The sequence below is a fragment of the Cherax quadricarinatus genome, chromosome 8 (assembly GCF_038502225.1).
Source record: "Cherax quadricarinatus isolate ZL_2023a chromosome 8, ASM3850222v1, whole genome shotgun sequence".
NCBI lineage: Eukaryota > Metazoa > Arthropoda > Malacostraca > Decapoda > Parastacidae > Cherax > Cherax quadricarinatus.
Window position 1 is genome coordinate 31,086,154 of NC_091299.1, and position 72,089 is coordinate 31,158,242.

At 40.2% G+C, this 72,089-nt stretch overlaps 1 protein-coding gene across 3 annotated transcripts; it reads right to left on the reverse strand.

Moving 5' to 3' along the window:
- Positions 1-10,283: 10,283 nt before the first annotated feature.
- On the reverse strand, positions 10,284-58,206 carry MsrA (methionine sulphoxide reductase A). 3 transcript variants are annotated; one of them, XM_053772048.2, is made up of 5 exons: positions 58,049-58,206; positions 21,658-21,836; positions 19,320-19,434; positions 18,463-18,599; positions 10,284-17,581 (listed from the first exon to the last, which is right to left on the reverse strand). In XM_053772048.2, exons 3-5 carry the CDS (start codon positions 19,362-19,364, stop codon positions 17,350-17,352), a joined length of 414 nt encoding a protein of 137 aa, XP_053628023.1. In that variant the 5' UTR covers positions 19,365-19,434; positions 21,658-21,836; positions 58,049-58,206; the 3' UTR covers positions 10,284-17,349. The 3 variants fall into 3 exon arrangements, with proteins under 3 accessions (XP_053628023.1, XP_069939117.1, XP_053628022.1); XM_070083016.1 differs by having other exon boundaries at positions 58,131-58,201; XM_053772047.2 differs by lacking the exon at positions 21,658-21,836 and having other exon boundaries at positions 58,049-58,193.
- Between the last annotated feature and the right edge of the window lie 13,883 nt (positions 58,207-72,089).

A 72,089-nucleotide genomic window follows, 5' to 3' on the forward strand; every position in this document is an offset into this window, starting at 1 on the left:
GTGAGGAAGGACGCGAAGATGTAAGAACAGACTGAGTTGTAGTCGGGACGTCAGAGCCAAGGACAGCAAAAGGATTAGATGCCGTAATGGCTATGGGAGGGGTAACAACAGAGGAGGCTGCAGAAGATGGGACCCCAGAAGTGGGGGGATGTTTGGAAACACGAGAATAAGAAACACGGGGTAGTCTCCCTTGGAGGCGGAGATGAGTAACTGCCATAGCATAAGGGAGACCTTCTGCCTCTTTGAGGCAACGGATTTCACGTTCATTTAAGTAGACCTGGCAACGGCGGGAGTACGAAGGGTGAGCTTCATTACAATTAAGGCAAGATGGAGGTTGACTGCAAGATGTATTAGAATGGTTGTCGGCACCACAGACTGGGCATTCGGCCATAGATCTGCAATATTTCGCTGGGTGACCAAAACGCCAGCAATTTCTACATTGTTGCGGTGTAGGTATCACCTTTCGAACTTGTAACCGATGTCCCGCGACATATACAGAGGACGGGAGTTCTCGGCTGTCAAAAGTTAAACGAGCCACATTGCAAGGGTAACGTCTCCGCCCCCGGGCAGGAAGGACATAAGTGTCTACTTTGAGGATTGGGAGATCCTGGAGTTCCAGCTGTTCAAAAATGTCATTGCCACATGACTGGAAATTCTGTTGGACTATGGTATGGGGCAGAATGACAGTACCACTACAAGAATTGAGAGAAAGATGTTTTTCAATAGTGATAGGAGTAGTATCGATATTCGAAAGGAGAGAAAGATCATGAGCTTGGGTAGCATTCTGGACAGTGACGATGCGCGTACCGCTCTTGAGAGCGTGAAATGAAATATCTCTGCCAACATGACGCAGGAGCGCTTTGGCAATACTATGGTCAGAAAGGTAGGCAGAAGAAGAAGTTGGTCTTAAAGTAAAGAATTTAGTCCATTGTGTGGTCCGAAACTGAGCGTGGAGAGGGAGTGCTTGACGTGTCGGTCGTTTCCGAGTAGAATGGGAAGGTAACGACGGAGCATCATCAGGAGATTGACGTTGGCGTTTAGGAGTAGGACCGGAGTTGGTCCGGCATGAAATGGGTGGGCGATTCGAAAATTGCCGTACCGTAGAGGGAGAAGCCGGAAGCATAGTCAAAGGAGAGCGGAGTTCAGACAAATCGAAGGAGTCAGTCGAAGCCCCGGTACCTGAAGCGGGTGAGGAAACAGCACCAGCAAGAGGTACAGGGGCATCAGGAGTGTCCGAAGAGTGATCTAAACACAAGGCAGGGTCAGAATGGGGTGCGGTATCAAGAAGGGGCCCGGGGGTAGTGGTTTCATGGACTTGGGCTGCCATGGTTAGGTTACTCCTTTGCTTTTTGTTTTTAAGAAAAAAAAAGAAAGAAGAAAAGAAAATAAAAACAAAAAAAAGAATAAAAAAAGGGGGGGAGCGGGGAGGAATAGTTCCCAGGAGGAATGAAAGGGCCGGAAATCTCCCTCCGCGCCCAAGAGGACTCGACACCGCTAGTAGCGCAGATGCAGCATGGAACCCGTGCCATACCCTACCCTTCATGCCAGTAAACCAGCAATCCGGGATAGCAACCTCACATCTGCCGAGCTACCTCGGTGGACAAAAGAGAGGGCGGCCGGATATCCGCCACAAAGCATACCTCCTTCAGCCACCACCCCCGGAATCCGAAAGGTGGCTTCCAGAGATACACCCGTCGCCCAAAAGACACCCAAAGCTACTCCGGGATACCGGAGAGGGATCGGGACATCCCTAGGCAATCCAGATTCCACGGCAAACTACGCCACCGCCAAGAAACCTCAACGGAATGGGATCGACCCCGGTGTCCTTTCCCCTACCTAGGAACTAGCGCGCCTGTGGGAGAAATCACGAAGGCTAAAAAGAGGAAGGGAAAAAGGGAGGGGTGAGGAGGAGGAGGAGGAATGGAAAAAGGGGAGGATGGGGAGGATGGGATAGGGGAGGGGAGAATGGGGGGTAATTAGGTTCGGTCTGAGGAAGAAGACCGACAGGGCTAATTCCTCAGACCAAGAGCCTCTTCACCACGCCAAGGAGCCCCCCTTGAAGAGGTGCGCTCCTCTGAACGTATTGGCTTGGACATCCTCTTCTTTTCTGCAACATTGCAAGTTCCTGATGTGTTGATTGCAACACGAAAGACCTAGAGCTATCATTCAGCTCTCCCCATGGTTGTTCTGCGTATTATACATAAAAGAAAACGATCATTTTCATACGTGACCTTTGGCAGTCCTTTATAGCACCAGGACAGCTAATTCGAGAAACTTTTTGCAATCAGAAAAAAAAAAAAAAAAAAAAAAAAAAAAAAAAAAGAGAATAAAATAAAATAAATTGTCATGAAGTGTTGAAGGTTATATATTCATGGTAGACTACTTTTTCTTTTGGAAATAAACCCCCAATTATCTTATGCAGGTAATAGACTTTGCCTTGCTACTTTAACGACTTTTGTTTAACCTAGTGTAATATATATTATTTTTAACACATCAGCCGTCTCCCACCGAGGCAGGGTGACCCAAAAAATAAAGAAACACTTTCCCCGTCATTCACACATGATATTATTATCAAGGGGAAGCGCTAAACCCGGAGGATTATACAGCGCCTGGGGGGGGATGTGGAAGGCATTCAGGCTTAATTCGGGTAACTGGAGCACAGATCCAATTCCCTAAATCAAGAGCCCCTCACCAACATCATCACACATGATAAAAATCAGTGTCTGCAGAGGTGTTCAGATATGACAGTTTAGATGTCCCTCCAAACTGCCAATATCCCAAACCCCTCCTTTAAAGTGCAGTCATTGTATTACCCACCTCCAGAACTCAAGTCTGGCTAACCAGTTTCCCTGAAACCCTTCACAAAATATTACCTGCTCACACTCCAACAGCTCGTCAAGTCTCAAAATCCATTAGTCTCCATTCACTCCTATCTAACATACTCACACATGCCTGCTGCATGTCCAGGCCCCTTGCACACAAAACCTCTTTTCCCCCTCAATTCTTTCCTAGGACAACCCCTACCCCTCCTCCCCTCCACTACAGATTTATACACCCTCCAGTTCATTCTATTTTCTCCATTGAGGGAGGAGTTTGTCTGGATCTGACTTATGGATGTGGGTATTATCAAAACTAAGCACTAAACCCACAAGGGTCACACAGCACTGCTTATATACACTGAGAAATACAAGTCTTGGTGTATATATCCTGTAACATTTCGATTTACAAACTATTATAATCGGGGGAGACGCTAAACCCATAAGGGTTGTATAGCATCTGGTTAATGGGGTAATTAGGTTTGATTAAAGGAATGGAAAGATAAATACACTTCCTTGGCTCAAGAACACATCACCTATGCATCTAGGAGCATCCTTTGAAAGGTTGATTTACAAAATAATTTTTAATTATTATTATAATCAAAAAGAAGCGCTAAGCCACAAGGGCTATTTTAATTTTTTTTTTTTTTTTTTTTTTTTTTAATGCAAAACAAACCTTGTTTTAAAAAAAAAAAAAAAAAAAAAAAAAAAAAAAAAAAATGTATTTTCAAGATGCATGACACTTGAGGGTTCTCGATCCAAGGAAATGGAACTGCCATTTTTTTACCTATAGATTAAATCTGATTGTTTCTTATTCCCCAGGTACTGTATGAATCTTACAGGCTTAATATACAGTAATTATTATTTTCTAATTTTCCAGTATTTATTTTATCAAGAGCTTTGAAGAAGTGAACAGATAGAAGTCATATAGCACCTGGAGTATGGTAGCTATCAGGTTCAGTGTACTGATAAACCTGTAAGGATTATACTGCACCTGGGGAATGAAAGACATTTATGCTTAATTCAGGGAATTGGAGAACAGGTCCATTTTTTCCTTGGATCAAAGGCCTCTTGCCAACATCTGGGAATCTTTCTTGTGGGTATAAAACCATTGTAAAAATTTAAAATTATGTATAAGCCTAACAAAAAAAAAATAGGTAACAAAAGATTGGATATCAGCTTGAAGGGAAAGAGTATGGAGGAGGTGAATGTATTCGGATATTTGGGAGTGGACGTGTCAGCAGATGGGTCTGTGAAAGATGAAGTGAACAATAAAATTGATGAAGGGAAAAGGGTGAGTGGTGCACTGAAGAGTCTGTGGAAACAGAGAATGCTCATGAACTGTATGCAAGGGTTCTAAAGGAATGTAAAGAGGAGCTTAGCACACCTTTGGCTAATCTTTTCAACATATCACTACAAACTGGCATGGTGCCAGATAAGTGGAAAATGGCAAATGTGATACCTATTTTCAAAACAGGTGACAGGTCCTTAGCTTCGAACTATAGACCAATAAGCCTAACCTCCATAGTGGGAAAATTTATGGAATCAATAATTGCCGAGGCAGTTCGTAGCCACCTTGAAAAGCATAAATTAATCAACGAATCTCAGCATGGTTTTACAAAGGGGCGTTCCTGCCTTACGAATTTATTAACTTTTTTCACTAAGGTATTTGAGGAGGTAGATCATGGTAATGAATATGATATTGTGTATATGGACTTCAGTAAGGCTTTTGACAGGGTCCCACATCAGAGACTATTGAGGAAAATTAAAGCACATGGAATAGGAGGAGAAATTTTTTCCTGGATAGAGGCATGGTTGACAAATAGGCAGCAGAGAGTTTGCATAAATGGGGAGAAATCAGAGTGGGGAAGCGTCACGAGCGGTGTTCCACAGGGGTCAGTGTTGGGCCCCCTGCTGTTCACAATCTACATAAACGACATAGATGAGGGCATAAAGAGCGACATCGGCAAGTTTGCCGATGACACCAAAATAGGCCGTCGAATTCATTCTGACGAGGACATTCGAGCACTCCAGGAGGATTTGAATAGACTGATGCAGTGGTCGGAGAAGTGGCAGATGCAGTTTAATATAGACAAATGCAAAGTTCTAAATGTTGGACAGGACAATAACCATGCCACATATAAACTAAATAATGTAGATCTTAATATTACGGATTGCGAAAAAGATTTAGGAGTTCTGGTTAGCAGTAATCTGAAACCAAGACAACAGTGCATAAGTGTTCGCAATAAAGCTAATAGAATCCTTGGCTTCATATCAAGAAGCATAAATAATAGGAGTCCTCAGGTTGTTCTTCAACTCTATACATCCTTGGTTAGGCCTCATTTAGATTATGCTGCACAGTTTTGGTCACCGTATTACAGAATGGATATAAATTCTCTGGAAAATGTACAAAGGAGGATGACAAAGATGATCCCATGTATCAGAAACCTTCCCTATGAGGATAGACTAAGGGCCCTGAAACTGCACTCTCTAGAAAGACGTAGAATTAGGGGGGATATGATTGAGGTTTATAAGTGGAAGACAGGAATAAATAAAGGGGATGTAAATAGTGTGCTGAAAATGTCTAGCCTAGACAGGACTCGCAGCAATGGTTTTAAGTTGGAAAAATTCAGATTCAGGAGGGATATAGGAAAGTACTGGTTTGGTAATAGAGTTGTGGATGAGTGGAACAAACTCCCAAGTACCGTTATAGAGGCCAGAACGTTGTGTAGCTTTAAAAATAGGTTGGATAAATACATGAGTAGATGTGGGTGGGTGTGAGTTGGACCTGATAGCTTGTGCTAACAGGTCGGTTGCCGTGTTCCTCCCTTAAGTCAATGTGACCTGACCTGACTAGGTTGGGTGCATTGGCTTAAGCCGGTAGGGACTTGGACCTGCCTCGCATGGGCCAGTAGGCCTTCTGCAGTGTTCCTTCGTTCTTATGTTCTTATGTTCTTATATGGATGTGAAGCATGGGTGGTGAATGTTGCAACAATGAGAAGGCTGTAGGCAGTGATGTCATGTCTAAGGGCAATGTGTGGTGTAAATATAATGCAGAGAATTCGTAGTTTGGAAATTAAGAGGAGGTGCGGGATTACCAAAACTATTATTCAGAGGGCTGAGGAAGGGTTGTTGAGGTGGTTCGGACATGTAGAAAGGATGGAACGAAATAGAATGACTTCGAGTGTATAAATCTGTAGTGGAGGGAAGGCAGGGTAGGGGTCGGCCTAGGAAAGGTTGGAGGGAAGGGGTAAAGGAGATTTTGTGTGCAAGGGGCTTGGACTTCCAGCAAGCATGCATGAGCGTGTTAGATAGGAGTGAATGGAGACAAATGGTTTTTAAGACTTGACGTACTGTTGGAGTGTGAGCAAGGTAATATTTATGAAGGGATTCAGGGAAACTGACAGGCCGTACTTGAGTCCTGGAGATGGGAAGTACAGTGTCTACACTCTAAAGGAGGGGTGTTAACCCTTTGACTGTCGCAACCCCCAATCCTGAGGTGTCTCCTGGTGTCGCAAAATTTAAAAAAAAAAAAAAATTATTTTTTTTCTTATGAAATGATAGAGAATCTTTTCCCGATTGTAACGACACCAAAAAAACGAAATTTGATGGAAAACTGACGGAATTATGCTCTCGCGAAATTAGCGACCTCGGCGCTGTTTACAAATCGGTGATTTCGCCCACTTTGAGCCCTATTTTCGGCTAATTCCATTGTTCCAGTCGCCCAAACTCATAGCTATTTCTTTAGAACTCCATTTTTTCTATCGATTGAGTACAAGAAACTGCCCATTTACCAACTTCAACTACCTAATAATGTGGTCAGAAATTTGCAATTTTGCCAATTTCACGAAAACTAAAAAATATGACAACTTCAAAATAAGGTCCAGAATGAACAATGCAGACATTCCTGGCTCTAAAATAACATTTTCTTTGTTCATCAGTCATGTCTCCAGGCCCCTCTGATATTACTCTTGCTTTCTATTTTGAAGTTTTATTCAAACAAAAAATAGAAGACTTACTATTATGCAGACTACTGCAATACTGTAATAATTGTATAAATAACATCAACCCATTCATGACTGCATATTAGAATGGCTAGTTGGACATTTATTGGACAATGGCATCATTTGTTTACTTCTGAACATTGGCAAAAATCAAACATTTCCCCTACTTTGAGCTCCATTTCTAGGTTCTTTTTATAGTAAAATCAATCAAAATCACCTCTATTTCTATATGTTTTCCATTCTATCAAATGAGACCAAGAAAACGAGAATACAACCATAAATACTATACGAAAATAGACCACAAAGTCGGCATTTTAATTAAAAAAAAAAAACGGTCGGAGTTTTTTTTTTTTCATTATGCACTGCGCGCTCCAGGATTTTTTTTATATGGTGCACACTGACCACACAGACCCATTCTCTCACATGTGGGCCTACCAGCTTTCTCCTGCTTGATTTGAAGCCGCTAGAATTTATGAGTATATATACGTCAAACACGGTACCTCGTAAGACGTATATATACGGCCTCGACAGTCAAAGGGTTAATGTTGCAGTTTTATTACTGTAGTGTAAGTGCGCCTCCGGCAAGACAATGACGGAGTGAATGATGGTTTAAGTTTTTTTTTCACGCCACCCTACCTTGGTGGGAGACGGCTGATGTGTTAATAAAAAAAAAATAAAAAAAAATAAGCCTAAACAAGTATATTATTATAATCAAAACTAAGTGCCAAACCAGCAGGGTCATACAGCGCTGAAAACAGAAGTATAATAATTTCATATTCTGGCAAGTTGCTTTTCACTAGCATTTTCCCATAGTTCACAAATGCCCCGACATTATTTCATTCATGGGTGAATACTAAACCCATACAAGTCGTACAGCACCTGGAAAAACAGTGGATATTCAGGCTGGATGCAAGGAATAGTCATAAGTGCCTTAAAATTTGTTCCACACCATTTTCTAAGTTTTAAATTTCATTATCCCAACTACTGCCATTACCATGTTTTCACTTCCATTATTACAATCATGGGCTAGGTTAGGTAATTTGTTTCCTGACATGGGTCTTAGTCATATGGTCTACATATACAGGACTTTCGGCATGCACACCTGTCATTCATTCATTTTTGTACAACCACTGTATCATGCTGAAATAAAATATATTATTATTATGATGATGACCCACAGCTAGAGCTTTTGGTCACCTGACTGAGGCCTTTTGCAGGCTGACCGATCCACCCCTTTAAAAATTATGGTTAGGATTGTAACCATTGGATTTATAATCTGTAAGGGTTCTACAGTGTCTGGGGAAATAGGAGGTAATCAGGTTTTGATCCATGGATAGGGGAAGTCAGGTTCAATTCCCTGCTTCAAAAGCCCCTCATCAGCATCGGGGAGCCTCCCTTGAGACATTAGTGTGATGAGTAAATTGTTACTTTAAAGCTCATACACAAATATAGATTGGGTCTTAGCTAGGAAAACATACTTTTAACCTTAGGTTAATTCTATTTCAAAGTTGTAGATTACAATCTAGAATTTACAGAGGACTATTATGGCAACATAAAAATTAGAACCTGTCTATAATTCTGATAATTTTACATCTGAAAACAGTACAAGAAAGAAAACTAATATAAGCAGACTGGGACCCATTATCTTTGTGCAGTACCACACAGTCTCTTTAGATTGAAAGGAGAGAGATGAGAAAAGTATCTCCAAGTTGTGGCATCATGATATTAAAGTTGTACTATGATATTATTACTTACAAGTGCTGTATACAGACTGCCACTGACCTAGGAGTTAATTTCTATACTGAAAATGAATTTTTATGCTGGAAGTTTGGAAGCTACACAATAAGACTAATCAACAATTAGCCTCCTTATATAATAATCATATTTCAACACTGGTTTGCAATTATCAAAATGTAAATTGTTATACTGCAGTCTCACACACAATAATGCTCCTATTGTCTGTTTTAACATCTCATTGTTAGGTGTTCATACACATGCTTATAAAACATTCTACCTGTTTTTCGCTACTACAATATACATACAGTAGACTCTTGGTTATCGGCCGTTCCGCTTATTGGCCAATTCGGTCATCAGCTTCCAGTTATAGGCCGTTATTTCGCTTATCGGCCGTATGGGATGCGTCAAAACGTCACCGCCAACACGTCAGTCTGGCTTTGTCTCTGGGCAAGTGAGGAAGCTTCTACTCATTCATCCAAACATTTTGCTACAATTCACTGTTTTTCATGGTTATCGATTAAGTGCAACTGCAAAATAAGTAGCCATGGCCCCAAGTGTAGCAGGGAGTGTAGTATGGAGGCAGAGTGTAGCAGGGAGTGTAGGAGGAAGGCAGGGAGTCTAGCAGGCATGCAGGGAGTGTAGCATGGAAGAAGGGAGTGTTGCAGGGAAACAGGGAGTGTGGGAGGGAGGCAGGGAGTGTAGTGGGGAGGCAGGAAGTGTAGCATGGAGTGAGTTTAGCAGGCAGGCAGGGAGTGTAGTAGGGAGGAAAGGTGTAGCAGGGAGTGTAGTAGGAAGGCAAGGTGTAGCAGGGAGCATAGTAGGGAGGCAGGGAGTGCAGCAGGCATGCAGGGTGTAGCAGGCATGCAGGGAGTGTAGCAGGGAAACAGGGAGTATAGCAGGGAGGCAGGAAGCACAGTATGAAGTGAGTTTAGCAGGCAGGCAGGGAGTGTAGGAGGAAGGCAGGGAGTGTAGTAGAGAGGCAGTGTAGCAGGGTGTGTAGTAGGGAGGCAAGGTGTAGCAGGGAGTGTAGTAGGGAGGCAAGGTGTAGCAGGGAGTATAGGAGGAAGGCAAGGAGTGTAGCAGGCATGCAGGGAGTGTAGCAGGGAGGCAGGGAGTGTAGCAGGCAGGCAGGGAGTGTAGCATGGAGGGAGTATAGCAGGCATGCAGGGAGTGTAACATGGAGGGAGGGAGTGTAGCAGGCAGGGTGTGTAGCAGGTAGGGAGGGAAGTAACCCAAGAGAAGGCTTTGATACCTGAAGTCCTTATGGAGGGGATTCCCCTTCCAAACAATAATCAGTCCTCCCTCTCTCCTCCTCCCTGTCTTCCATAAGCCAACAAGAGTCTTCAATAAAGGTTTATAATAGCGATTTGAATGTTCATTTATTTATTTTATTTATTCTCATTGTTTTGTGTAAAACTATAATTAATCTTCAAAAAAATGTATTTTTTGTTAATATTTTTGGGTGTCTGGAATGGATTAATTGTATTTACATTAATTCTTAGGGGAAATATTATTTTGGTTTTAGACCGACCTTCTGGAACAGATTATGGCCGATAACCAAGGGTCCATTGTACTTTTTCCAGATACTGCTTGCCAGGGACAAATACTGTACAACACCTTTTTTAATGTTGATCTTGGGCTTTTGTTACAACGTTAAATGTTTACTAGTCTTCAGAAACAGGAGTCTAAGCAGCATAAAGGAGCTTATAAATTAAACCATGATGAGTAATGTAGATCTCTGAAAATATTACATATATTTAAAAAACCTAGATGACACAAGAAAAACTCTCAAAAATTACAAAATTAGTGACATCTTCACTTGTTGGTCATGACATTTATACACTTACATGCATGAGTTTACACCATTATCAACCTACTTAATTACATCAACAATTTCGTTCCTATTAATATTTCAATTTGAAAGATTCCAAACTTTAGTATGTCTGAAAATCAAGTTCACACTATAACTGAAACACAAACCAGTGGTAATCTCCACTTGCATATCAGGTCTCTCTTAATAATCAAGCCAAAAATGGACGTCAAGTTATGGACAACCCTTGGGGATGCTTTTCTTCTCTGAGTGGAAGAGTCCAGGTGATGTCTGTGCACTTATGGCAAGATAGCTATTAAGTGAATTATGGTAAATGTGGGTCACCCTTTCTTAATGAGAGACAGCCAATATGAAAAAGAATGATACTGTATTCTTGTTTTTGTTAATAGAGGTTTACTATCTTTAATACCTTAAGCAAAATCTATTTTGAAGATTGAAACATATCCTATAATCATAGATTTAGTGTGCACTGTATTTAAAAATGTGATCATTAAGTAAATAGTATTTAAGTACACTGAAATATAAAGAATTAAGAATGTTAAAAAAAAAAAAAAAAGAGAAGATATTGTACACACACAGGTCACAGACTGGGCCACGGGGGCGTTGACCCCCGGAACTCTCTTCAGGTAAACTCCAGGTAAACACATTTGGAGATACTGATCAATAATATCAATTTGCCATTTTTCAGTGAATGTAAAAAGTGATCGGGTAAATACTGTACTAATATAGTGACTATGAACCTCAAGTTATTTACAGTTTATTATAAATAATATTTCAGTTCATAAATTTGTTTCAAATATTATTTGGTACAAGCAAGTTTAAAAACATGCAAAAGTAAATACTCTACTCTAAATACAGTACACTTCATATGCCATTCAGATACTTTTTTCATGATCATTACTTATAATGACTTATGAGTTTTTTGGCAATATAACCAGATATAAAAATTACAGAATACAGAACTTGCAAATAAACTTAACTGCTTAATTCATCCACCCAAGAACAGTGCATTTTCATTCCTGAATTTCATAGGAAGATAAGAGAATCTGCAAGTTCTCCTACTCATTTTAAGTGACCTGTATTACTTTCTTTGTAGCAACTCATGTTGAAAATTGAGATGCTACATTTAGGGAATGGAAATGTCTGTAGGTGGTTACCTTAACAATAGAATTCACATTAACATTATGTATAAGAATTTAAGAATAATGTAATGTACAGGACACTCATTTAAAATACTTTACTTCTGATGTGCTTAAAGTTAAACCTGAATATTAGAAGGCATCTATGGATTTAATAGCATTAAATATGTCAAGTTAGGCTATATTTTATTTATCTTTCATTAACTCAGTGTTTTGAATGGTAAACCCTTGTTATATTGGACTTTTAAGAATAGTGGGGATAATCCACTTTGTAAACTGTGCTTTTAACTGCTCTAGCTTCAATATTTACAGATTTATGGAGGCTCAAACAATATTCCCCACATTAGTCTGTCATTTCAAGGACTTAACCACTGTACTGCATCATATTCTCAAATGCGTAATATAAAAACCTCATCACTTCAATGTCATTTATAATACTACTAGAGAAATTTCAATGAGTTATTTTTGAGGGTAACTTCTTAACATATTACTTGCTGAAATAATTTTTTTTTTTACACACTTAGCTCCTGTACAATAAAAATTTGTTAAAAAATTTAGTTATCACATAAATTATTCAAAGTACTCAACAATATGAATGTTCAATATTAATACATACCCATATCAGCAAAATGTTATGCTTGATTCTTATTATACTGAATGCCTTATTACTGTAATTATACAGTATAAGTTACATTATTTATTTAAAACTTACTTTGTGCTAAATGTATATTAGCGTACATTACCTTAATAAACCACTGATTGTTTATATTAAGGATAACCATGGTAAAAAAGCTACATACTGGTATATGGTATCAAGGTATGATTTATATAATTCTGGAGAAAATAAGCAAGACTTTAAAACTGTTACAAAAGCCTTCAAAAAGTAATGATCCTTTAACATGAACTCGGGCATTATAATAACTTGTACATATGAAAACTGAAGTAAAATTTATAGTTATTCAACACATGATACACAATATATTGTCACCAGAGTTCAGAGTATCACATTCTTATTTGGTAGAGACCCTATTAGGGAACAATCACCAAAGATCTGTGCAGTGATGCTACATATGAAGTATTGGTGATAGCAAGGATGAGCACAGCATCAGAACCAGTAAAAATGTCTCAAAGCACTGTTTATGCAAATATAATAATGAAATGCAATGTTATGTAAATAATTAATTGCCATAATTAAAAGTGGAGTTCACCCTTATTGCTGTATCATCAATGCTTCATATAATGTGCAGGAAGCAGTGAAGATAATGCTACTTTAAAAGCAAAAGCATCAACAGTGTCTTCAGTGAGGAAATGGTATGGTGATACCGACAAGATGTGGAAAAAGACACTTATGTACAGTTCAGGACATTTATTAAAGGAAACGTTTCGCCACGAGTGGCTTCTTCAGTCCTAATACAGAGAAAACTAAGAAAACACACATATATATAGTGGCGGGAGTCAGGTGAGGTGATGCGTGGGTAGAGGTGGTAGTAGTAGTAGTAGTAGTAGTAATGGAACTAAGGAGGTGAGGCTAGAGAGGGACCTGCCACTCGTGGCGAAACGTTTCCTTTAATAAATGTCCTGAACTGTACATAAGTGTCTTTTTCCACAGTGTCTTCAGTACACGAGGCAACATTTTAATGCACACAAATGCTTTTAAAGCCATCAAAACATTACTGAAGCTATTATATTAAACACACTCAATATGATATTCAACAAAATTTGAAGTTCCTTCAATTCTTACTCTTCACTCCTGGCTTGGATCTTTTGGTGAGGCACTATTGCAATACTTTGAAGGGGGAGGTAGTGAGCTGCTGTGCTGATGGCTCTCATACCGAGGCAATGGTCATCAAATATTAACCACAGGGATGAGAGGAATTCAGTTAATTGCATTATATACTGGGTATATCATAGATTTCTATAACTTCTCTCCCTTTTTTTTTTTACCTAAGTTCTGCTAAATTCTTCTCATCTCTTGCCATACAAAGAAGGAAAACAATTTTATCTTTCACAAGTCTATTAACCATCTTTTCAGTATGACTCCAAGAGCACACACAAAATTCTATTGCATTTGATTTTGTGCTGTTTGGCCTGGAATAATGAGTAGGAATGGAAATAAACATATGTTCAAAATGTACATTAGGAACAACACAAGGAACGTACATTATTATTATTATTATAATCAAAGAAAGCGCTAAACCGACAATGGTCATACAGCGCTGCAGGGCAGAAAATAGTGCTGAGGCTATAAACAGCTAGGTGGAGAGGGGATCAGAGGTGAGGGGATAAAAGGGCTGGAAGGGATGCTAAGGGCTATGTGTCAAAGTTCATACAGTAAAGCAGTTGCTGACAAAGTCAAAAAGTGATTGTAAGTCAGAGGCAGAGCCATCTGCAAGAAGGGAAGATAAGGCAAGAGTGGTAGGGTGGCGGTGGCACTGGAAGTAAATCCTGCAAGCTCGCTGGTAAACCGGGCAATTGACGAGAAAGTGAAGAACCGAAATAGGGACCTGACAAACCTCACAGAGAGGAATAGGGTGTCGTTCCATGAGATACCCATGGGTAAAGCGGGCATGGCCAATACGGAGCTGGAAGAGCGCAGTCTCCCGAGTACGGCAACAATGGTAAAAAGATGGCCACAAACAAGGAATGTGCAGCAGTAGTGTAGTGTCTACAACTCAAGATAAAAATACAGTATCCCAAAGGTATACTAAGAAATGGCTTCCAAACCTAACCAAATATATAATTTATGAATAAGATGGAAAACAACAGAAATCTGTCATTAACCAATAGGAGGAAAAGGAAAATAAGACAACATATAAGACCAGTGAGTGTGAGCAGGGTAACACTTCGTGAAGGGATTCAGGGAAACTGGTTAGTGGGACTTGAGTCCTGGAGGTGGCAAGTACAGTGTCTGCACTCTAAAGGAGGAGTGGGGATATTTGCTGTTTAGAGGGACATGCGAACTGTCATGTTTGCACGCCTCTGGCAAAACGGTGATAGTGCAAATTATGGTGTAAGTGTTTCTCTTTCGGGCCGCCCTACCTCAGCGGGAGATGGCCAGCATAAAAAAAAAAAAAAAATAGATATAAATTCTCAGTACTATAAACAGAGAGAACAAGAAATCACAATTTTAAACTAAGAGGAGTGGTGCCAGAGGAATACTACTACACAGTATAAAGTTTCTTGTCACAGATAAGAGTGTTAGAAGAGAGAAATGGGATCCAAGAGGCAGTAGTGGTAGATGGTATGGGAATACTGACAAGTTACAACTGATAAAGATATAAGCAAATGGACATTAATAGTTTCTAATTACTGCTTGTGTCTATCAACTATAAGGAGGTAGCAAGCACCACAACCCCGGAAAAGTTCATAAAAAGTTACAAAGATAATTTAAACAATGAAGATGGATTACCCTGAGGATAATATTACTCTTGTAATTACATGTAGGTAATTTTATATACGAACACCCAGGGAGGTACTACCATCCTACCAAGTGAGTGTGAAATAGAAACCTGTAATTGACTGACATGATGGTAGGATTACTGGTGTCTTTTTTCCCATCTCATAAACATGCAGGATACCAGGTATATATTGCTACTTCTACTTACACTTAGGCCACACTACACATGTATGTACAAGCATATATATATATACACACACACCCCTATCTGGGCTTTTTTCTATTTTCTTACTAGTTCTTGTTCTTGTTTATTTCCTCTTATCTCCATGGGGAAGTGGGAAATAATTCTTCCTCCGTAAGCCATGTGTGTCGTAAGAGGCGACTAATATGCTGGGAGCAAGGGGCTAGTAACTCCTTCTTCTGTATAAATTACTAAATTTAAAAATGAAAAAAAAAAAAAAATTCTTTTTATGTCACCCTGCCTCGGTAGGATATGGCTGGATTGTTAAAAAAAAAATCATATACATACACCCACACACAATGAAACTGAAGACACTAAATTTGTCTTTGCTGAATTTATATTAAAAAAGTGTCAAACTGTCTTAGCTGGGGAAAAAAAAGAGAGACACTATAAGAAGTTTTAAGCCGAAAACAAGAAGAGAACAATATCTTAAATCACCAAAAAAGCAGTCTAAATAAATAGAAAATATTTTCAAATAAAAGAAATTGGGCAGACAGAGCTTCAGAAGACTGCACCTATAGTTTTAAAGGACACGCCACAAAAAGCAAATCTAATCTTATAACCACATACAGAAGCAATGCTTTAATTACAATTATGTACTAGTACTTAAAGTACATCCTCTTCCAAGCCTACAATCTCAGCTAGGCACATGCATGTGCGTGCACGCACACGCACACACACACACACACACACACACACACACACACACACACACACACACTGATGATAAATGAGACACTTGTGCAACATTTACACAAGTGTCTTGTTTATCAACTCGGTTTTCTAAACCATTTATTCACATACAATGATACCTGTGTTCAATGGATTCATAGTACTTCATGTATCATACTTAAAATTCTATAATTACTTCTGTCATAGATAAAAACTATATATAATGCATCACTGCTTCAGTTATGTTTTTTTCACTACAAAGAACTTAAAGCTTTAAATTTCATAATTTTACAACCTACTTTTTAAAAAGTAATACTAGATAGTTTTACTTAAAGTCTTGTGCTTCTATACAAGACATTATCAAATTCTGATTTTTGATACACTGTTATAAGCTGTGACCTTAACCCTTTGACTGTCGCAACCCCCAATCCTGAGGTGTCTCCTGGTGTTGCAAAATTTTAAAAAAAAAATTATTTTTTCTTATGAAATGATAGAGAATCTTTTCCTGATTGTAATGACACCAAAAAAACGAAATTTGATCGAAAACTGGCGGAATTACGCTCTCGCGAAGTTAGCGACGATATTTACAAATCGGCGATTTCGCCCACTTTGAGCCCTATTTTCGGCTAATTCCATTATTCCAGTCAACCAAACTCATAGCTATTTCTTCAGAACTCCATTTTTTCCATCGATTGAGTACAAGAAACTGCCCATTTACCGATTTCAACTACCCAATAACATGGTCAGAAATTTGCAATTTGGCCAATTTCACGAAAATTAAAAAATATGACAATTTCAAAATAAGGACCAGAATGAACAATGCAGACATTCCTGGCTCTAAAATGACATTTTCTTTGTTCATCAGTCATGTCTCCAGGCCCCTCCGATATTACTCTTGCTTTTTATTTTGAAATTTTATTCAAACAAAAAATAGAAGATTTACTGTTATGCAGACTACTGCAATACTGTAATAATTGTAAAAATTACATCAACCCATTCATGACTGCATATTAGAATGGCTATTTGGACATTTATTGGACAATGACATTATTTATTTACTTTTGAACATCGGCAAAAATCAAACATTTCCCATACTTTGTGCTCCATTTCCAGGTTCTTTTAATAGTAAAATTAATCAAAATCACCTCTATTTCTATAATATAGTTTCCATTCTATCAAATGAGACCAAGAAAATGAGAATACAACCACAAATACTATACGAAAATAGACCACAAATTCGGGATTTTAATTAAAAAAAAAACGGTCGGAGTTTTTTTTTCTCATTATGCACTGCGTGCTCCAGGATTTTTTTTATATGGTGCACAATGACCACACAGGCCCATTCTCTCACATGTGGGCCTACCAGCTTTCTCCTGCCTGATTTGAAGCCGCTAGAATTTATGAGTATATATACGTCAAACACGGTACCTCGTAAACGTATATATACGGCCGTGACAGTCAAAGGGTTAATATTGTATTTAGTTTTCCTAATAAATTCTACTATTTAATAATTTAGCAAGATACACGAGATGATGATGTCATTTCCTGACGGATGTAGTTGGCCATTTTCTCACTGATCCCCCATTGTTGCCACTCCTTGTCAAATTCAGCCACTGTTCCATAGCCTCCAATATAACCATTGATACGGGCAGCAACATGGCTTCTTATTAACTCTTCTCCTGGATCAATGTCAAGGGAATTGACGAGTGCTGGGTGGCGCTGAAGTAGGTACTTTTGGTGGTAGCTGGGTAAGAAAAAAGTAGAATATTACAGCAGCTCACTGCAGATAAATAATTGAATCTGCAAATTTAACACAAATAAGTTTATCATATATCAGTTCTTTCTTCTTTTACCTCTAATGTTACATCTGTGATAATTACTTGTGGATTTTTGCCCTGACTTTCAAAATGACTTGAGCATTAAAAAGACTAAAAGGTTCATCTGAAACATTGCCAAAGACTTCTACATATTAACTTCACAAATATAAAAACATCATTATTATTACATTCATGGGAAAGAACTTATCTAACTTTGGTTGCAGAAGCTGGAGAATGAAAGGCAATGAGATTGATCAAAGGGGGAAATAGATCCAATTATCTGAATCAAGAGCCCTCACAGGGTATCAAGGTACCTCTGCTGAGCAGAAGACAAACAGTTGCCACAGTGATTGATAGGTAGAATGAACTGCCAAGTTTCATCATTGAATCAATTATCATGGATAGCTTTCAATATTTTTTTTACTAGGCCATGGTGGCATTGACCCCTGAAACTCACTCTAGGTAATGGCCATCTGTCAAGGCAAGGTGGTGCTAAAGAAGGAAACTTTCACATTATACAAATTTATGAGTTGGAATGGTTGGATGTGCAAAGTACTTACTGAGCCTGGGTAAGTAGGCCTACTTCAATAACCCCATATTCTTGTTCCTACAAGAGGTGATTTGATGATAAATATCTTTTGATTCAAGAAATCAAAGCTACTTTCCCCTTTCTTGGATCAAACCTTGTTTTACAAATTCAAGTGAATAGTCAAAAAAAAAAATTGTGCAGTTCTTCACAATGTTTTCAGAAGACAAATAAATGAATCCAAATGGAATAAAAGACAAGATGAGAAAAAAGAATCCTTACTCTTCTGCCTCAAAGAAAACTTTACAAGGGAGGATCGAGGTTGTGATGGGACGTATGTGCTTCTCCTGTTCTGCTTTCATGCTCTCTTCTGCAAGTCGTTTTTGTTCCTCGTCATGATAGAAGATAGCAGACATGTACTGAAAGATTGTAAAGAAAGTGCAATGTTAATGGTAAGGATTTTACAAGCATCTTAAGTTAACATGGTCTTTTGAGAAGAAGAAAAAAAAAGGGAGTTTTGAGATTGGAATATGTTATTTCCTGCTTTTATCAGGGGCTAACATTTAGAGATGGTGTATTCATCTGTAGTGGAGAGAAGGTTGGAGGGAGGAGGGGGTAAAGGAGGTTTTGTGTATGAGGAGCTTAGACATCCATCAAGCATGTGTGAATGTGTTAGACAGAAATGAGTGGAGGCAAGGGTTTCTATAATTTGACATGCTGTTGGAGTGTTAGCAAGGTAACATTTATGAAGGGATTCAGGGAAACTGGTTAGCCTGACTTGAGTCCTGGAGGTGGGAAGTACAGTCCTTACACTCTGAAGGAGGGATGAGGATATTTGCGGTTTTGAACTGTAGTATCAGAGTGCTTCTGGCAAGATAGTGATGGAGTAGTTGATAGTGAAAGTGTTTCAGGAGATGGCCGGTGGAATAAAATATACCGTAGCTCAACAGTATTTATGATAATGGAACACATTAGTCCCTGCTCTCATCAGATGTTATTGCACAACTATCAGGGGCTGCTTTAAAATCATGTTTCCAATACAAAGTGTAGAAAATATAGTACTTCATTATATTTATGATTTATTTATAAAACCAACCATCCTCCTGTTAAGACATTAACCAACCCCGTTAAGACATTACCTGACGTGAGCATTTGGATGTTGGGTTATGGTACCTCCAAAACATGGATAAAAGAGTTGCATAATCTGTTTGCTCTGGATCGTAGTCTACATCAACAGTCTCTGTATGGTCACCCCTGTGAAAAAAGAAGGCATTAGTAAATTTAGTCTGATAAAAAAATAATGTTCAGGTATGGGTATCCTGTATTATGTAGGATAATAAAGCTGGCACTGTTTAAGGGATCCCATACCCTAAGGTACAGCTATGTCTAGTGGTGTGCCTAAAACTACTGGTATCGGTGAGTATTGCCCATATTAATCCCTTACATACATATACTGCATTTCTTCTCTGTCAAAAAATTTAAGCAAGTCGCTCAAAAATACAGGACAATGAAATGGATGAAGTTAATATGAGTATCTTAAGAATGGACTCTTGTCAAAGTCTGAGGAAGACATGGTTTAAATATCTACAAGAAGAGGCAAATGCAAAGTAAAGAAAATGAATATTAGCTATCACCCAAAAGCTATCTAACCAGATGTAATTATGGTACCGTAACATTCAAGATAGTACTGTAATGAATACAGTACGGATATGTATGGAAACTCTTTAGAAAGGAATAAAAATGAGGAAAACAAGTGATGTTAAAAATAAGTGGCTCCTGAAAATTTTGTTTTCTTAGGCAAATGGAAATGAAACTTGAAAACTATTGTAGTGAAGCCTTGCTTTAATGGACTAATAGAGGAGAGAGGGTGTCTGGTAAAGGTGACTGCCTTTTAACCCTTGCAGGGTCCCCAGGCCCTCTCCCAGACTTGTTCTCAGGGTCGCCCAAATTTCAAAAAAAAAAAAAAAAAAAATTATTTTTTCTTATGAAAAGATAGAGAATCTTTTCCCGATCATAATGACACCAAAAGTATGAAATTTGATGGAAAACTTACGGAATTATGCCCTCGCGAAGTTAGCGGTCATGACGATGTTTACGCATCGGCAATTTTGCCCACATTGAGCCCTATTTTCGGCCAATTCCAGTGTACTAGTTGACAAAAATCATAATTATTTCGCTAGAACTCCATTTTTTCTATCGAATGAGTACAAGAAACCACCCATTTACTAATTTCAACTATCCAATACAGTGGTCAGAATTTAGCAATTTTGCCAATTTCACACAAATTTCAAAAGATGCCAATCTCCAAATAGGGTCCAGAATAAACAAGAAAGACATTCCTGGCACTAAAATAACACTTCCTCTGTTCATTAGTCACGTCTCAAGGCCCCTCTTACATTCTTTTGCTTTCAACTTTAAATTTTTATTCTCACAAAAAAATAGAAGATTTACTGTTATGCAGACTACTGAATTAGTGTAAAAATGGTATAAATAATATCGGCGCACTTGTGAAAGAATATTAGACTCACCAGTTGACGTGTATTGGATGCTTAGCATGATTTGTTTACTTTTGAACTTTGGTAAAAATCGAACATTTCTGCTACTTTGAGCTAAATTTCAAGGTACTTTTCATTGTAAAATCAGTCAAAATCATCTCAATTTCTGTAATATGTCTACCATTCTAGAAAATGAGACCAGGAAAACTAGAATTATTATTTTTTTTTATTAGCACACTGGCCGATTCCCTCCAAGGCAGGGTGGCCCGAAAAAGAAAAACTTTCACCATCATTCACTCCATCACTGTCTTGCCAGAAGGGTGCTTTACACTGCAGTTTTTAAACTGCAACATTAACACCCCTCCTTCAATAATAAATACCATAATAAATAAATAAATACAACAATAAATACCATACGAAAATACAGTGCAAAGTTGCTGTTTTAATCCAAAAACACGGTCAAAGTTTTTTTTTCTCATTATGCACTGTGTGCTGCAGGATTTTTTTTATACTGCACCCACTGACCACATAGACCCATTCTTTCATATGTAGGCCTACCAACTTTCTCTCACTAGATTTGAGGGCGCTAGAATTTAGGTATACTAGTACATCGAAAACCCTGGTGCGTAAGCCGTACTAGTACGACCGAAACCCTGAAAGGGTTAAATACAAACAAAGTTTTTTTTCACAATCATTACAATAATTGACGATTCTGTAATTAACAGACTTTGTTAAATCCAATGTCAATTTACCTAGGGGCCTGAGTGAGTGATGGTGATTTTTTTTTTTTTTAGTGGGGGGGGGAGCATTCTAGCTTGGTGGGGGATGGCCAGTGTTAAAAAAAAAAAAAGGAATTTCTGAGTACTTCTATGAGAAATTTCACAACCAGAACAAACAAAAATGTTAGAAAAGATTAATGTTATTCAATTTACATGAAACATTTTATTCTTGCATTAATGAATTCTGTTAAAACACTACTTACAAACTGTGGTAAGTCGGGTTGGCCTTTGACCCACCGGTGAAGCCAACTCGTGTCCTGATGACACCAGGTGCAGCACCGAACTGGGCCTCAGGAAACCAAAATCATGACATGCCAAAAGTGGCCCTTTTGGTTGCAACTTTTGGCTCTAACAGTATCATTGTCCTTACACCAAGGTTAGACTGAAAATAAACAGTTTGGTTATAAAAGAAACCCACATGAAATAAATGATACTTCAGGTTCACTATTTGGCTTTATGAGCTTATCCTTAAAACAAACAAAACAAATCGAACAAAGTTATTCTTTTGTGTAGTAACAACATGTAGTTCACACGTAATAAAATTTTGTTAAGCACAAAGGAAGCCACTAGGATGCCTGTGTATTTTGGGCAGACTAATGCTAATGTTTACAGACTACTTCAGACTAGACACAGGTTACTGAGTGGCAAATTTTAATTATGCATCATTATAAAAAAAAGGGTAGCAAAACATATTACAATTAGTACAATTTTAAGTGTATTAATACACTTTAAACTGATTTAGTGACCTTAAATTAACTGGGATTTATTAAGTAGTTTCAAATTGGCTCTATGATTTCAGGCTATGAGAAGATTATAAGAGATAATGAAGAAACAGGAAGTAGTTGGACGAGTTGGTTTTGTTTCGTATAGCAAAGTACTGTATTGATGTAGTTACATTTGGGTGATGAGGTGATTTTTAATTATGGCTCTAAGTTGACTGGCAGACAGGGGACCTTTTGCTAGTTCGGGCAATGCATTCCTGATTTTGGGGCCCTACATGTGCATTGCATTTTTGCATGAGGTGAGGCGGACACTGGGGATGTCAGAGAGAGTTTTGTGCCTTGTGTTGTGCCTGTGTTTTCTGTTGCAGCTATCAAAAAGCAGTTTAACATAACAGGCACAGTAATATGAGTGCATATTTTGTATATTAAGTAATTCAAACTCTGGAAGAGCAGAGGGGTGTGTTGTCTGGTGCAGCAATGGGTGATAATCAATACTGCAGCTTTTTTGGTTTGTTATTAATGGTTTAAGGTGATTAGCTGTAGTAGATCCCCAGGCACAAATACCATAGGTGAGGTAAGGGTAGATTAGAGAGTGTAAGTAGTGCTGTTTGAGGTACGTACATGGCACGATATTTTGGAAAGGATGCCTACTGTTTTGGAAACCTTCTTGGCTATATGTTGGATGTGGGTCTGAAATTTAAGGTTGCAGTCAAGGTGAAGATCTAAAAATTTGCCCTCAGTGTATCTTGTAATGGGGAAACCACTGATCAATATGTTAAGTTGGATATTTTTAGTTGTTCCAAACAGCATGTAGCAGGTTTTGTCTAAATTGAGAGTGAGTCTGTTGGTCATCATCCACATAAATATTTTTAGGAGCTCGTCATTAACAGTGTCACTAAGCACAGTCGGGTTTGAGTGGGAGAAGACATAAGTAGTGTCATCTGTGAAGGAGATGAGATGCATCTACAGGCTGAGCAGACAAGGTTACACTATTTGTGGAGACTATATGTACTAAGATAAGATAAGGCATTCAAGAGTAATGTTCTGTAATGTTCTAGTTTCAGATGCAAGATATTGGGGTCCACTGTATCAAAAGCTTTCCACAGTTCTATGAAAAACCCCAAAGGATATTAATTTTTTCAAGTGATGCACACAGCAGTTTGAGCACTTATATAATTGCATCATTTGTACTTTTTCGGCCCACATGCAAACTGGCAGGGGATAAGTATGTTAACATGAGATATTAGGTAGGAGTTAATTCGCTTATGTATTTTTTTTTTTTTTGAAGATTTTAGGCCTATAGTTATTCACTTCAGTTGGATTGCCTCCTTTGAGGATCAGGGTAACCCTTGGTTAACCATGCTCTGGATTACACCACAAGTTTTGACAAATATCTAGCCAACAATGATCATGACAAAAACCTACTGTGCATCAAGGGCATTTTGTTAAATGGCATCCAAGACTGTTTTAAGAACAATGGTTTACCTCAGTGCTACAATCTTTCTCTACAAGAACTCAGATGCAATGACAACATAATTGTTACTACAGTGGTACCTCAGGATACGAACAGCTCAAAATGCATACAATTATGTAAGTGTATTTATGTAAGTGCTTTCGTAAGTGTATTTTTGGGGGTCTGAAATGGATTAATCTAATTTATGTTATTCCTTATGGGAACAAATTCGTTCGGTATCAGCATTTGAACAGCCTTCTGAGACGAAATACGTTTGTATCCAAAGGTACCACTGTACTTTATTCAGACAGAGGGAGAAAGATAATGATTTTGAACAAAAATGATTACTTCACCAAAGCCTATGATCTATTAAATGACAATAACACACATGAGAAACTAAACAAAAATCCCCTCCCAACCGTTAGTGCTAATTTTAACAAAGTAGTTTGAGCCACTGGAAATAACAAAGAGGACAGTGACATTTTGCTCCAGTTCAGAACAACAAACCCAAGTCTCCCTTATTTTTAGGGGTTACCCAAAACCCATAAGCAGGGTATATCATTGAGACCAATCATTTTTAGAAGGTCATTTTTGTACAAATTAGCTTAATGGCTAAGCAGTCTTCTACTTCCTTTCCTCAGCAAGTTTTCACAGTCACATCTGATACATTCAGAAGATTCATTGAAAAAGCTAGAAACATCAACCTGCAGAACAAAAGGATGTTATGTTTGGATGTGGATTCCTTGTTCACTAGACTACCAGTCGATGATGGCCTAAACTTCCTCGCCACCAAATTGCTGCCACATCAAAAGTAGTTCCCTCAATTTCTATCATGAAAATTTTAGCCCTCACTAAATTACATGTCACTACTAATGTTTTCTCTTTCAACAATGAATTCTTCAGGCAGAAATTTGGCTGCAGCATGGGAAGTCCACTCTTTCCCATACTCGCTAATTTATACATGGAATACTATGAAACTACCATCCTTCCCAGCATTAAACCACCAGACATGACCTGGTACAGGTAAGATGATGATGTCTTTACCATATTAGATGACAGCTGGGGCAGCTTCAACACATTCTTTGAGAATGTTAACCATCTTCTTCCCTCTAAACAGTTCAAAGTTGAATGGGAAATAATCAACTTCCATTCCTTGATGTTCTCATCACCAGTAATAATGATCAGGTTGAATTCTCAGTTTATAGGAAGCCCACTCATACTGCCAACTATGTTCACTTCTACAGCCACCATTCAATCTAAATTAAGAAGAGAACCATCTGAAGCCTCTTCTTGCGTGCACTCAGCATATTCAGCCCCTCAAAGTTAGACCAAGCAAAAAATAAATCCTTAGAACACATTTCTCCAAAGTGCATACCCTGACTGGTTTATTAAACAAGGAAAAAAGAAAGCAAACATCAACTGTTACAATACCTCAGTTCACAAAAACTCAACCCCATCCAGCAAATCTCAACTCGTGGTACCTTACCATCAATGCACATTCAATCGTCTCAACAAAGTGACCAAAAACTCACTGTACATAAAAGGGCCCAAAATTTGGAACACACTAACAGAAATCTCCATAACCTCTGGTACAGCTAGCACTTTTAAAACTACAGTTAAAAAATACCTTATCTCCTTAGCCTATCCCAACCCATCATAAATACATATGTAAAATCTATACATGCATCTGCTCAGTACATAAACATAGGGATTAAGTCAGGAGTATTGAAGAGAGTTAGAGCTAAGGAAGGGGTATCAATAATGTTGAAGGATCAGTTATGGAAGGAGAAGAGGGAATATAAATGTATAAATTTAAGGATTGTGTGGATTAAAATAAGGGTTTCATGCAAAAAGTGGGTCATAATGTGTGTGTGCACCTGGAGAAAAGAGGAGTCTGTGGAGAGAGAGAGAGAGGAAGAGAGAGAAAAAGAGAGAGAGAAAAAGAGAGAGAGAAAAAGAGAGAGAGAAAAAGAGAGAGAAAAAGAGAGAGAAAGAGAGAGAGAGAGAGAGAGAGAGAGAGAGAGAGAGAGGGAGAGGGAGGGAGTGAGAGTGAGTGAGAGTGTGAGAGTGAGTGAGAGTGAGAGTGTGTGTGTGTGTGTGTGTGTGTGTGTGTGTGTGTGTGTGTGTGTGTGTGTGTGTGTGTGTGTGAGTGTGTGAGTGTGTGTGTGTGTGTGTGTGTGTGTGTGTGTGTGTGTGTGTGTGTGTGTGTGTGTGTGTGTGTGTGTGTGTGTGTGTGTGTGAGTGTGTGTGTGTGTGTGTGTGTGTGTGTGTGTGTGTGTGTGTGTGTGTGTGTGTGTGTGTGTGTGTGTGTGTGTGTGTGTGTGTGTGTGTGTGAGTGTGTGTGTGTGAGTGTGTGTGTGTGTGTGTGTGTGTGTGTGTGTGTGTGTGTGTGTGTGTGTGTGTGTGTGTGTGTGTGTGAGTGTGTGTGTGTGTGTGTGTGTGTGTGTGTGTGTGTGTGTGTGTGTGTGTGTGTGTGTGTGTGTGTGTGTGTGTGTGTGTGTGTGTGTGTGTGTGTGTGTGTGTGTGTGTGTGTGTGTGTGTGTGTGTGTGTGTGTGTGTGTGTGTGTACTCACCTATATACTCACCTATATGTGGTTGCAGGGGTCGAGTCATAGCTCCTAGCCCTGCCTCTTCACTGGTCGATACTAATTCACTCTCTCCCTGCTCCATGATATTTGTCATACCTCTTCTTAAAGCTATTTATGGAACTTGCTTCCACTACTTCACTCTCCAGATTATTCCAGTTCCTGACAACTCTAAGACTAAAGAAATACTTCCTAACATCCCTATGACTCATCTGGGTTTTCGGTTTCCAATTGTGTCCCCGTGTTTCTGTATCCCATCTCTGAAATATTCGATCCTTGTCCACCTTGTCAATGCCTCTTAGTATTTTATACGTTGTTACCATGTCCCCTCTATCCCTCCTATCCTCTAGTGTCATCAGGTTGAGTTCCCTTAACCTCTCCTCATAAGACATACCCCTCAGTTCCGGGACTAATCGTGTTGCAAATTTTTGCACTTTCTCCAATTTCTTGACATGTTTGACTAAGTGAGGGTTCCATACTGGCGCTGCATATTCCAGTAGTATAGGCCTTACGTACACTGTGTACAATGTTGTGAATGACTCCTTACTCAGATGTCTAAACACCAATCTCAGGTTTGCCAATCTCCCATATGTTGCAGCAGTTATTTGATTGATGTGTGCCTCAGGGGACATGTTCGTTATAATGCTTACCCCAAGATCCATCTCTTTAACTGATGTTTGCAGCTGTTGGTTTCCTAACCTGTACTCCATCTGTGGTCTTCTGTGTCCTTCCCCAATCTTCATGACCTTACACTTACTGGGGTTAAACTCCAGGAGCCTTTTGTCGGACCATACTTGTAGTTTGTCCAGATCCCCTTGTAATCTTAACTGATCCTCTCCCACTTGTATTCTCCTCATCAGTTTCACATCATCAGCGAACAGTGACACTTCTGAATCTATTCCTTCCACCATGTCATTCACATATACAAGAAACAGCACCGGGCCTAGGACTGAACCTTGTGGAACCCCACTCGACACATTCACCCACTCCGACACTTCAGCACGTACCAACACACGTTGTTTCCTTCCTGTCAGGTATTCCCTGATCCATTGCAGTACCTTCCCCTTTATTCCTGCCTGCCCCTCCAATTTTTGCACCAGTCTCTTGTGTGGTACTGTGTCAAAAGCCTTCTTGCAATCTAAAAAGATGCAATCTACCCATCCCTCTCTCTCCTGTCTTACTTCTGTTACCTTATCGCAGAACTCAAGTAAATTTGTGACACAGGATTTCCCATCTCTGAAGCCATGCTGTCATGTATGAGCCCAATCTTTTCAATGTGTTCTTCTACTTTTCTCCTGATAATCTTTTCCATGACTATACATACTATACAAGTCAGTGACACTGGTCTGTAGTTTAATGCTGCCTGTCTGTCCCCATTCTTAAAAATTGGAACTACATGTGCTGTCTTCCACGCCTCAGGCAACTGCCCTGTTTCGATAGATTTACTGAAGATTGCTGCTAATGGCACACACAGTTCCTCTGCTCCCTCTCTCAGTATCCATGGAGATATGTTATCTGGGCCCACCGCCTTTGAGGTATCGAGTTCGTCTAGCAGTTTCTTCACCTCTACCTTGGTTATGTGTATTGTGTCCAGCGCCTGCTGGTGCACCCGAACTCCACAGTTTGCTGGAAGCATTCCTGACTCTATTGTGAATACTTCTCTAAATCTTTTGTTTAGTTCATCACATACTTCTTGGTCACTCTTTGTCAGCTCCCTCCTTCTTTCCTCAGCCTGATTACCTGGTCCTTGACTGTTGTTTTTCTCCTAATGTGACTGTATAACAACTTTGGTTCAGATTTGGCTTTTGATGCTATGTCGTTCTCGTATTGCCTCTGGGCCTCTCTCCTTATCCTTGCATATTCGTTTCTGGTTCTTCTGCTCAGCTCCTTGTTTTCTTGAGTCCTTTGCCTTCTATACCTTTTCCATGCTCTCGCACACTTGGCTTTGGCCTCTTTACACCTCCAATTAAACCATGGGCTCACTCTGGTCTTACCATTTTTTCTGTTGCCCTTTGGTATGAACCTTTCCTCTGCCTCCCTGCACTTAGTGGTTACTATTTCCATCATTTCATTTACTGTCTTTCCATCTAGTTCTCTTTCCCACTGCACTTCATGCAGAAAACTTCTCATTCCTATGTAGTCCCCTTTTTTGAAGTTTGGTTTCTCTCTTTGTTCTCGTGCTGCTGCATTCTCCACTGTTAACTCAATAAGATATTCAAAACTCAGGACATCATGATCACTAGCGCCAAGGGGTCTTTCGTGGGTGATATCCCTTATGTCTGAACTATTCAAGGTGAATATGAGATCCAGCCTTGCTGCAACATCCTCTCCTCTCTCTCTGATTGTATCCCTAACATGTTGATGCATAAAGTTCTCCAATACAGTCTCCAACATCTTAGCCCTCCATGTTTCTGGTCCCCCATGTGGCTCTAGGTTTTCCCAGTCAATCTCTTTATGATTGAAATCCCCCATTATAAGCAATTTTGTCCTACCCATATGAGCCCTCCTGGCCACTTCAGCTAGTGTATCCACCATTGCCCTATTGTGCACATCATACTCTTCTCTTGTTCTCCTGCTGTTAAGTGGTGGGTTATACATCATTGGTATCATCACCTTTGGACCACCAGTCTGAAGTGTTCCTACAATGAAGTCATCTGTTTCCCTTCTTTCCATTCCTCCCATCTCCTCAAAACTCCACTGTTTTTTTTATGAGCAATGCTACTCCTCCCCCTCCTCTGTTCTATCCTTCCTCATAATCTGATATCCAGGTGTAAAAATTGCATCTGTTATCATCCCTGTAAGTTTTGTATCTGTTAGTGCTATGATGTCAGGTGATGCATCAATGATGCGTTCTTGCCACTCTTCGCTCTTATTTGTCATTCCATCTGCATTGGTGTACCATACCTTTAGCTTCCTTTCCATTACTGTATTTTGGGAGATGGGAGAGGAAGGTGCAGGCTGGAAGGGTGGGAGGCAGGGCACAATATTATGGGAGGCTGCTGTGATTGTGGAATTAGTGCTTAGGGGGTGGTGGCTATGGAGTGAGGTTCGTTTCTGTTTACTGTGTTTGGTTGATATGTGGTGACAGGGGTTGAGAGGTTTCTGTAAGCATTTGTGTTTGATGTTCTCCCAAAGGCTGAGTTTTCCTGTCTGTCGTTGCCTGTCCTCTCTCTCTTTCCTTCCACTGGTTCTGTCTTGCTCTCACTTTGTTTTTCCCTTTCCTTTCGTGTTCTGTCTCGATTAAGGAACACTTTTTGATAATCTGGAGAGTCCTTTAACAGTGGTTTCTGTTGTAGTATCCTGTTCCGTACCACATCTGTCTTGAATGTCAATCTGACCGGTCAATTTTTTTCCCTCGAATACCCTCCCCCTCCCAAGTCTGTGAAAATTTTCTACCTGAGACATGTCCCTCTTTCCTGTTATTGCAATGATGTTCTTAATCTCTGTTTTCTCCCAATGCTTTCTTTCATCATAGGTCTGCCCTTCAGGCTCCTGAAGCCCATGAATAATTATTGACCTCTCCCTCTCCTCTTCCCATTTATTTTCCCTCTGTATCTCTGGATCTGATGGATGGATATGTATGTATGTGTGTGTGTGTGTGTGTGTGTGTGTGTGTGTGTGTGTGTGTGTGTGTGTGTGTGTGTGTGTGTGTGTGTGTGTGTGTGTGTGTGTGTGTGTGTGTGTGTGTGTGTGTGTGTGTGTGTGTGTGTGTGTGTGTGTGTGTGTGTGTGTGTGTGTGTGTGTGTGTGTGTGTGTGTGTGTGTGTGTGTCTGTGTGTGTGTGTGTGTGTGTGTGTGTGTGTGTGTGTGTGTGTCTGTGTGTGTGAGTGTGTGTGTGTGTGTGTGTGTGTGTGTGTGTGTGTGTGTGTATGTGTGTGTGCGTGTGTGTGTGCGTGTGTGTGTGTGTGTGTGTGTGTGTGTAGGAACTTCTGAACCAAGTGAGAGAGTAATAGTAATTGTGGTAGGGGACCTAAATGCTAAAGTAGGTAAGTTTGGGATGCCAGGTGTAAATGATAATGGCGGCCCTTTGATTGAACTTTGTATAGAAATGGGGGTTTGGTATAAGTAATACATATTTTAAGAAAAAGAGGATAAATAAGTATACAAGATATGACATAGGGCGTAATGACAGAAGTTTGTTGGACTATATATTGGTAGATAAAAGACTGTTGAGCAGGGGGGCCACAGATATATCAGACCACTTTTTAGTTGTAGCTACAGTGAGAGTAAAAGATAGATGGGATACAAGGAAAATAGAAGCAGCAAATAAGAGAGGTGAAGGTTTATAAACTAAAGGAGGAGGCAGTTAGGGTAAGATATGAACAGCTATTGGAGGATAAATAGGCTAGTGAGAGTATAGGCAACGAGGTCGAAGATGTAGTGTTAAGAGTGAGTGTTCAGCAGAGGTTTGTAGTTACAGGAAAGTGGGTGCAGGAGGGAAGAAGAGCAATTGGTGGAATGATGATGTAAAGATAGTAGTAAGGGAGAAAAAGTTAGCATATGAGAGGTTTTTACAAAGCAGAAGTGATGCAAGGAGGGAGGAGTATATCGAGAGAAAAACAGAGGTTAACCCTTTCAGGGTCCAATCTATGGCTTTACGTTCAGGGTCCAAACCATAGACCTACGCCATGAGCTCAGCTCACTCTGATAAACTGTGAGTGGTACATTTGGGCCTAGATATGAGAGAATACATCAATGTAGTATGTGTGCACCACATAAAACAAATCCTGCAGCACACTGTGTATAATGAGAGAAAAAAAACTGAGACCATGATTTTCGATTAAAACAGCAACTTTGAAGTGTTTTTTCGTATGTTTTTTATAGTTGTATTTGCGTCTTGGTCTCATTTGATAGAATAGAAGACATATTACAGAAATAGAGATGATTTTCATTGGTTTTAGCACTGGAAATGGCTTGAAACTGAGCTCAAAGTAGCGGAAATGTTAAATTTTCGCCGATGTTCAAGAGTAAACAAATGACCTCACACGTTTTAAGTGCTTTTGTAAGTGCATTTTTGGGGGTGTGAAATGGACTAATCTAATTTGCATTATTCCTTATGGGAACAAATTTGTTCGGTAACAACACCTGAACAGCTTTCTGGAACGAATTATGGCTGAATCTCGGGGTACCATTGTATTTCATAAATGTACGGAAGAGGGTAAGGTACTTAAGGAATGGCAGAGAGCATGCATAGTTCCTTTGTATAAAGGCAAAAGGGACAAAAGAGGGTGCAAAAATTATAGGGGAATAAGTCTGTTGAGTATTCCTGGTAAAGTGTATGGTAAAGTTATTACTGAAAGAATTAAGATTAAGATGGAGTAGGAGGATACCAGATGAACAAGGAGGCTTTAGGAAAGGTAGGGGGTCTGTAGACCAAGTGTTTACAGTGAAACATAGGTGAACAGTATTTAGATGAGGGTAAAGAGGTTTTTGTGGCATTTATGGATTTGGAAAAGGCATATGACAGGGTGGATAGGTGAGCAATGTGGCAGATGTTGCAAATGTATGGAACAGGAGATAGGTTACCAAAATCTGCAAATGTATGGAACAGGAGATAGGTTACCAAAATCAGTGAAGAGTTTTTACGAGGATAAGTGAGGCTCAGGTTCGAGTATGTAGGAGAGAGGGAGATTATTTCCCAGTAAAAGTAGGCCTTAGACAAGGATGTGTGATGTTACCATGGTTGTTCAATATATTTATAGATAGGGTTGTAAGAGAAGTGAATGCTCAGGTGTTGGCAAGAGGTGAGAGGTTAAAAGATATGGAAGTATGTGAGTATAGTTATACCAATGCTCTTATATGGCTGTGAAACATGGGTGGTGAATGTTGAAAGAGGGAGAAAGCTGGAGGCAGTGGAGATGTCGTGCCTGAGAGCAATGTGTGGTGTGAACATAATGCAGAGAATTCGAAGTTTGGAAATTAGGAGGAGGTGCGGGATTACCATAACTATTATCCAGAGGGCTGAGGAGGGGTTGTTGAGGTGGTTCGGACATGTATTGAGGATGAAACAAAATAGAATGACTTCGAGTGTATAAATCTGTAGTGGAGGAAACGCAGGGTAGGGGTCAGCCTAGAAAAGGGTGGAGGGAGGGGGTAAAGGTTTTGTGTGCGAGGAAGCATGTGTGAGCGTGTTAGATAGGAGCGAATGGAGACAAATGGCTTTTAGGACCTGATGTGCTGTTGGAGTGTGAGCAAGGTAACATTTATGAAGGGATTCAGGGAAACCGGCAGATTGAACTTGAGTCCTGGAGATAGGAAGTACAGTGTCTACACTCTGAAGGAGGGGTGTTATGTTGCAGTTTTATAACTGTAGTGTAAGTGTGCCTCTGGCAAGACAGTGATGGAGTGAATGATGATGAAAGTTTTTCTTTTTTGGGCCACCCTGCCCTGGTGGGAATCGGCCAGTTGTGTTAATAAAATAAATAAAAAGGTAAAACTTTCTCATCAATATAATCAATAAATATAGTACTTACTCTCAATATCTGTATTCATCTCAAATGTTAATCACTCCATTGTGGCCACCTAAGGTTAAGGGGCAGTATAACAACTTTTTTTTATTTTTTTTTTTACCGTCAGATTTCTTTCATTGTTGGTGCACAAGACAATGTATTTACACTATTTACTGTAAATATTTGTCAATAAGTTATTCCAAACAACAACTGAGAAAAAACGATTTACTGAATCTAAAACATAATGCCAGCACAACATCAGGGATTACATAGCACAAAGGGGTTTCCAACCCAAATTTTTAGCTGCACTTCAGGACTTGTCTTCTCACTCACCCACTGCTTGACATCACAAACCTACTCACGTGTAGGGGGTGAGGTGTAACCTTCCCTATACATTCTTATCCTAATTTCATTTATGTATCTTCTGAAGAGGATCCCAGAAGGGGACTGAAATATACAGACCAATTAATCTTCTGTGTTTCTGTCTCCATGTGGGTTATTACTGAGAATTGACAAAGTGTTCATTATACTTTAATTATCCATGGATGGGAAAGTTGAAGATTCTACTGATTTGTTAAACAGAGTTGCAACAGTGGGCAACAGCATGAGCTGCTTTTTTTGTACATGAGTGGTGGCAAATTATTTAAGTTTCCTGACTTGTTTTTAAGTGACTTTATGATGAGCAAGACTTCAACAGGATTAACAGGAGCTAGATACAGAATACGTATTTGGGTAATTTTCAGTAAGGTAGTCTTTTGCCTGAGTATTTGAGGTTGGGATTTTGCTTGCTAGTTTTGATCCAGTAGTAGAGAAGACATCTGTATCTGCAGGCTGGATGTGCGGTTCATCTGGTTTATTTAAGTTTATATCTCTGTTTCTGGACAGTTTTCTAGAGCTTGTATAATACAGTTGCTTAGACTTCCATATTAGATTAGCAAGTACGGTGGAACTTTGACTTAAGAGTGTCCCAACGAATGAGTTTTTTGAGATACGAGCCGTCCCTGGGTCGATTTTTTGCCGAGTTATACGCCAACATTTGAGTTATGAGCCAGCTCCCCCTGCTTCCCCATCAACGCAAAACCTGGACACCTTGCTTGTTTATCTACGCCACGGTTTCATGCTTTAATTCCATGGAAGTCATCCTCTTTTTCTTCTCATCATTGTCCTCTACACTTACTTTCTTAGGACCCATGCTTAGAAATATGAAATTTGGCCAAATGACTGTCAAAAATGTAAGCAAAGCATGAGAGAATTGCTCTCACAGCAAGGTAAACAGTGCACTGAATTGGCAGCATTTGTTATTATTATAATAATAATAATAATTATTATTATTATTATTAGTTATTATTATTATTATTAATTTAGGTAACTAGAACACAGATCCAATTCCCAAGATCAAGAGCCCCTCACCAGCGTTAACCCTTAAACGGTCCAAATAGATCAACGTTCAAATCCGTAGTGCTCCAAAAGTAGATCTATGTTTTTTTTACACATTTTCAAATGTAAAAAAAAAAACGATGATGTACATGTTTTACATACTTTCAAATGTTGAAAAAACATATACAGGAGGGCCCCGCTTTACGGCGTTCCGCTAATACGGACATTTCAAATTATGACCAAAACTCGCTATACGGCTCCCCCCACCTGTCTTTCTAATACGGTCACAGCCGCCCACCGAGTTTGTTTACATTCTCCCTGAGCACATCTCCTTATTATGTCTGGAAACTTTCCAAAATTTCAAGTGTTTTAAAGTTATTTTATATTTTATATGTATTGTACTTGATAATTAAACTTGTGTACACCTGTACCTAAATAAACTTACACACTGTGCTGGCATGTAGGTACACATTAAAATCACTAAGAGTCTCTCTACTCTTGATGCAATAATAATAATAATAATAATAATAATAATAATAATAATAGTAATAATAATAGTAATAATAATAATCTCTTGGGCGCATTAATGTCGCATATTACGTTAATATAGACATTTCCCTTAATCTATGATATTTTTTTCAAAATTATATAAGAAACACATTATGTAACACACAAACATGATACATGCACCCACAGTATAAAAATTTATACAAATATATACGAGATGTTTACCAAACGGTTTGTAGAAGTGTCGGAAGAATTACGTTTTCTCTAGCCCGTCACCTGTTACTAGCTAGGGATAACTGTAGAAAAATATTCCTTTCGTATGCCTTCACTTTATAGCTATAATTCTGTACTAACTTGTACACAGTGTAAGAGTATTTGTTTCGTGATTTAATTATTATAATAATAATAAAAATATTATAAGGTAAAAGTTTCACAAACTCTTACAAATGTACATGAATGAACTAAAACTGGACACGTATTAATACCGTCTATTTCGCCTGACCGAGTGATCGTCCACAACCTGTTCAGTTTGTTTACGCTGTCTGAGCTCGGTGTATCATTAAATGTTGTATATTACGTTAATATACACATTTTCATTAATCCATCCGTGATATTTTTTTTCAAAATTATATAATAAACACGATACATAACATAAATACATAAAAACATATGTGTAGAGAACCTAGGATAACCCAAAAAAGTCAGAGTGACTTACTTCCATTGCCTTCACTCAGAGCATCATTTCTTCTCAAAATGATGTTACATGAGAATGGGAGTGTTCTTCTTTATTTATTCTACCGTATCAATGTAGAGACAACCTGTACACAATGTAACTTGTACACAAACCAGACGTGTACACTTCGTTTGTTTACAAAACTTACGTTCGCCTGGTTTGTTTACATAACTCTGCGCCTGTCCCCTCTCATGTACTCATTCTTTCTCTCTCTCATTTATTCGTTTTATCTCATTTACTTACTCCTGACCCTACATTAAGACTACAAATATTTTAAGGTAAGTAATGAGTGAACTGTATATACATTTTATCGCTCTGGGATGCTTAAATATCATAGAATATTATGTGTGGGTGGGGTGGCCTGGTATGGTAGCCTGGCTGACACCATACATACCACACTTGATTTCTTACAATAAATACTACTTGTCTCACCCTAGATTAAGACTATAAATATTTTAAGGTAAGTAATGAGTGCACTGTGTGTGTATTGTACTTTTTTATTGTTTTTTGATGCCTGGTTCTATTGCTAACATAATATATGTTAGTGTAAACTTGTTATCTAGTGTTTGTATGCATTTGTAAGTGGAAAAAAAGGGTGTTCCACTTTACGGCGGTTTCCGCTTTACGGCGGGAGCCTGGAACCTAACCCGCCGTATAAGTGGGGCCCTCCTGTATATACATTTGGACCGTTTAACCCTTTGAGGGTCGACAGGCCCTCTCCGAGACTCGTTCTCTGGGTCGGCCAAATTAAAAAAATATATATATATTTTTTTTCTTATGAAAAGATAGATAATCTTTTCCCGATCATAATGACACCAAAAATATGAAATTTGATAGAAAACTTACGGAATTATGCTCTTGCGAAGTTAGCGGTCTCAACGATGTTTACGCATCGGCGATTTTGCCCACTTTGAGCCCCATTTTCGGCCAATTCCACTCTACTAGTCGACAAAAAACATGAATATTTCGCTAGAACTCCATTTTTTCTATCGAATGAGTGCAAGAAACCACCCATTTACCAATTTCAACTATCCAGTACAGTGGTCAGAATTTAGCAATTTTGCCAATTTCACACAAATTTCAAAAGATGCCAATTTCTGAATAGGGTCCAGAATAAACAAGAAAGACATTACTGGCACTAAAATGACACTTCCTCTGTTCATTAGTCATGTCTCAAGGCCCCTCTTACATTCTTTTGCTTTCCACTTTGAATTTTTATTCTCACAAAAAATAGAAGATTTACTGTTATGCAGACTACTTCATTAGTGTAAAAAATGGTATAAATAATATTGGCGCACTTGCGAAAGAATATTAGACTCACCAGTTGACGTGTATTGGACGCTTAGCATGATTTGTTTACTTTTGAACTTTGGTAAAAATCAAATATTTCTGCTACTTTGAGCTAAATTTCAAGGTACTTTTCATTGTAAAACCAGTCAAAATCATCTCAATTTCTGTAATATGTCTTCCATTCTATAAAATGAGACCAAGAAAACTAGAATACAACAATAAATACCATACGAAAATACAGTGCAAATTCGCTGTTTTAGTCCAAAAAAATGGTCAGTTTTTTTTTCTCACTATGCACTGTGTGCTGCAGGATTTTTTTTATACTGTGCACACTGATCACATAGACCCATTCTTTCAGATGTAGGCCTACCAGCTTTCTCCCACTAGATTTGAGGTCACTAGAATTTAGGCGTACTATTACATCAAAAACCCTGGGTCGTAAGCCGTACTAGTACGGCTGAAACCCTCAAAGGGTTAAGGTTCCTTGACGCTGGTGAGGGGCTCTTGATCTAGGGAATTGGGTCTGTGCTCCAGTTACCTAAATTAATAATGATGATAATAATAATAATAATAATAATAAAAATAATAATAATAATATTATAATAATGATAGAGCTTGTTCCCTAAATTAATAATAATAATAATTATAATAATAATGATAGAGCTTAATGCCTAAATTAATAATAATAATAATAATAAATAATAATACATAATACGTACATAATAATAATTCAGAATGCTGCCGCTAGTTGGCACAGCTGATGCCAAAACATCCGGTAAGTAGTACACACATTTACATCACTGAAAGAACAGTTCTCTCATGTTTGCTTGCATTTTTTCAGTCATTTGGCCAAATTTCCTTTTTCTAACCATGGGTCCTAAGAAAATAAGTGCAAAGGACAGTGCTGAGAAGAAAAAGACGATGATTTCCATGGACTTAGCCAGGCAATACCAGCTTAGTACATCTACGATATGTAGATACTAAAGCTGTATCAGTTATGTTCAGTGATTAAGCAAAACAAACTATCAGTTAAGTTCAGTGATTAACCCCTTGACTGTCGCAACCCCCAATCCTGAGGTGTCTCCTGGTGCCGCAAAATTTAAAAAAAAAAAAATATTTTTTCTTATGAAATGATAGAGAATCTTTTCCTGATTGTAATGACACCAAAAAAAAAAACGAAATTTGACAGAAAACTGACAGAATTACGCTGTCGTGAAGTTAGCGACCTCGGCAATATTTACAAATCGGCGATTTCGCCCACTTTGAGCCCTATTTTCGGCTAATTCCATTGTTCCAATCGACCAAACTCATAGATATTTCTTTAGAACTCCAATTTTTCTATCGATTGAGTACAAGAAACTGCCCATTTACCGATTTCAACTACCCAATAACGTGGTCAGAAATTTGCAATTTGGCCAATTTCAAGAAAATTAAAAAATAGGACAATTTCAAAATAAGGTCCAGAATGAACAATGCAAACCTTCCTGGCTCTAAAATAACATTTTCTTTGTTCATCAGTCACGTCTCCAGGCCCCTCTGATATTACTCTTGCTTTCTACTTTGAATTTTTATTCAAAAAATAGAAGATTTACTGTTATGCAGACTACTGCAATATTGTAATAGTTGTACAAATAATGTCAACCCATTCATGACTGCATATTAGAATGGCTAGTTGGACATTTATTGGACAATGGCATCATTTGTTTACTTTTGAACATCGGCAAAAATCAAACACTTCCCCTACTTTGAGCTCCATTTCCAGGTTCTTTTTTTTAGTAAAACCAACCAAAATCACCTCTATTTCTATATTATGTTTTCCATTCTATCAAGTAAGACCAAGAAAACGAAAATACAACCATAAATACTATACGAAAATAGACCACAAAGTCGGCATTTTAATTAAAAAAAAAACAAAAAAAAACACGGTCGGAGGTTTTTTTTTTCTCATTATGCACTGCGTGCTCCAGGATTTTGTTTATATGGTGCACACTGACCACACAGACCCATTCTCTCACATGTGGGCATATCAGCTTCCTCCTGCTTGATTTGAAGCTGCTAGAATTTATGAGTATATATACATCAAACACGGTACGTCGTAAGACGTATATATACGGCCAAAACAGTCAAAGGGTTAAAAAAAAAAAGAAATTGTATCAGTTAAGTCCAGTGATCAAACATAACAATGTTGTTGTTGGAGGTTTACAGGGCCACTGACATCACATGCCGCAGCCTCAACCTCCCTCCACCCTCAACCTCTCCCACCATCTCTGCTCCAAGTGTTTAAATACATATACACTTTATATAAACAGTTTAACATTTCTTTACATTCTGTAGTGTATTATGATTTACTGTTTTTATATATGATATTTCTGCAATTAGCCTCACAAATACTACTCCGTTTTCTCTTACAATAAGAGCATGGGAAGATACTATAGCCAAGGTTAGACAGGAAATGGCAGACGCTTCCGTCGCTGCCTCTGCCAAATATATTATGCCCTATTTTATTCATTCTAGAGTATGTATCATGTTTCTGCATTAATTATATTGTTTATTATGTCATATTAGATGGATTGTGAAAAATAAATAAGCCATACAGTTGATATTAGTGTCATATTCAAGTATTTTGTCTTGTCTCCAGAGTGCAGGAATGGATTAATGGATTTTCAATTAATTTAAATGAAGAAAATTGATTTGATATACAAGTAAATTGAGTTACGATCTAGGTCACGGAACGGCTTAAACTTGTAAGTCAAGGTTCCATGACCTTGCTTGCATCTGAATTTACTCATTTGCAGAATCAATTTTCCTCATTTAAATTAACTGAAATGCAGTTAATCTGTTCCAGCTCTCAGGAGGCATTACAAGATACTACTTCGATATTTCGCTAATATCATCTACAGTAGACCGTCATTTAACATGGTAGTTATATTCCTGAAAATGCTGTGTTAGTCAAAACCATGTTAGACAAACTGAAGAACTTATGGGAAATAATAGTATACTTTTTTTTTTATTATTATCACACTGGCCGATTCCCACCAGGGCAGGGTGGCCCGAAAAAGAAAAACTTTCACCATCATTCACTCCATCACTGTCTTGCCAGAAGGGTGCTTTACACTACAGTTTTTAAACTGCAACATTAACACCCCTCCTTCAGAGTGCAGGCACTGTACTTCCCATCTCCAGGACTCAAGTCCGGCCTGCCGGTTTCCCTGAACCCCTTCATAAATGTTACTTTGCTCACACTCCAACAGCACGTCAAGTATTAAAAACCATTTGTCTCCATTCACTCCTATCAAACACGCTCACGCATGCCTGCTGGAAGTCCAAGCCCCTCGCACACAAAACCTCTTTTACCCCCTCTCTCCAACCTTTCCTAGGCCGACCCCTACCCCGCCTTCCTTCCACTACAGACTGATACACTCTTGAAGTCATTCTGTTTCGCTCCATACTCTCTACATGTCCGAACCACCTCAACAACCCTTCCTCAGCCCTCTGGACAACAGTTTTGGTAATCCCGCACCTCCTCCTAACTTCCAAACTACGAATTCTCTGCATTATATTCACACAACACATTGCCCTCAGACATGACATCACTGCCTCCAGCCTTCTCCTCGCTGCAACATTCATCACCCATGCCTCACACCCATATAAGAGCGTTGGTAAAACTATACTCTCATACATTCCCCTCTTTGCCTCCAAGGACAAAGTTCTTTGTCTCCACAGACTCCTAAGTGCACCACTCACTCTTTTCCCCTCATCAATTCTATGATTCACCTCATCTTTCATAGACCCATCCGCTGACACGTCCACTCCCAAATATCTGAATACATTCACCTCCTCCATACTCTCTCCCTCCAATCTGATATTCAATCTTTCATCACCTAATCTTTTTGTTATCCTCATAAGCTTACTCTTTCCTGTATTCACCTTTAATTTTCTTCTTTTGCACACCCTACCAAATTCATCCACCAATCTCTGCAACTTCTCTTCAGAATCTCCCAAGACCACAGTGTCATCAGCAAAGAGCAGCTGTGACAACTCCCACTTTGTGTGTGATTCTTTATCTTTTAACTCCACGCCTCTTGCCAAGACCCTCGCATTTACTTCTCTTACAACCCCATCTATAAATATATTAAACTTCTTACCTAAAATTGTGGGTAATGGTGTTTGTGGATGATTGTGAAGAGAGTAGATATGGATGGTGTGGCCCTACTGGGCTGAGGTGGATGGTTGCTGGTTGTCAGCAGAAGTGAATGGTAGAGGTTCTGGTACTGAAGTCGATGGTTGTATTGGAGTGTGCATAAATTCTGTAATGGATCTCTGGGCTCTTTTACCCTGCAGTACATTATACAGCTGACGGTAAGGCATCATCAGCTGGTCTAGACCCCATTTCAAAGCACTGCTTCTAAATTTGTTATTGTATAATTATATCACAGGTCTGCCATCACAAATCTGGCATCATTGGGACCTGTAGTGTGCCAGATTACTGAGTTTGCCGGATTACAGAGTGGTTAGGTTAATAAAATTAACCAACTTGACTTACACAAGAAAGTTCACTGAGCATCAGCAAAAATCGAACATTTCCGCCACTTTGAGCTCAATTTCAAGGTACTTTTCGTCGTGAAACCAATCAATATTATGTCTATTTCTGTAATATATCTTCCATTCTATCAAATGAGACCAAAAAAACAAGAATATAACCATAAAAACCACATTCAGAATCAGGAAGTCAACAAGGAACAGCATTAAATGTGAGAGATTGGTTTAAAGCAACTGCTCTCCCAATAGCTCGAGTTGAGTTGTCTAATAAATTACACAAACCCAATGTGCTAACACTATTTGATCAAGGCTCATAAAGGTCTTTCACATGAAGAACAGTGTTACATAAACTGAATAAACAACCCTATGCCAAAATACAGTTAGATATAGCTGGTTTTTTCCAAAGTTCTGGTAAACAGACATATGACCTAGCCAGCTTCACTGTTTTTTTTTACAGAAAAAAAAAACAGTAGAAACTGTAGTAGTAGATGATTTGCCTAAGTCTGTGCAGATCCAGGGATTACAAGAAACAGTTGTAGCACTGAAAGCAGCCAACGTCAAGTTAGCCTGTCCTGACATACAGACGGACACAATTAGTCCAATTAATTTAATCACTGGAAGTGATTATTATCACTGTTCACTTGCTGAAAACAGCAGGAGGCCATATGATACGTGGTCCAATTCCCTCTCAAAGTGGGAAAGAAGCTGATATTGATTCAGTGGAAAATGTTCTAGTTACAAGGATAACGACTGATCATATACCACAGCAAAAATTATCATTACTGGAAGAAATGAATGAACCAGTTGATAAGTTGTGGGATTTAGATGCGATAGGTATTGATGTAAATAAACCAAGCCCACAGGAGTCTCAGACTTATAACCAATATTTGGACACTGTCAATTATGAAGATGGACAGTACTGGGTTAGATTACTCTGGAAATTAAATCCACCACATCTACCTAGCAATTATCGCATGGCTTTTGGACAAATGAAAGCACAAATACATGAGCTCAGGAAAAATCCAGAGCTGTTGACTGTCTATGATAATATCATACAAGAACAGCTGGACAATAAATTCACTGAGTAGTCAAAGTAGTCAAAGACAAATTGAAGACAGAAGCTCATTATCTCCCATACCACGGAGTCAGAAAAGGTTCTGAAACCACTCCACTACGTGTTGTATACAACTGCAGCATACATGCCAATAAAGATGTAGCAAGTCTTAATGACTGTCTGATGACCGGACCCTCATTAACTAAGAAGCTTGGAGACATGCTTATGAAATTTTACACAAATCCACATGCCTACGCAGCTGATATTTCCAAAGCTTTCTTAAGAGTTGGACTACAAGAAATAGACAGAGATTATACTCAATTCTTGTTGCCAGAAAATCCACATGATCCTCAAAGTCCTGTGAAAACTTATTGCTTCAAGTCAGTATTATTTGGTGCAACATCCTCTCCATTCTTGCTAGAAGCTACTCTAAATACACATTTGAAGAAATCTGAAAGTCCCTTCAAAGAACTCTTAAACAAAAGTTTCTATGTGGAATCTTCAACGTACTGTGAATAAATAGGAGGATTTGAAATCCTTATACAGAGCAACTAACAAGGAGATGAAAGAAGCAAATATGCCTCTAAGGATGTGGAATACTAATTCAATGCAATTAAGGGAACTTATCAAACAAGATTTCCCTGAAGCTGAAATTCCTGATTGCAACAATATGCTTGGACTTAATTGGAACACACAGGAAGACTCTGAGTCTCAAAAGGATAAATAATAAATCATGCAGTACACTCGCCAAATGTAGTTTACTGTCAGAGGTATCACAATGTTTTGATCCTCTAGGACTCGTCTCACCAATTACCATAAAAGGTAAAATGCTTGTACAAGATGCACGGAAGCTCAAAATCGGTTGGGATGAGAACTTGCGTCTAGAAATGAGTCAAGCATGGGATGAAATATCCAAGGAGTTTAAACAACTTCATCAAATACAATTTCTCAGACAAATAGGTCAAGAGGGAAACAAGTACACATTACATGTGTTCTGTGATGCATCAACCAGAGGTTATGGCACAGCAGCTTACATGGGTAATGATGAAGGAAGTACACTAATTACTTCAAAGGCCAGGGTTGCACCCTGGCCTTTGGAACTGACAGCACTATGTAGATACACAATTAGCTATCTATCTCAACAAAGTACTTGATCATCTCACTTGAAAAAAAACGTGATCTGGAGTGATAATGAAGCAGTTCTCCAGTGGTTAAGAAATAATAAGAGTAAGCTGGTCTATGTACAGATTCAAGTAGCAGAGAGATTATCTCTTTCTCCACGCCTCTACCCAAGAGAATCCAGCTGATATGTTGTCATGTGTCGTCCCACTCAAGAAATTTGTGGATAATAAATTATGGCTCCACGGACCAAACTGGCTCTCTAATGAAAATAACTGGCCACAGCAAAAAGCTCACATTATGCCAGAAGAAACAGTCTGCTTGAACACAGCAGAAATGATCTGTTTAAATGCTGTAGACACACCAGAAATAGTCACTGATGGATCTAAATACTCATCTCTGGGTAAACTCTTAAGAGTTACAGCTCTTGTCTTTAAATTCATTACAGGGATAAAATCTAATTATGAATTTCTTGATCCCATTAAATACTGGGTGAAACTAATACAGAAAGATATTTTCTCTACAGAACATAAATTTCTGGAAATGCACTCTAATCCCCAAAGTAACCTAATACAGTGGACCCCCGCATAACGATTTTAATCCGTGCAAGAGGGGTAATTGTTATGCGAAATAATCGGTATGCGAATGAATTTTCCCCATAAGAAATAATGGAAATCAAATTAATCCGTGCAAGACACCCAAAAGTATGAAAAAAAAATTTTTACCACATGAAATATACATTTCCCCACACACAAAGAGAAGGATACATGCACAATAGTAGAGTAGTACATGCACAGTATATATTGTGCATGTACTAGTCTACTAAATGAAGAATAAATGACACTTACCTTTATTGAAGATGCAGCAATGACTGATGAGACACTGTGTCCTGGGAGTGCCTTTTCCTCCTGAGTACTGTAGGTCCTGTTTGGCATTTTCTTCCAGAACAGGCCTTATCACACTGTGTATGCCACTACGATTCTTAAATCTCTCAAACCAACCTTTGCTGGCTTTAAATTCACCAATATGAGCACTAGTTCCAGGCATTTTTCCCTGTTCACCTGGGTGTTAGTCGACTTGTGTGGGTTGCATCCTGGGAGACAAGATTAAGGACCCCAATGGAAATAAGTTAGACAGTCTTCGATGACACTGACTTTTTTGGGTTATCCTGGGTGGCAAATCCTCTGGGGTTAATTGTTTCTTGGTATTCTCAATAAGCCACACCAACAACGGTGCTACAGCAGCAGCAGCAGCTGACGGTGGTACAGCAGCAACAGACGATGTTACAGCAGCAGCAGACGATGCTACAGCAGCAGCAGCAGCTGACGGTGGTACAGCAGCAACAGACGATGCTACAGCAGCAACAGACGATGTTACAGCAGCAGCAGACGATGCTACAGCAGCAGCAGACGATGCTACAGCAGCAGCAGCAGCTGACAGTGCAGCAGCAGCAGCAGCTGTACCACCAATAGTAGCGATGGTTGATTGGGGTTTATTATACAACCTGGCCAGCTCGGAGACACGCACTCCACTTTCAAACTTATCAATGATCTTTTTCTTCATCTCTATTGTAATTCTCACCCTTATTGCTGTAGGGTTGGCACTAGAAGCTTTCTTGGGGCCCATGGTCACTTATTTTCCAGAAAAAGCACCGAAAACACTGTAATAATACGAAATATTCCGATTGTATGCTTGGATGTTACCGCGGAGGCTGGCTGGTAAACAATGCCACCGGCGGAACATGTGAGCGTGGCTCAGGCCGCACATTGGACGCGTCTCGGACGAAAATCGGTGAGCGGGTTTTTAAGCGGTATGTGAGGCAAAATTTTTGCGATTAAAGCAAGCGGTATGCGGATTAATCGCTATGTGATGCCATCGTTATGCGGGGGTCCACTGTATGATTAATTCTTTAGGACTATCTCGATTCGGAAAATATTATAAGATGTTGAGGAAGAATTCATAGTTCTTCACTACCTAAAGAAGCCATACATCCAATATTGATCCCTAAGAATCATTGGCTAACAAGACTGATTATTAAAAATGCTGACAGTAACATGTTACATGGTGAGGTAGCTGACACTCTTTGTCATATACGACAGTCCTACTGGATACCTTAAGGTCGAAAAAGTGTGAAAAAACAAATAAGGGACTGCATTACTTGTCGCTACGATATGCGAGTATGTTAGTATCCAGGTCCACCTCCATATCCCTCTGAAAGAGTTTGTCATGTCACTCCATTTGAGGTGATAGGTGTAGATTACACTGGACCAATAATTTCAACTAAAACAGTTGACAAAGTTCCCATCAAGGTGTACATCTGTTTGTTCACCTGTGCTACGACTAGAGCAGTACATCTAGAAGTAGACACTGACTGTCTGCTGAAACCTTTATCAAATTATTCAGAAGGTTTGCAGCCAAAAGGGCATGTCCCAGACAATGGAACGAATTTTGTTGCAGGTGCTGCTTATGCAGTGGACCCCCGCATACCGTTGGCCTTACATAACGTTAAATCCGCACACCGCTACATTTTATCGCTAAGATTTTGCCTCGCATACCGCTAAAAAACCCGCTCAACGCTGTTCGTCCGAGACGCGTCTAATGTGCGCCCTTAGCCAGCCTCACATGTTCCGCTGGTGGTATTGTTTACCAGCCAGCCTCCGCAGTAACATCCAAGCATACAATCGGAACATTTCGTATTATTACAGTGTTTCTGGTGATTTTATCTGCAAAATAAGTGACCATGGGCCCCAAGAAAGCTTCTAGTGCCAACCCTACAGGAATAAGGGTGAGAATTACTATAGAGATGAAGAAAGAGATCATTGATAAGTATGAAAGTGGAGTGTGTGTCTCCGAGCTGGCCAGGTTGTATAGTAAACCCCAATCAACCATTGCTACTATTGTGGGCAACAAAAAGGCAATCAAGGAAGCTGTTCTTGCCAAAGGTTTAACTGTGTTTTCGAAACAGATCGCAAGTGATGGAAGATGTTGAAAGACTCTTATTGGTGTGGATAAATGAAAAACAGATAGCAGGAGATAGCATCTCTCAAGTGATCATAAGTGAAAAGGCTAGGAAGTTGCATGAGGATTTAATTAAAAAAATGCCTGCAACTAGTGATGATGTGAGTGAATTTAAGGCCAGCAAAGGTTGGTTTGAGAGATTTAAGAGGCGTAGTGGCATACATAGTGTGATAAGGCATGGTGAGGCTGCCAGTTCGGACCACAAAGCAGCTGAAAAATATGTGCAGGAATTTAAGGAGTACATAGACAGTGAAGGACTGAAACCTGAACAAGTGTTTAATTGTGATGAAACAGGCCTGTTTTGGAAGAAAATGCCAAGCAGGACGTACATTACTCAGGAGGAAAAGGCACTCCCAGGACATAAGCCTATGAAAGACAGGCTTACTCTGTTGATGTGTTCCAATGCTACTGGTGATTGTGAAGTGAAGCCTTTATTAGTGTATCACTCTGAAACTCCCAGACCGTTCAGGCAAAAGAATGTCCTCAAGGCTAATTTGTGTGTGCTGTGGAGGGCAAACAGTAAGGCATGGGTCACTAGGGACTTTTTCTATGACTGGTTACACCATGCATTTGCCCCCAGTGTGAAAGATTACCTAACTGAAAAGAAATTAGAACTTAAGTGCCTCCTGGTGTTAGACAATGCCCCTGGTCATCCTACAGACGTGGCAGAGCGACTTTATGGGGACATGAAATTCATTAAGGTGAAGTTTTTGCCTCCTAATACTACTCCTCTCCTGCAGCCCATGGACCAGCAGGTTATTGCAAACTTCAAAAAACTGTACACAAAAGCTCTGTTTGAAAGGTGCTTTGTAGTGACCTCAGAAACTCAACTGACTCTAAGAGACTTTTGGAGAGATCACTTTAATATCCTCAATTGTGTAAACCTTATAGGTAAGGCTTGGGAGGGAGTAACTAAGAGGACCTTGAACTCTGCTTGGAAGAAACTGTGGCCAGAATGTGTAGACAAAGGGGATTTTGAAGGGTTTGAGGCTAACCCTGAGAATCCTATGCCAGTTGAGGAATCCATTATGGCATTGGGAAAGTCCTTGGGGTTGGAGGTTAGTGGGGATGATGTGGAAGAGTTGGTGGAGGAGGACAATGAAGAACTAACCACTGATGAGCTGATAGATCAACTTCAACAGCAAGAGGCCAGACCTGAGGAAACTGGTTCGAAGGAGGGGAAGAGAGAAATTGAAGAAATTGCCTACTACAAAGATTAAGGAAATCTGTGCAATGTGGCTGAAAGTGCAAACCTTTATGGATGAAAATCACCCTCACAGAGCTATTGCAAGCCGTGCTGGTGACTATTACACTGACAATGTTGTGAAACACTTTAGGGAAGTCATAAAGGAACGAGAGGTACAGGCCACTATGGACAGATATGTTGTGCGACAGAACTCCAGTGACTCTGAAGCTGGTCCTAGTGGCATTAAAAGAAGAAGGGAAGTAACCCCAGAAAAGGACTTGACACCTCAAGTCTTAATGGAAGGGGATTCCCCTTCTAAACACTAACACTCTCTCCTCCTCCCATCCCATCAATCATCACCAGATCTTCAATAAAAGTAAGTGTCATGTAATTGTGCATGTCTTTTTCAGTTTGTGTGTATTAAAATTAATATTTCATGTGGTAAAAATGTTTTTTTTTCATACTTTGGGGTGTCTTGCACGGATTAATTTGATTTCCATTATTTCTTATGGGGAAAATTCATTCGCATAACGATAATTTCGCATAACAATGAGCTCTCTTGCACGGATTAATATCGCTATGCGGGGGTCCACTGTATAAGCAAGATCTTTGATCAGCCAGAGGTACAACAGATGCTGAATCAATGCAGTTGTCGTTGGAGATACATTCCACCTAAATCTCCATGGCACGGAGGATTTTATGAAAGAATGATTGATATCATAAAATGTTGTTTAAGGAAGACTCTTCATCATCAGTGAATAGAGTTAGAAGAATTTTGCACAGTTGTAACTGAAATAGAAAACTGTGTCAACAACAGACCTCTCACTTATGTTACCGATGATCTGGACAATTTAGAAGTGTTAAGTCTAGCTCATTTACTCCATGGCAGAAGACTTGAACTTGTTCCTCCCATGAATGATCAAGAAATCATAGAGGATCCTACTTATTTTGAACCTGAGCAACTCAGATGTAAATTCAAACACCTTAAAATTTGGCGAGAAGACTATCTCACCTCACTGAGAGAACACTTCTTTGGAGCTGGTGTTCCTGAAAATTATAAGTCCTTAAGACCTGGTGACATAGTGATTACTGACAATGATGGTCCGAGGTCCCAATGGCCTCTTGGAAAAATTGTGACCATATATCCTGATGCAAATGGAATCATCAGGACAGTTGATGTTTTGAACAAAGGTGTAGTGAATAAGCGGACAATAGATAAATTAAAGCTGTTAAAATTACACGGTGCTGAAAACAAAATTAGTGATTCTCCAGAAGCCCCACAGACTAATGCTGTTCAGAAAAGACAAGCAGCAGTGGTGGCAAGTGAGAAAATCAAATTAATGTTAAGAGATGAATAGTTCACCTATGGCAAACCTCTGCTGCCCCTCAGTGTGGAGAAATTTTCTCCAGGAGGGGGGGGAGAGGGTATCAGGCCCTTTCAGCCCTCAGGAAGGGCAATGGCATCTTGCTTCTGCAACAACACTTTTAATGAAAGCGTATGACTGTGTGTCATGGTCATGCGACTTCCTTGCAAGAGACCACTGTTGCAATGAGTGTTTACCTGGAGTTTACCTGGAGAGAGTTTCGGGGGTCAACGCCCCCGCGGCCCGGTCTGTGACCAGGCCTCCTGGTGGATCAGCGCCTGATCAACCAGGCTGTTGCTGCTGGCTGCACGCAAACCAACGTACGAGCCACAGCCCGGCTGATCAGGAACTGACTTTAGGTGCTTGTCCAGTGCCAGCTTGAAGACTGCCAGGGGTCTGTTGGTAATCCCCCTTATGTGTGCTGGGAGGCAGTTGAACAGTCTCGGGCCCCTGACACTTATTGTATGGTCTCTTAACGTGCTAGTGACACCCCTGCTTTTCATTGGGGGGATGGTGCATCATCTGCCAAGTCTTTTGCTTTCGTAGTGAGTGATTTTCGTGTGCAAGTTCGGTACTAGTCCCTCTAGGATTTTCCAGGTGTATATAATCATGTATCTCTCCCTCCTGCATTCCAGGGAATACAGGTTTAGAAACCTCAAGCGCTCCCAGTAATTGAGGTGTTTTATCTCCGTTATGCGCACCGTGAAAGTTCTCTGTACATTTTCTAGGTCGGCAATTTCACCTGCCTTGAAAGGTGCTGTTAGAGTGCAGCAATATTCCAGCCTAGATAGAACAAGTGACCTGAAGAGTGTTATCATGGGCTTGGCCTCCCTAGTTTTGAAGGTTCTCATTATCCATCCTGTCATTTTTCTAGCAGATGCGATTGATACAATGTTATGGTCCTTGAAGGTGAGATCCTCTGACATAATCACTCCCAGGTCTTTGACGTTGGTGTTTCGCTCTATTTTGTGGCCAGAATTTGTTTTGTACTCTGATGAAGATTTAATTTCCTCATGTTTACCATATCTGAGTAATTGAAATTTCTCATCGTTGAACTTCATATTGTTTTCTGCAGCCCACTGAAAGATTTGGTTGATGTCCGCCTGGAGCCTTGCAGTGTATGCAATGTGGATTAATAAAGAAAATCGATCTCTTACCTTAGCAGGACAATTAAGGAAAATCCTGCACCCACTTTATTACCACGTTAAAGATAGCATACGCTCACATCTATGCCCAGACAGCAAGAATCAAGCATTCTGCACTGCTTCATCTTGGAAGTTTGGCAAGCAAAGGAAACACGTATGATCGATACTTCTTTGTGTCGGAGGGCACACCAGGGTGATGGAGGCACTGCAGGGCAGATTCCTTTAAGACTTAGTTGAGACAACTCATGCGTCATGCTGTAATAACAAAGACACTAGTGATTGCACATTTTGTTAATAAGAGTCTCAACAGACACAGCAGAACAATTACAGAGAAGTGTGAACAGCTTCCTGTAATGACATCACTGTGAAAAGAGCAAATCTTGTGGAACATAGTGTACTAGTGGGAGTGTAGCGTATTCCCAGACTGAGTAGAAGATGTGGACATCCAAGGACACTTCAGCTTCAATCAAGTCACCGGATAGCTGTCAAAAGGTGCAACCAACACTTTAGCTCACTCTACAAGAGCAAGGCAAGTTTTGAATTTATTTGTTATGCAGGGGACAGCGCAGTTCTTGTGTCACAAGAAGTTCAAAATCATCCTATAGTCAGCAGTAAGGTGTGGGTTTCTGAGCCCAACACAAGTGAGTATAAGGCCCTCGTCAGTATTCAGTTATTCAATGAAATACTGACACAACACCCCTTAGGGATAATTATACTTACAACCAATTTTACATTAACAGCCCAGGTGCTGTTGCATCAACGGCTCCAAGGACGTTCTGGAGGTGGCTGCGGGATGTGAAGCCGTCATCAAGCTAAGTTTCATCTACAGTTCACAATTCATTTATGGCTTTGCTTGTTTGTATGCAATCCTCCAAAGTTGGTCGTGCTTGAACTGGACAGAGGCCACATTGTGGTCCAAAATTCTTGTACTATAGTGTACAAATAAATTATGAGCCAAGGTTCAAAAAAAGCTGTAAAACTAGTATTTTTACAATATATATCAAATGTATGAGTCTGGGCATTTAATGTAAGGGAATGGGCGGCCGCCGCTAGCCAACAGAAAATGGGAAGCTCACCCAAAGGCACTCGCCCACTCAACAGACAACAGGGGTTGGCTGTCTCACCCAATCACCCATCTTCACCCATCAACGCAGCATGGGAAGGAACTCCACACGCAAGAGCGCTGACATCCGCATCAAGCCAGATGGCATTCAGTTTGTCTTAAGTGTATATATACACATAATGTTTATAATGTTTATAGACAGAAATTAAGAGACGAGACTGTGTTTTATGTCTGTCTCTTATATATTTAACTGTTATATATTTAAAGGAAGTTATATTAAGTGTAGGCTTTCATATATTAAGTGACAGTTATATATAGTATGTGTAAGAAATATACATGTGTGATTTACATTTACAGTTATAATTTTTTTATTATTGTGTGATGTATAATGAATGAAGTGTATAGTGTCATAAACAGTTGACTCAATGTCTGGACATATGTACCCTGTACCCTTCAAGGTACATCAATGACATACAACTATATGGAAAACCCTTTGTTATGTAGGGCATTTCGAGCAAATTAGGTCAGTTTTGCCCCAGGATGCGACCCACACTAGTCGACTAACTCCCAGGTACCCATTTTACTGATGGGTGAACAGGGACAGCAGGTGTCTTATGGAAACACGTCCCTAATATTTTCCATCCATACCGGAGGAGATTCGAACTCAGGACCTCAGTGTGTGAGCTGAGTTCGCTAGCGATCGAGCTATGGCTACGAGTTTTAAGCATAGCACTACATTTTGTCAGGGGATCCTTTATCAGTTCAAGTAGTAAATTCCAGATCTCCGAGCCTTTGATGTGCATTGCATTTTTGCATAGTGTGAAACTGAGGGATGTCAGAGTGCCTTGTGCCTTGTATTGCAGCTGTGTAGTCTGTTGTTGCTATCAAGGAGAAGTTTAAGCAGAGGGTTTATATTGGAGGTTAATGTTCTGTATATATATATATACAGTAGGCATAATAATAAGAGTGTATGTCTCGTATACATATTTAGTAGATTCAGGCTTTTGTAAAGTGGTGGGGTGTACTGTCTGGCACAGGAACTGGTAATCATCTGCACAGCATCTTTTTGTTGGGTTATTAAAGGTTTAATGTGGTTGGCTGTGGTTGATCCCCAGGCACAAATACCATTTATTTATTTATTTATTTATTAATTTGAACATGATACCTGGAGAGACCTGGAGAGAGTTCCGGGGGTCAACGCCCCCACGGCCCGGTCTGTGACCAGGCCTCCTGGTGGATCAGAGCCTGATCAACCAGGCTGTTACTGCTGGCTGCACGCAAACCAACGTACGAGCCACAGCCCGGCTGGTCAGGTACCGACTTTAGGTGCTTGTCCAGTGCCAGCTTGAAGACTGCCAGGGGTCTATTGGTAATCCCCCTTATGTATGCTGGGAGGCAGTTGAACAGTCTCGGGCCCCTAACACTTATTGTATGGTCTCTTAACGTGCTAGTGACACCCCTGCTTTTCATTGGGGGGATGTTGCATCGTCTGCCAAGTCTTTTGCTTTCGTAGTGAGTGATTTTCGTGTGCAAGTTCGGTACTAGTCCCTCTAGGATTTTCCAGAGAAGTGCAAGGAATACAATTTTTATAGTGCAGCATGCCAAAGCCCCTTGTATGCAGAGCATTATGGGCAGGCTTAAAATTAACTTAAGATTAACTTTGTGTACACATATTGGCTTCTGTTGCTGAGGTATGACTTTAGGTAGTTGAGGGAGTGCCCTCTTATACCATAGTGCGACAATTTTATGTGGAGCAAGTCATGGTCAACTGTATCGAAAGCTTTACGTAAGTCAATGAAGATCCCCAGTGCGACTTCTTTTTTCTCTATTGCTGTATAAATATGTTCTAGCATGTGGATAATAGCATCATTAATATTTTTATTAGGCCTGAAACCAAATTAACAGGGGTTGAGTATGTTGTGGGAGATGAGGTAGGAATAGATACGCTTATGGATTAATTTTTCAAAGATTTTAGAGAGAGGGTGTAAGATGGATATTGGCCATAGGTAAGGTAAAGATATATTAAAGAGTGGTATAGGGTAAGGAGTGTTGTTTGGGGTATATAGTATCATATTTGGCCGGACTTGAGTCCTGGAGATGGGAAGTAGAGTGCCTGCACTCTGAAGGAGGGGTGTTAATGTTGCAGTTTAAAAACTGTAGTGTAAAGCACCCTTCTGGCAAGACAGTGATGGAGTGAATGATGGTGAAAGTTTTTCTTTTTCGGGCCACCCTGCCTTGGTGGGAATCGGCCGGTGTGATAATAATAAAAGTATCATATCTTGGAAAGGATGCCTACTGATTTGGAAATTTTCTTGGATATGTGCTAGATATGGGACTGAAATTTAAAATTAGTCAAGGTGAAGACCTAGAAAATTACCCTCAGTGTGTCTTGTAATAGGGGAACTATTTATTGATGTTAAGTTGGATATTTAGGGCTCTGTTTCCAAATAGCATGAAGTATGTTTTGTCTATGTTGAGAGTGAGTTTGTTGGTCATAATCCAAGTACATGTATATATTTTTAGCAGCTCGTTGTTTGCTGTATCTCTATGGGTTTGAGTGGGAGTATACATAAGTAGTGTCGTCTGCAAACAGAAGTGGTTTAATGAGTTCAGATGCATAGGGGAGATCATTGGTGTAGACGAGAAACAGAAGTGGGCCTAAGACACTACCCTGGGGCATTCCGACAGCTACAGGCTCGATAGTGGAGCTGACTCCATTTGGTTGTACATACTGGAGTTTACCTGGAGAGAGTTTCGGGGGTCAACGCCCCCGCGGCCCGGTCTGTGACCAGGCCTCCTGGTGGATCAGCACCTGATCAACCAGGCTGTTGCTGCTGGCTGCACGCAAACCAACGTACGAGCCACAGCCCGGCTGATCAGGAACTGACTTTAGGTGCTTGTCCAGTGCCAGCTTGAAGACTGCCAGGGGTCTGTTGGTAATCCCCCTTATGTGTGCTGGGAGGCAGTTGAACAGTCTCGGGCCCCTGACACTTATTGTATGGTCTCTTAACGTGCTAGTGACACCCCTGCTTTTCATTGGGGGGATGGTGCATCGTCTGCCAAGTCTTTTGCTTTCGTAGTGAGTGATTTTCGTGTGCAAGTTCGGTACTAGTCCCTCTAGGATTTTCCAGGTGTATATAATCATGTATCTCTCCCTCCTGCGTTCCAGGGAATACAGGTTTAGAAACCTCAAGCGCTCCCAGTAATTGAGGTGTTTTATCTCCGTTATGCGCGCCGTGAAAGATCTCTGTACATTTTCTAGGTCGGCAATTTCACCTGCCTTGAAAGGTGCTGTTAGAGTGCAGCAATATTCCAGCCTAGATAGAACAAGTGACCTGAAGAGTGTCATCATGGGCTTGGCCTCCCTAGTTTTGAAGGTTCTCATTATCCATCCTGTCATTTTTCTAGCAGATGCGATTGATACAATGTTATGGTCCTTGAAGTTGAGATCCTCCGACATAATCACTCCCAAGTCTTTGACGTTAGTGTTTCGCTCTATTTTGTGGCCAGAATTTGTTTTGTACTCTGATGAAGATTTAATTTCCTCATGTTTACCATATCTGAGTAATTGAAATTTCTCATCGTTGAACTTCATATTGTTTTCTGCAGCCCACTGAAAGATTTGGTTGATGTCCGCCTGGAGCCTTGCAGTGTCTGCAATGGAAGACACTGTCATGCAGATTCGGGTGTCATCTGCAAAGGAAGACACGGTGCTGTGGCTGACATCCTTGTCTATGTCGGATATGAGGATGAGGAACAAGATGGGAGCTAGTACTGTGCCTTGTGGAACAGAGCTTTTCACCGTAGCTGCCTCGGACTTTACTCTGTTGACGACTACTCTCTGTGTTCTGTTAGTGAGGAAATTATAGATCCATCGACCGACTTTTCCTGTTATTCCTTTAGCGCGCATTTTGTGCGCTATTACGCCATGGTCACACTTGTCGAAGGCTTTTGCAAAGTCTGTATATATTACATCTGCATTCTTTTTGTCTTCTAGTGCATTTAGGACCTTGTCGTAGTGATCCAGTAGTTGAGACAGACAGGAGCGACCTGTTCTAAACCCATGTTGCCCTGGGTTGTGTAACTGATGGGTTTCTAGATGGGTGGTGATCTTGCTTCTTAGGACCCTTTCAAAGATTTTTATGATATGGGATGTTAGTGCTATTGGTCTGTAGTTCTTTGCTGTTGCTTTACTGCCCCCTTTGTGGAGTGGGGCTATGTCTGTTGTTTTTAGTAACTGAGGGACGACCCCCGTGTCCATGCTCCCTCTCCATAGGATGGAAAAGGCTCGTGATAGGGGCTTCTTGCAGTTCTTGATGAACACAGAGTTCCATGAGTCTGGCCCTGGGGCAGAGTGCATGGGCATGTCATTTATCGCCTGTTCGAAGTCATTTGGCGTCAGGATAACATCGGATAGGCTTGTGTTAATCAAATTTTGTGGCTCTCTCATAAAAAATTCATTTTGATCTTCGACTCTCAGTCTGGTTAGCGGCTTGCTAAAAACTGAGTCATATTGGGACTTGAGTAGCTCACTCATTTCCTTGCTGTCATCTGTGTAGGACCCATCTTGTTTAAGTAGGGGCCCAATACTGGACGTTGTTCTCGATTTTGATTTGGCATAGGAGAAGAAATACTTTGGGTTTCTTTCGATTTCATTTATGGCTTTTAGTTCTTCCCGCGATTCCTGACTCCTAAAGGATTCTTTTAGCTTAAGTTCGATGCTTGCTATTTCTCTGACCAGTGTCTCCCTGCGCATTTCAGATATATTGACCTCTTTTAGCCGCTCTGTTATTCTTTTCCGTCGCCTGTAAAGGGAGCGCCTGTCTCTTTCTATTTTACATCTACTCCTCCTTTTTCTTAGAGGAATAAGCCTTGTGCATACATCGAGTGCCACCGAGTTAATCTGTTCTAGGCATAAGTTTGGGTCTGTGTTGCTTAGTATATCTTCCCAGCTTATATCGGTTAGGACTTGGTTTACTTGGTCCCACTTTATGTTTTTGTTATTGAAGTTGAATTTGGTGAATGCTCCCTCGTGACTAGTCTCATTTTGTCGGTCTGGGGCTCCACGCATACATGTCTGAACCTCAATTATGTTGTGATCTGAGTATATTGTTTTTGATATGGTGACATTTCTTATCAGATCATCATTGTTAGTGAAGATGAGGTCTAGTGTATTCTCCAGTCTAGTAGGCTCTATTATTTGCTGGTTTAAATTGAATTTTGTGCAGAGATTTAAAAGCTCGTGTGAGTGTGAGTTTTCATCAGAGCTGCCTCCTGGTGTTATTACTGCAACGATATTATTTGCTATATTCCTCCATTTTAGGTGCCTTAAGTTGAAATCCCCCAGGAGCAAGGTGTTGGGTGCAGGAGCTGGAAGATTTTCCAGACAGTGGTCAATTTTTAACAGCTGTTCCTGGAATTGCTGGGATGTTGCATCCGGAGGCTTGTAGACTACCACAATGACTAGGTTTTGGTTCTCGACCTTTACTGCTAAAACTTCCACTACGTCATTTGAGGCATTAAGCAGTTCTGTGCAAACAAGTGACTCTGCAATGTACAGGCCAACCCCCCCCTTTTGCCTGTTCACTCTGTCACATCTGTATAGGTTGTAACCTGGGATCCATATTTCGTTGTCCAAGTGATCCTTTATGTGGGTCTCAGTGAAAGCCGCGAACATTGCCTTTGCCTCTGCAAGCAGTCCACGGATGAAAGGTATTTTGTTGTTTGTTGCTGGCTTTAGACCCTGTATATTTGCAAAGAAGAATGTTATCGGACTGGTGGTATTGGTGGTACTGGTGTCTATCGTTGAGATAGGATTTTAAGTAATCGAGGGAATGTCCTCTGATGCCGTAATGATTTAGTTTTAGGTGCAGGAGATTGTGGTCCACTGTATCAAATGCTTTCCATAGGTCAATGAAGAGCCCCAGTGGTTATTCATTTTTATCGAGGGCTGTATATATTAATTCAAGCATTTGGTATGATCGCATCATTCATACTTTTTTTTTTTTGGTCTAAATCCAAACAGACAGGGGTAAAGTATGATGTTGGATACAAGGTAGGAGTCAAGTCGTCTGTGTATTATTTTTTCAAATATTTTAGAAAGTAAGAGCAAGTTTGATATACGTAGGTCTATAGTTGTCCAGATCAATTCCCAAGTCACCTAAGATAAAAGATAATATAAAATATGTTCAGGGTTTTACCCGGAGTGTTATCCAACCATTATGAAAGTCGGTGAGTCTTCGAAGACTATCTGTCTTATTTCCATTGTGGTCGTTCAATCTTGTCCCCCAGGATGCCACCCATACCAGTCCACTTGTAAGTTTATTCAGGTATACACAAATACAGTTACATAGATTAATTATCATACATAGCAGCATGTGTAGAGAACCTAGGATAACCCAAAAAAGTCGGAGTGATTTATTTTAATACTAGCGACGAGTTCTCTCACACATAAATTTATTAAAATACCGACAAGCACTAACATAACGTAAAATAAACCTAAATTTAAGTTGTTGGATAATTCGTAGCATTATTATGACTCCATAAAACTGCGACCTGACTTAAATGACTTTACAACTACGCAGGATACCATATTGGATACCATATTGTACCTCTTATCTGATATAAATTAAACATATCCATTATAAGCATTCATTTATACCTTAGTATATGTTATTATGTTTAATATTAGTATGGAGTCAATGTAAGATGGCAAACAAATGTATCACACCACGAAAGAAAATAATAATACAATGGAAATAGGTCAAACTAAATTTACCGAGTTCTAGGTTGTCTATATAATATATCAGTAATGTGTCCCTATAACACATTGTACCCTCGGAACCATTGCACACTAATCTTTTTTTCAAATCGGTTGTAATTTTCCTGAATAAAGCTAATTTATTAAGATAACTAAAAATATTTTTTTTTCTATTTTGGTAAACCACATGGACGGGTAATCACGGTATTAAAAACAGATAATGTGACTTACGTGAGGCTTAAAAAGTGTGTGAACCTGACGTAATATATTCATGGAGGTTCAAGGTGGGTTGAACCTTGTAGTGAACACTTGCCTCCTGCCTGGGTTTTCCTCTCACAATGTTAAGATAATAATCACCACAACTGCTGCTGCTGCTGCTCCACATTCCTTGACGTTCTCTCTCAATATTCTGCAGAAAATGTCACTGGGTAAAGGGGAGACAAAAAGCTTTTTTTTTTTACCTTTAGTAAGTACCTAAGTTTATTTAGGCTCAGGTACACATAAGTACAGTTATCATATATAGTGTAAACTGCATAGGATAACCCCGAAAAAAAAGTCAAAAGTGACTTTATTTTATAAGTATACTTTTAATGTTGTAAATGGTCTTGAGGGTAGACATAAGTTATTCTTTATAATATGTAGGTACCGAGGTTCAGTACCTACATGCTCAGTAGCGCATTCAGCTCACATACTGAGTGTAATGTAATAATAATATCTTTATTTACTACAAGTACATGTACAAGGTATACAGTCCTAGCTGACATCAATGACATACTACTATATACAAAGCAGCTTGTTATGCTGAACATTTTGGGCAAATTAGGTCAATTTTGTCCCAGGATGCGACCCACACCAGTCCACTAACACCCAGGTACTCATTTTAAACTGATGGGTGAACATGGACAGGGACAGCAGGTGTCTTATGGAAACACGTCCTTAATGTTTTCCAGCCGTACAGGAGGAGATTCGAACCCCGGACCTCAGTGTGAGGTGAGTGCGCTAGCGATCCAGCTACGGGACACCCATAGTAAAATATATAAGTAAATTTACTTAGGTATACACAAATACAGTTTACATAGATTATCATACCTGGAGTTTACCTGGAGAGACGTTTGGGGGTCAACGCCCCCGCGGCCCGGTCTGTGACCAGGCCTCCTGGTGGATCAGAGCCTGATCAACCAAGCTGTTACTGCTGGCTGCACGCAATCCAACGTACGAGCCACAGCCCGGCTGGTCAGGTACCGACTTTAGGTGCTTGTCCAGTGCCTGCTTGAAGACAGCCAGGAGTCTATTGGTAATCCCCCTTATGTATGCTGGGAGGCAGTTGAACAGTCTTGGACCCCTGACACTTATTGTGTTGTCTCTTAACGTGCTAGTGACACCCCTGCTTTTCATTGGGGGGATGTTCCATCGTGTGTCGAGTCTTTTGCTTTCGTAGTGAGTGATTTTCGTGTGCAAGTTCGGTACTAGTCCCTCTAGGATTTTCCAGGTGTATATAATCATGTATCTCTCCCGCCTGCGTTCCAGGGAGTACAGGTTCAGGAACTTCAGGCGCTCCCAGTAATTGAGGTGTTTTATCTCCGTTATGCGCGCCGTGAAGGTTCTCTGTACATTTTCTAGGTCAGCAATTTCACTTGCCTTGAAAGGTGCTGTTAGTGTGCAGCAATATTCCAGCCTAGATAGAACAAGCAACCTGAAGAGTGCTATCATGAGCTTGGCATCCCTAGTTTTGAAGGTTCTCATTATCCATCCTGTCATTTTTCTAGCAGATACGACTGATACGATGTTATGGTCCTTGAAGGTGAGATCCTCCGACATGATCACTCCCAGGTCTTTGACGTTAGTTTTTCGCTCTATTTTGTGGCTGGAATTTGTTTTATACTCTGGTGAAGTTTTAATTTCCTCATGTTTACCATATCGGAGTAATTGAAATTTCTCATCGTTGAACTTCATATTGTTTTCTGCAGCCCATTGAAATATTTGGTTGATGTCCGCCTGGAGCCTTGCAGTGTCTGCAATGGAAGACACTGTCATGCAGATTCTGGTGTCATCTGCAAAGGAAGACACGGTGCTGTAGCTGACATCCTTGTCTATATCAGATATGAAGATGAGGAACAAGATGGGAGCGAGTACTGTGTCTTGCGTAACAGAGCTTTTCACCGTAGCTGCCTCAGACTTTACTCTGTTGACTACTACTTTTTGTGTTCTGTTTGTGAGGAAATTATAGATCCATCTACCAACTTTTCCTGTTATTCATTTAGCATGTGTTTTGTGCGCTATAACGCCATGGTCACACTTGTCGAAGGCTTTGGCAAAGTCTGTATATATTACATCTACATTCTTTTTGTCTTCTAGTGCATCTAGGACCTTGTCGTAGTGATCCAGTAGTTGGGACAGACATGAGCGACTTGCTCTAAACCCATGTTGCCCTGGGTTGTGTAATTGATGGGTATCTAGATGGGTGGAGATCTTGCTTCTTAGGACCCTTTCAAACATTTTTATGATATGGGATGTTAGTGCTATCGGTCTGTAGTTCTTTGCTATTTCTTTACTGCCCCCTTTGTGGAGTGGGGCTATGGATGTTAAAAGCACGTGATAGGGGTTTCTTGCAGTTCTTGATGAACACGGAGTTCCATGAGTCTGGCCCTGGGGCAGAGTGCATGGGCATGTCATTTATCGCCTGTTCGAAATCATTTGGCGTCAGGATAACATCAGATAGGCTTGTGTTTACCAAATTCTGTGGCTCTCTCATAAAAAAAATCATTTAGATCTTCGACTCTCAGTCTGGTTAGCGGCTTGCTAAAAACTGAGTCATATTGGGACTTGAGTAGCTCACTCATTTCCTTGCTGTCATCTGTGTAGGACCCATCTTAAGTAGGGGCCCAATACTGGACGTCGTTCTCGACTTCGATTTGGCATAGGAGAAGAAATACTTTGGGTTTCTTTCGATTTCATTTATGGCTTTTAGTTCTTCCCGCGATTCCTGACTCCTATAAGATTCCTTTAGCTTTAGTTCGATGTTTGCTATTTCTCTGACCAGTGTCTCCCTACGTAATTCAGATATATTGGCCTCTTTTAGCCGCTCTGTTATTCTTTTCCGTCGCCTGTAAAGGGAGCGCCTGTCTCTCTATTTTACATTCAAATTCAAATTCAAATTCAAAGTTTATTCTCTATAAGGATTACAATGCTGAGTTTACAGAAATTTGGTTATTGTTTGGTTTACATGTAGTAAAATTGTGATTACAGAGTGTACCACTAGAACGCTTAGCATGGCTAGGCATTTCGGGCATACTTAGTTTTATTCTTAATTGTAAAATATTACAAATTATGAGGTAAGTTGGTATTATGGCTAAGTGACTAAATACTAGTTTGTGAGTTTAGCAATGTGAATGCTTTTGTTTTGGCACAGTATATAGTTTCAGTATTGGAGTATCACATGATTCATTATTTTAAGACTGAGATTAATATTTCTGTTTATGGTCAAATGAGTGAGCGAGTGTAAGTGTGAACCACCAGGTGGTATTCGTGTAGTTAGTTGACGGGGTGTATCAGGGAGATAAGATGTTTTCTAATGGTAGTTTTGAAGGTGATGAATGTAGTTCTAGAGTTCTCAGGTAGGGTATTCCAGATTTTAGGGCCTTTGACATACATTGAATTTTTGTAAAGGTTTAGTCGGACACGGGGAATGCCTGTGGGTTCTGTCACAACTATCAAGAAAGCGTTTTAGGTCAAGGTTGATATTAGAGTTTAAGGCCCTGTAGATGTAGATTGCACAGTAGTAAGTGTGGATGTACTGAACTGGGAGTAAGTTTAGATCTTTGAAGAGTGGGGGGGGGGGGTGTGCTGCCAGGGATGGGATTTAGTGATTATTCTTACTGCAGCTTTTTGTTGGGTTATTATTGGCTTTAGGTGTGTTGCTGCAGTTGATCCCCAAGCACAAATAGCATAGGTGAGGTATGGATAAATAAGTGAGTGGTATAGTGTGAGAAGGGCATTTTGCGGCACGTAGTATCGTATCTTGGAGAGGATCCCAACCGTTTTGGATACTTTTTTGGCTATATGCTGGATATGGGTGCTGAAATTCAGGTTGTTGTCAAGGTATAAGCCTAGGAATTTTCCCCCATTATTTCTGGTAATTAGAGTGTTGTCAATCTTAATGTTAATTTGTGCATCTCCTGCTCTGCTACCAAACATAATATAGTAAGTTTTGTCAGTGTTAAGCGTAAGTTTATTGGCTGTCATCCAAGTCGATATTTTAATCAGCTCCTCATTCACAATGGTGTTGAGGGTGGCAAGATTAGGGTGAGAGATGACATAAGTCGTGTCATCAGCAAAGAGAATGGGTTTCAGGTGTTGGGATACGTTTGGAAGGTCATTGATGTATATGAGGAAGAGCAGGGGACCCAGACCGACAAAATGAGATCAGTCACGAGGGAGCCTTCACCAAATTCAACTTCAATAACATCTACTCATTTTTCTTAAAGGAATATGCTTTGAGCATACATCGAGTGCCACCGAGTTAATCTGTTTTAGGCATAAGTTGGGGTCTGTGTTGCTTAGTCTATCTTCCCAACTTATATCATTTAGGACGTGGTTTGCTTGGTCCCACTTTATGTTCTTGTTATTGAAGTTGAATTTGGTGAAGGCTCCCTCGTGACTGATCTCATTTTGTCGGTCTGGGGCCCCGCGCATACATGTCTGAACCTCGATTATGTTCTGATCCGAGTATATTGTTTTTGATATGGTGACATTTCGTATCCATATCAAAAACAATATACTCGGATCACAATATAATCGAGGTTCAGACATGTATGCGCGGAGCCCCAGACCGACAAAATGAGATCAGTCACGAGGGAGCCTTCACCAAATTCAACTTCAATAACAAGAACATAAAATGGGACCAAGTAAACCAAGTCCTAAACGATATAAGCTGGGAAGATAGACTAAGCAACACAGATACCAGATATACTAAGCAAATTTCCTAAATTTGCTTGTAACAGATAAGTGAACTATAGATATATAGATATAAATCCATATGTATTCCTGTTAACCTTTTGAGGTCTAGTTCCTAGGCCTTTTGTGTATCCATATGCTCTTGCGCTACCGTCCACAGGATGGATATGGGGTGCACAATAAACTAGCCGTACTGTTAGGTAAGACACATATGCAACAGTTAGGTATCTTTATTTCGAAACGTTTCGCCTACACAGTAGGCTTCTTCAGTCGAGTACAGAAAAGTTGATAGAAGCAGAAGATACTTGAAGACGATGTAATCAGTCCATCACCCTTAAAGTTTTGAGGTGGTCAGTCCCTCAGTCTGGAGAAGAGCATTGTTCCGTTGTCTGAAACAATATTGTTTCAGACAACGGAACAATGCTCTTCTCCAGACTGAGGGACTGACCACCTCAAAACTTTAAGGGTGATGGACTGATTACATCGTCTTCAAGTATCTTCTGCTTCTATCAACTTTTCTGTACTCGACTGAAGAAGCCTACTGTGTAGGCGAAACGTTTCGAAATAAAGATACCTAACTGTTGCATATGTGTCTTACCTAACAATCTGTCGGTATTTTATACCATTTTAATGTTCAAACTAGCCGTACGTTCTACAAGATTGATGGACTGAACACATCGACTCCAGGCTGAGGGACTGATTACCTCAAACTCCTCCTCTCCTTACGCCTTTCTACTTTGCATTGGACTGATGAAGCCACTGTGTGGCGAAACGTTTCCTGAGTAAAGATTCCCATATGTTGCATAAGTGTCTCAATCTTCAACTTGTCGGTTTTTCAAACCATTCATCACAACTGTCAGACACTGCAGCATCATGGGATCTTGTTACAAAGAATTCTTCAACACTTGTTCAACCTTTGGACGAAGCCCTACTTAGACTAGTGGATGATACCACTATGACCCCACCTCCTCCTGCTTCACCTCACCTCACTACAGTATATAAGCCACGTCTACGGCCCTATGCTGTACATTCTACAAGATTGATGGACTGAACACATCAACTCCAGGCTGAGGGACTGATTACCTCAAACTCCTCCTCTCCTTACGCCTACCTCAAACTCCTCCTCTCCTTACGCCTTTCTACTTTGTATTGGACTGATGAAGCCACTGTGTGGCGAAACGTTTCCTGAATAAAGATTCCCATATGTTGCATAAGTGTCTCAATCTTCATAGTAGTATGTTATTGATGTCAGCTAGGTCTGTATACCATGCACATGTACTTGTAGTAAATAAAGATATTATTATTATTATTATTATTATTATTATTATTATTATTATTATTATTATTATTATTATTATTATTATTATTATTATTATTATATCCCATGGAGCAGGGAAGCGCCTCTGTTGCCTTACTTGACATAGATCATGTAGCTGGTTCATGCGGAGGTCGGTTCCAGTTTTTTCGATCCATCTGGAAGGATGTTCACCAGTGCTGAGGAACGTTTGGAGGGTTGTGCAGGGGTTTGAATGTGCTGACCTAAGCATATTGACCCCAATGAGGATATTTCTTTCAGTAACACGATCTCTGATGCTTGGAATATCAAGTTCTTTCCGCATATTGTGTGCATAGCTAATGGAAGCTGTAAAGAAACATCCTAAGGCAAGAATCCAATTTAGGAAAAACCCACACAACCTTGTGTTTGTTTGTGGAACAGAATGAAGAACTAATCAATGATCTACTTAATATACCTTACGGGGGTATTAAGCTGCTCCGCCCTCCATCAGACACTCACCACTTTAAAAAATGGGTCAGTATCATAATCTTTGGGTACCCTCTCTACATGGACCCCTCCCATCTGACTCTAAGTGAGCATATCATCAAGCCAAAAAGACTTAAAGGAAGATCTCAAATTATTGCCAGTTGGGTAGGGCCTGTGCCTCTCCCATGAAATATCTGGGTGCCTGGCCTACGTTTCCTAAACATCGAAGTGTACCTACCCCCTCAACGTAGGTGTTACAAATGCCAGTACTATGGCCATGTTGCAGTAGACTGTGGAATACTACATTCTTGGTGTGGTAAGTGTGCTGGGAAACATTCCACTAGAGAATGCACAGTAGGCCTTGACAGCCAAAATTTTAAGTGTATTAACTGCAAAAAAGTTGGGGTTGCAGTTTCCCATAAGGACTGCAGTCGGAACCCAAACAACCTTCGACGTAAACCTGATAACAGTCCTTTAATGGTAACCCAGGATGAAGCCATCCAATCTATCACAGCCAGACCTGAGACTGAATCTCTGCAAAGTGTGGAAGAGCCCAACCTCCCTGTAAAGGATTCTGGTGATACCAGAATGCCATCACACACACTAGTTGTGGAGGAGCTAGCCATCCCTGCTAGCACATGTGGAACTACTGATCTCCTACTATTGGTACCTACGCCTACACCTGAATATGGGGATGAGCATGTCATTTTTCCCAATACACAACTACAATAGTCAGACGGGCACTACACAGGTAACCTCCCTGGAAACTGGATATGAGTCAGATACACAGGACCTACCTACAATTAATGATGAGGCAGTCATGCCACAGGCACCATCAGAGAACACTAATGTACCCATGGTACCTGTTAAGGTGATAGATGTTAAAAAAACAACTACCTCAGAAGTGCCTTCCTCTGGAGAGGCATTGGACTTGCCTGACCTTCTTCAAATTATAACGAACTTGCAGAAAAAAAATTGAGCATCTTGAACAGATCCTGACAAGTTTAATAAATATATGTAGTCAGGATGGTGCTCCTGAGTACGGTGATGGTGTCAAAAGTGCAGCAATCTCCGTTCAGTTTCAAGCAATTTGTAAGAAAGAAGCCCATGACTCTTGGCTTCAAAGGTTGCTTTGGATCTGGCTGCCAAGATGCCGAAAAATGATTAGAGAAAAAGGTCCTGAAGATAAAGACGTACAAACTATGCTATTTGCTCTTAAGTGTCTACACACTGTAGCCAGAGCATAATAGTCTTACCATCTTATGAGCAAAAGAATGTAATAACTCACTACAATGGATACATTACAGATCTTTTCATGGAACATTGCTTCCATCAGGAAGAGGTTGCCTGACTTACATCATATTAGTGCAACCAAGAATATTGATGTCATCTGTTTGCAGGAATGTAGACTGAAAGATGGAGTACCTCCACCAAAGTTGCCTGGATATGCAGCTTATAACTTAAGGTCAACCAACTGTTGTGTGATGTATGTCAGAAAGAACTTGCCACATTCACTCCTTACCCTGCAGAGTCGAGTAAACATGCAGTATCATGGTGTCAGAGTATATGCAGGCGGTTTTTCCATAAACAATTTTAATCTCTATGCCCCAGCGAACCAACTTCGACCTGATGCTTTACCAGATTTTATTTATTTATTTATTTATTTATGTCTTTGCAAATAGTACATTTAGATTTTATATTTACAATAATGGGTTGCAATGCAAAGAGAGCCTCTATTATGCTTGGCATTATGGGCCAACTTAACATTATTGGTTTACAGACTACTTAACACTAAGGATTTTATCATAGTTGTACAGTAGGACAGTAATTATTTCATAGTTGAACAGTAGATTATTAATTATAAGTGAATTAAATTTGTATAAGACAAAGGATATATTCATATAGTCTAAAATGCTTTTTGTGGAAAACAATGGTTCAATTATATTCCTGTCAACAATGGATAAAAGGTTCAAAGGGATTGTTGAAGTTACGATGTGGGAGAACATAGGTGAGTATGTGTGTACTGAGTATTTAGCGTTTAGTCTAGGGTGATTAAGTGGCTTTTGAGAAGAGTCTTAAACTGATTTTCAGACTGGGTTACTTTAATATCTTCTGGTAATGAATTCCATATTTTAGGCCCTTTATGTGCATAGAGGTTTTACATAATGTGATAAGGACACGAGGTATATCAAAAAGAGATCTGTGTCTTGTGTTGTGGTCATGTATCCTGTTTAAGTTGGTGAGGAGAAGTTTGAGTGGAGGGTTTATATTTGCGTGTATTGTTCTGTGTATGTAGTAGGCACATGAATAAGTATGGATGTTCTTAATGGTGAGCAGATTCAGAATTTTGAAAATTAGTGGAGTGTGCTGGCGGGAGTGGGCATTCGTTATCATTCTTACTGCTGCCTTTTGCTGGGTTATGAGGAGTTTTAGGTGATTGGATGTTGATGATCCCCATGCACAAATTCCATATGTAAGATAAGGGTATATGAATGTATGGTACAGTGCCAGGAGAGCTGATTGTGGAACGTAGTACCTTATCTTTGATAGTATGCCTACAGTCTTGGATATTTTCTTGGTGATTTGTTGTATGTGTCCGGAACTAAAGGCTGCTGTCAAGGTGGACACCTAGAAATTTTCCCTCTGTGAGTCTTGTGACTGATGATCCATTTAGCGTTATGTTAATCGGATCATTTGCAGCTTTGTTTCCAAACTGAATGAAATAGGTTTTATCAGTATTCAGAGTAAGTTTATTAGTCATCATCCAGGCAGATATTTTCTGCAATTCGGCATTGACTGTGTTTGCTAGTATGACCGTGTTTGAGTGGGAAAAGACATATGTAGTGTCATCTGCAAATAATATGGGTTTGAGTAGCTGTGATCCATTCGGTAGATCATTGATGTAGATGAGAAAGAGGAGTGGTCCAAGGACGCTTCCTTGTGGGACTCTACTGTGATTGGTTGGGTGGAAGAGTTTGCATCATTTGCATACACATATTGAGTTCTGTTACTAAGGTATGATTTTAGGTAGTTGAGGGAGTGGCCTCTGATACCATAGTGCGTTAATTTGGAGTACAGCAGTTCATGTATCGAAAGCTTTACGTAAATCAATGAAACTGCCCAGCTGGACTTCTTTCTTTTCGAGTGCGGTATATATTAGTTCTAGCAGGTGTATGATAGCATCATTCGTGCTTTTATTATTCCTGAATCCAAACTGACAAGGATTTAATATGTTGTGTGAGACGAGGTAGGAATAGATCCGTCTATGCATTAATTTTTCAAAGATTTTAGAGAGTTAGTTTAATATCTTTATTATGCGCCCCATACCCATCCTGTGGGCGGTAGTCAAAAGATTACAAAGGTACATAATGGGTCCAGTGACTGGACCCCAAAGTTATGATAGCTGAACTAGTTACAAAGGTAATGAACTCCAGGTAGATCTGGTCACAATCATGGCAAGTTACAGAGGTAATGAATCAGCTTCACTCCTATACATGGTTACATTCATGAACAAATTACAAAGTAATGAACCACTGATACGTCCACACCTGGTCACAATTGTGATGAGTTATAAATACAAATATTAAGTGGATCATACACCCACACAAGCGCGCGCAGACACATACACACACGAGGGCGCACGCACGGACATACGCACACGAGCGTACAAATATATGCATACACACAAGCACGCACACACACACACACACACACACACACACACCCACACCCACACACCCACACACACACACACCCTCACACACACCCTCACCCCCCCCCACACACACACATGGTAATGCATTATTTACAGCTAGCAAAGTCAGGGTATTTCTCCAGAATGGTCTGTAATATACCACTGTGGATAAAATACTTTGCCATTTCTTGAACATTTCTGAGTGAGTTGTTTCTAAATTCATTAATTTGATCACACTCCAGTACATAATGACGCAGGGTGTGACAATAGTCCATGCTCTCAACTCATTAAGTATAAATTGTGGCATGCTTGTGTCAGAAGCCAGACATAGGTATGGTAGGATTGTGGACAGTGGAGTCAGAGTGCACATGCTGTGGATTCCATCTCACATTGGTCTTCAGATGCATGATAGAACTGATAAATTGGCTAAGCTGTATGCTTTCAAAGAGGGAGTAGATTACAATCTTGGGTTGTCAGTTAGCAGTTTGAGAACAATAATACGAAAAGAACTTCAAATGAATTTTATTGACTTAAGACTTAGGGAGATTGACACCAGTGAGTCCATCTATCATCATTCTATCATGCAGGAGGAGCCACATGTCTATGGTGCATCCAACAAAATAAGCAGACTCTTGGATGTCACTACCGCCCGGCTCCGGCTGGGTTACAAGTATCTTTGGCAGGTTAAATCACCACCACCAGATGTAGACCAAACGAAATGTAAACTTTGCCAGATGGACTATTGTCACACCTTGCGTCATTATGTACTGGAGTGTGATCAAATTAATGAATTTAGAAACAACTCACTCAGAAGTGTTTAAGAAATGGCAAAGTATTTTATCCACAGTGGTATATTACAGACCATTCTGGAGAAATACCCTGACTTTGCTAGCTGTAAATAATGCATTACCATGTGTGTGTGTGTGTACTCACCTATTTGTACTCACCTATTTGTGGTTGCAGGGGTCGAGTCCTAGCTCCTGGCCCCGCCTCTTCACCGGTTGCTACTAGGCCCTCTCTCTCCCCGCTCCATGAGCTTTATCAAACCTCGTCTTAAAACTGTGTATGGTTCCTGCCTCCACTACACTACGTCATTTTCTAGGCTATTCCACTGCCTTACAACTCTATGACTGAAGAAATACTTCCTACTATCTCTCTGACTCATTTGTGTCTTCAACTTCCAATTGTGGCCTCTTGTTTCTGTGTCCCCTCCCTGGAACATCCTGTCTTTGTCCACCTTGTCTATTCCACGCAGTATTTTATATGTCGTTATCATGTCTCCCCTGACCCTCCTGTCCTCCAGTGTGGTCAGGCCGATTTCCCTTAATCTTTCCTCATAGGACATTCCCCTTAGCTCTGGAACTAACCTTGTCGCAAACCTTTGTACTTTCTCTAGTTTCTTGACGTGCTTTATCAAGTGCGGGTTCCAAACAGGTGCTGCATACTCCAGTATGGGCCTGACATACACGGTGTACAGTGTCTTGAATGATTCCTTACTAAGGTATCGGAATGCTGTTCTCAGGTTTGCCAGGCGCCCATATGCTGCAGCAGTTATCTGATTGATGTGTGCTTCCGGAGACATGCTCGGTGTTATACTCACCCCAAGATCTTTCTCCTTGAGTGAGGTTCGCAGTCTTTGGCCACCTAGCCTATACTCTGTCTGTGGTCTTCTGTGCCCCTCCCCCATCTTCATGACTTTGCATTTGGCAGGATTAAATTCGAGAAGCCATTTGCTGGACCAGGTGTCCAGTCTGTCCAGGTCTCTTTGAAGTCCTGCCTGGTCCTCATCAGATTTAATTCTCCTCATTAACTTCACATCATCTGCAAACAGGGACACTTCTGAGTCTAACCCTTCCGTCATGTCGTTCACATATACCAAAAATAGCACTGGTCCTAGGACCGACCCCTGTGGGACCCCGCTCGTCACAGGTGCCCACTGTGATACATCATTACGTACCATGACTCGTTGTTGCCTCCCTGTCAGGTATTCTCTGATCCATTGCAGTGCCCTTCCTGTTATATGCGCCTGATGCTCTAGCTTCTGCACTAATCTCTTGTGAGGAACTGTGTCAAAGGTCTTCTTGCAGTCCAAGAAGATGCAATCAACCCACCCCTCTCTCTCTTGTCTTACTTCTGTTATTTTATCATAAAACTCCAGAAGGTTTGTGACACAGGATTTGCCTTCCGTGAATCCGTGCTGGTTGGCATTTATACTCCTGTTCCGTTCCAGGTGCTCCACCACTCTCCTCCTGATAATCTTCTCCATAATTTTGCATACTATACACGTCAATGACACAGGTCTATAGTTTAGTGCCTCTTTTCTGTCTCCTTTTTTAAAAATGGGAACTACATTTGCCGTCTTCCATACCTCAGGTAGTTGCCCAGTTTCCAGGGATGTGTTGAAGATTGTGGTAAGTGGCACGCACAACATATCTGCTCCCTCTCTAAGGACCCACGGGGAGATGTTGTCTAGTCCCATTGCCTTTGAGGTATCGATGTCCCTTAGCAGTTTCTTCACCTCCTCCTCATCTGTATGTATGTCGTCCAACACTTGTTGGTGTATTCCTTGCTGGTGTCCCCATCTGGTCTGTCCCCCCAGAGTCCTTCCTGTCTCTACTGTAAATACTTCCTTAAATCTCGTGTTGAGCTCCTCACATACCTCTTGATCGTTTCTTGTGAGTTCTCCACCTTCTTTCCTCAGCCTTATCACCTGGTCCTTGACTGTTGTCTTCCTCCTAATGTGGCTATACAGCAGTTTCGGGTCAGATTTGACTTTCGATGCTATGTCGTTTTCATACTGTCGCTGGGCCTCCCTCCTTATCTGTGCATACTCGTTTCTGGCTCTTCTACTAATCTCCTTGTTTTCCTGGGTCCTATGCCTCCTGTACCTTTTCCATTCTCTGTTGCACTTAGTTTTTGCCTCCCTACACCTTCGGGTAAACCAAGGACTCGTTTTGGTCTTCCTATTATTTCCGTTTCCCTTGGGAACAAAACTTTCCTCTGCCTCCTTGCACTTTGTTGCCACATATTCCATCATCTCGTTTACTGATTTTCCTACCATTTCTCTGTCCCACTGAACCTCCTGCAGGAAGTTTCTCATACCTGTGTAGTCCCCCCTTTTATAGTTTGGCCTTTCCCCTTCAGTTCCTGTTACCTTCTCCACTTGTAACTCTACTATATAGTCAAAACTCAGAACCACATGATCGCTAGCTCCAAGGGGCCTCTCATAAGTGATGTCCTCAATGTCTGAACTGTGTGTGTGTGTGTGTTTGTGTGTGTGTTTGTGTGTGTTTGTGTGTGTTTGTGTGTGTTTGTGTGTGTGTGTGTGTGTGTGTGTGTGTGTGTGTGTGTGTGTGTGTGTGTACTCACCTAATTGTACTCACCTAATTGTGGTTGCAGGGGTCGAGACTCAGCTCCTGGCCCCGCCTCTTCACTGATCGCTACTGGATCCTCTCTCTCTCTGCTTCCTGAGCTTTGTCATACCTCTTCTTAAAACTGTGTATGGTTCCTGCCTCCACTACTTCACTTGCTAGGCTATTCCACTTGCTGACAACTCTATGACTGAAGAAATACTTCCTAACGTCCCTGTGACTCGTCTGAGTCTTCAGCTTCCAGTTGTGACCCCTTGTCCCTGTGTCCCCTCTCTGGAACATCCTATCTCTGTCCACCTTGTCTATTCCCCGCAGTATCTTGTATGTCGTTATCATGTCTTCCCTGACCCTTCTGTCCTCCAGTGTCATCAGTCCGATTTCCCTTAACCTTTCCTCGTACGACATTCCCTTGAGCTCTGGGACTAGCCTTGTTGCAAACCTTTGTACTTTCTCTAACTTCTTGACGTGCTTGACCAGGTGTGGGTTCCAGAC

What these genes read in the sequence shown, in the direction of transcription:
- MsrA (XM_053772048.2), bottom strand. Translation starts at nt 19,364, where the DNA reads ATGTTTTGGAGGTACCATAACCCAACATCCAAATGCTCACGTCAG. An exon ending in CATCCAAATGCTCACGTCAG is followed by an intron (nt 18,600 to 19,319) that starts GTAATGTCTTAA and finishes ACAATCTTTCAG; the next exon opens with TACATGTCTGCTATCTTCTA. An exon ending in GTTTTCTTTGAGGCAGAAGA is followed by an intron (nt 17,582 to 18,462) that starts GTAAGGATTCTT and finishes TTTCTTACCCAG; the next exon opens with CTACCACCAAAAGTACCTAC.